We start from the raw sequence: 70,675 nt of genomic DNA, 5'->3' as shown, positions 1-70,675 counted from the left end.
AGCCTAGGAGGGGGATCCCTGGGTGGTGCAACAGTTTAGCGCCTGCCTTTGGCCCAGGGCGTGATCCTGGAGACCCGGGATCGAATCCCACGTCGGGCTCCCGGTGCATGGAGCCTGCTTCTCCCTCTGCCTATGTCTCTGCCTCTCTCTCTCTCTCTTTCTCTCTCTCTGTGTGTGTGTGACTATCATAAATAAAAAAAAAATTAAAAAAAAATAAAGCCTAGGAGGTAAAATAGATATAACAAGTGAGCCTGACAAAGAGTTTGCAGCAGCAACTACCAGTTACTTACCCAACATCTAGTCTCTCTCTTCCTCGCTAATAGAAATTTGCTTTTGGGGAGTTCGTGCTGAACTTTCAGAAACTCTTTAAGTCTCAAGCTGCAATGGAATGTCTACTATAAATCCCCAAAGGGAGTGCCTTTCCAAATATGGGGAACAAGAGGGCTCAGAGGGGAAGGAAGCAAGATTGGCAGAGCACCAACTGTAAGCTTAGTGGGCTCTGGTCAGGCAGGTGTTGCAATTTTGAAGAAAGGAACTTTCTTGTGCTTTGGTCAGTCTCTGTTCTTATGTCCTGTTCTCAGAATCATTGAGTCAATGAAGGAATTTACAGGGAGTAGGTCTGTTTCTTGGGATCTGGGAACATGGAAGTGAGCTCAGAGTAGAACCTTTTATTGTCTTCTTCCCCCAGGCAGCAATGATTCCGTTTTCAGGCAGGCCATTGGTGACTCGCCCATGGTCCTAGAGGGAGCAAATGGAAGGGCTGGTGGGTTGACCAAGTATCTGGTTCCAGAGTCATGATGCCTGGGTTTCATCCGCTGATAGAAGGTTGAGGGTCAATTATGCCTAATACCCATTTTACAGGTGGAAAAACAGAGGCACACCAGGGCTAGCAATTTCTCAGCTTGAAAGTGGTGGAGCCAGGACCCAGCCCAGCCTGTGGGCTCAGGCACCGCCACTGTAATCACCTGGCTACGGGCCCATGATAATGAGCCCTTTGAAAAAGGGTGAGTCACTTACTTTGGATGTGCCTCAGTTTCCTCATTTGCCAAGTTGGGCTCTAGTAATCCTTCCCTACTGACTCATAAGGTGTGGTGAGAGAAGGGAGCAGGGCCAAGCTCCCAGAAACTTCCATCAGGGAGGTGCCTGGCCTGGGAGGAAGCTGGTCTTGGCCAGCTTGGCCCCAGCATCCTGAGGGCCTGTGGCGGATCACATCCCCTCCTTACCTGCATTTCCTCACCTGGAGTGTGGGTGGCCTGGGATGAGCCCCCAGACTCATCCAGCTCCACGTGTCCCTGACTGTCTGGCTCTGTCCTGATGGACACCAGGGCTGCCCACGGTGACCATCCCGGAGCTGGGCCCCTGGAGACGGCACAGCCGACAATCAAGGACTTGTTCCAGGAAGGTGCCCTCGGGGCCGAGCCTGGCTCTGGCTCTGCGGCGATCCCCGTGTCCAGAGCACCCACAGATGTCCTTGTGCTGAGACGACCTCGGGCCCTTTAGGGGTCATCCCGAGGGATGCTGGGCACGGTGGCTAGCCCCTGGGTTCGGGCGCCCTGGGCCGGCTTCTGTTGGCCTCTCCGGGTTCTTTCTCCCTTGAGGCAGCGGGCATCACTCATTCAATTCATTCATGCAGCAGCAACTCCTTGTGCCAGGTGCTGCCCTAGGCTCCTAAGCTACAGCTGTGGGTGGAACAGACTGAAGCCTGGGTCTCGGGGAGCTGGCCTGCCAGTGGACGGGGAGGGGGCAGTGAACATTAAGGCACACCCTCAGGTGCAATCACATAGACATACATATATGTATGTGTGCACACAGACACGCCCACGTGTGTATGCACACACACAACATGCACATACATATTACTGTGTGTATTCTAGGTAGTAATAGATGCTATAAAAATCAAGCAATCAAGCAGGGTATCGGGATAGAGAGTTCTAGGGAGCAACTGTAGATTGGGAGACCTGAAAGTCCTCTCTGAGGTGTGCCAATTGAGCAGAGGCCTGAATGAATTAAGGGCATCTTGCATGTGCATATCTTGAGGAAGAATGTTCTGGACAGGGGGAATAGCATGTGTGAAGGCCCTGTGGTGGGAGTGTGCTTGGCATTTTCTAAAAAGAATATTGCTGTGACCACACCAGTGGGACGAGTAGGGACAAGGTTTGTCAGAGTTATGTAGGAGCTGCCAGTCATGACACTAGGGTGACTAACCTTCTTGGCTTGCCTGGCTTAGGGGTTTTTTGGGACACAAGAATTTCAGTACTAAGCCTGGGAAAGACCCAGGCAAACCAGGACAAGTTGTGCATCCCACATAACACAGAGATTTGCATCATATTATGAAATAGTTTGAGACTGAAAGGTTTAGGATGGAGGATTGGATCATGGGGGGATCATGTGTGGGGGATAAATTGCCCAAAGACCAAGTGTGGAAGCTGGGCCAGTGAGGAGGTACCTGCAGTATTTCAGCGAGAGGTGAGGGATATTTGCCCTAGGGTGTTTGTGGTAGACGTGGCTGAGCCACTGGAAAGGTGGGGGTGCCCTTTACTGTGATGGGGAAGACGATGGGTGGGGCAGGCTCTGGGGGGAGACCAGGATCTCAGAAACCCACAGTGATGGTTTCAGGGTCCAGCTGCTGAGAGCTATCCCTGCCCTTGGTGCCTGTGGCCTCTTTGCATCCTGGCACATCCACTCTAGTTTTATGTGACCATCACACCCCTTCCTGAAATCCTATCTCTAAGGAGGTCTAGGGGACTCTTCGTTTTCTCTTCTCTTGGGAAGGCCCAGTTTGGACCCTGCAGGTTGAAGTTTCTTCCTGAAAAGGATGATCAGCCCTCAGTTAATGAAGGGATGAATTGTTGACAATCTCATTGGTGGCTCTGAGTCCCCTGGGCCCTTTGTAGATCTTTATCTTGGCAGCCACCTGTCCAGATGGGTTTGTTGGAATGTGCTACATCTGTTAAAGGCATATTGGCAGGAAGGAAGTTCCTGGGTCTTCAGATGTGATCACCTGGAAAAAAGAGGAAAGGCGTTTTTATGGGCATGAAGTTTATTATGATAAAACATCTTAATATCCACTGCTATTGATGTCAAAATATTGCCACACTGCCTGAAAGAGCAGTTTATGGGGCAATGATCTGTATCTTTAAAAACGAAACCTAAAAAATCTCATTTGCCTAGTTTCTAAAGTGAAAACAAAAATGGAGACGTTTGGCTTCTAATTACTCATTCATTTGGGCAATGAAATCTACAAGACACCTACCAAGTGCAGGGCCCTGGGCCAAGGAGACAGATGGCTCAGATCCTATTCTTGGAGGTCACATGGCTGGCGGGGGACATGAACAGGGACATAAATTGTACATTGGGTACAGTGGGTTAGTGTGCTGAGGTCCAGGGAAGGGTGTGGGTTGCTGGGTGCTGGGGAGCCAGAGAGGGATTTTGGAAGGGATGGCGTAGTGGTTAGCTTGCTTTTGCTGGTGTGTAACCGAAATCCCTAAGGACTGTGACTTAGGTGGTGAGGGAATTTATTTCTTCTATGACAAAAACCAGTCTTCAGGCAGACCTCAGGGTGGGTTGATTCAGCAGCTGGATGGTGTCCCCAGGGACCCAGGATAGGTTGGCCTTCCTCCAGTTTGCAGGGCACCAGGTGTTGGGGGAGGTAATCACAAGGACGTGACCGCCACTTGACTCAAGACCTGGAGCTGGCTGTCCAAGGTTTCTCAACTCCTCCCTGTCTTTGGGCTTTGTGCTCTGCTTGCCTTCCCCATGGTAGCAGCTGCCCAAGGACACAGCCCTGAGACAGTGAGGTAGTGTCCACACCATCTGGGCGGTATATGTGACTGGGCCCAGTGAAGGCCTCTATACAAACTTTTAAGAGCAGAAAGGGACCAGTTTCAGATTTCGCTTGGGGGTACACCTGGGTGGCTCAGTGGCTGAGCCTCTGCCTTTGGCTCAGGGTGTGATCCCAGGGTCCTGGGATCGAGTTCCGCATCATGCTCCCTGCAGGGAGCTTGCTTCTCCCTCTGCCTGTGTCTCTGCCTCTCTCTCTGTGTCTCTCATGAATAAATAAATAAAATCTTAAATAAAAATAAATACCTAAAAAGTCCTCCTCTGGGAACTGCGTGAAAGAGGTCAGGGGGAGGTGGGACAAATGTCTTTGAACCCCTCCTCCCATGTCACTGCCCCTCTTGGCCATCTTTATGTCCCCATCCTGAGCTTGCCAGGTGTCCAAAGTGTCAGAATTTTATTTTAAATAAAATCATTAAAAAAAAAAAAGATTCCCCCTCCCCTGCCCCACTCCCTAGGAAGCTCCCAAGGAGGTTGCAAAATGACACCAGGCCAAGCACTTGGGAGGCTTCTCTCAGCTCAGGTTTTGTGGCAGTCTCGGAACCCCAGTTGTGCAACCCCTCCTGGCAGCACCTTGGCCTCTTTAGGGTCTTGCATAGACCCCCACCCCCTTCTCTCAGCTTATGAGCATCCTCTCTTGTGAATTCCCTCCCAGAGTCTCCTTCCAGGTGTCCCTCTCCTCTCAGGCAGGGGTGGTGATCCCTGGCTGGGGAATGTTTCCAGCACTCTCTTTAGAACAACTCGGTTCCAACACTTCCAGCTTCAGGACTTCAGTTAAAATTCCAAGTCCCTCAGGAGGGTCTTGGTCCTTCCTGCTGCACTGGATTCGCTGCGTCGGGAGGATGGGACCTGTCCCTGGGGAGAGCTTTATTGACCCCTGGGGCTGTCACCGAGGCCCCCGCTCCTCCGGCAAGGGCACAGTTTGCAGGTGGCCGTGGTGCGGCCTGGACTTGGGCTCCCGTGGTCCTGGGGCCACCGCCTGGAGTGTGGACCCTGCACCCCTCACCCTGACTCTGCTCCTCTGGGACATGTAGCCCCTGATGAGGCCGTATGGCCACGTCCAGGTGAGGGTAAGCAAGGTCACGCACGGGGGCGCTCAGGACCCCGGTCCTTGCATGCAATCGGGGCCCCACATTAGCCCACGGTCCTCAGAGGGTCGCCAGTCGGGGTGACAGACGGGGCGAGTCCTGAGGCTGCCCCGGAATTAGGGCTTTGGCCTTAGGAAGGGAGATTTCTGTAGGAACGCTCTGGGATTTCCCCTGGAATGGCAACGTGGCTTCCGATGGCTCTCAGGGGACAAGCCATGAGAGGTTGACTGTCCTCACGCAGAAGGGGCCGCGAGGATGGTGGTCTTGGTTTGCCAGCTGCCGCCAGGCGGCCAGATGAGGACACCCCAAGCTCTGGGCTCGGGGCCTGCTGCCTTTTCTCCTTTTGCTTTTGAATTAAGAAAAAAAAAAAATCCCGAAGCCTCCATTACTGCAGATTCCCTGACACTCAGCTGTGGGCTGATCTTTCAGAAAGAGCATAGGTGTTTTCAAGGTTTTTGTTTTCTGAGTATCCTTTCTTTTATCTTAAGACTAGGAAGAGACATATGCTCTCGCTCAGGGCTGGAAAACCCGTCCCTCGCTCATTCTCAAATCTCTCCTTCTTTTTCTCTTCCTTTTCTGGCTAAATGTCTGGATTTGTGTTTCATTTTCTCTTTCAGGGCTGGCAGATGCTTAACTACCTACAAACTATAAAGTAGGTTGTAAATACCAGGTGATGTTGTTATTAGGATTGTCCATTATAATAAAGGCACGCTGCCCCCCCTCCCCAGCCTGGGTCACTGTGATTCCTCGTGGGTCCCCATGAATGTGACTAAGCACCTACTGGGTGCTGCAGGGGCAGTGGTGACCAGCACTGCCAGGGTCCCTGTTCTCCTGGAACTTACACTCGAAAGGGGGTCACAGAGAGTAAATGTGTAAAATGAAAAGACACAGGTGATATCAGACCCTAAAGAAAGTTTAAGAAGGAATGAGCAGTGACATGACACATGTGAGGGGGTGGCCGGTGACTTTGGCCTGGGGAGCAGGAAGGCTTTTTGAGGAGGGACCCCTTGGTCTGCCTTGTCTGGTGAGGAGGAGGCAGCCGAGGGCAGGCGTACTCAGGGAAGGTTTCTCCTGGTGGAGGCACCCGGAGTGGGACAGGCCTGGGGCGTGTGACACCGCAGGGTCGGGCAGGGCGGCAGGCGGGAGGGGCGGCGCGGGCAGAGACGGGACCCGAGAGGAGCAGGTCTGACCCATCCGTCCCCGCGAGAGGGGCATTGACAGGTCCAGGTGGGGTTGCTCGTGGGCAGGAGGGGCGCAGGGAGGCGGGGACGAGGCCGGGCCAGCGTCCAGATGGGCCGGTGCTGGGAAGGCGGAACGAGGCAGCGTGTGCTCTGCAAACTGTCGGGTGCTGTCCCTCTGAGGGACAGGGGCCAGCACCTGCCGGGGCTCAGTGACATCAGGCTGCTGGGGGCGATGAGGAGGATGACCTCAGAGCATCTTCCCAGCCTGCATTTCTGTGGGGACAGGTCTGACCCCGGAGACGAGTTTGATCCCAGCGTGGAGCTGACAAGGCCAGAAATGCAGGTCACAGAGTGTCGTCAAATGCCTTCCTGACGACAGTGATGATGACGACGATGACGGTGTCTAACATGTCAAACCCTCGCGCCCAGTGGGCAGACACCACTGAGCACTTTCCTGATACCTCCTGCTTTGCTCTGTCCTACGGTCCTCTGCACCAGGGACTGTCATCATCCTTGTTTTACAGACGAGGAAACCGAGGCAGGGACAGGGTAAATAGCTTGCGAGGTCACACAGCTAGCGAGTTGTGGGCTGGGATTTGAACGCGGAGAATCCGTGTCCAGGGCTGTGCTCTCAGGAGGCCAGGGGGGCCGTCCTGTCCACCTGCACAGGTAACCCCACGTGAACGGTTTCACGCTGAGGCCTTCTTAGGTGAAATTTGTTAGCATTCCGACATCCGGCTTCCAAAAATGCAAAATGAAAATACTTCACCCAGGTGTTTCCTCTCTTCCGTCCTTCCCCTGTGACCTCCCAGTCTCGGCTCCAGTCCAGACTCTGAGCCCCCCGGCCCCCACTCAGACGGGCAGAGCCCCATCTCCCAAGAGCCTGGGAAGGGCTGGGAATCGGCAGGTGGGGGGCCCGGGTGTCCACCTGCGGGTGAGAAGGAGCAGGAGCTGTAGCTTCGCGGCCGGGATGGCCTCTGCTCCGGTGCGGGTTACACTCGGGGGTCCACCTGCAGCGGGGAGGCTGAGGGGCTCGGGGCCGTGATTCCCGGACGCAGAGCTTTCTCCTCTCTCACGTGGGACCATAAAACCAGAGATTAGAGCAAAGATGGCCCTTCCCAGCGGGCGGATTGTAGCTGAACGGGAGCCAGACATTCTGTTCTGTGGAGCCAGATCTGCCCGCAGCTGGGCGGAGCAGCCATCCAAGGCTTGTCCCTGACCCGCTTGCAGAGATGCGTGCCAGTGACCCGAGGAGCTTGGCCGTGATTCAAGCCGTGAGTAATAACGATGGAAACGCAATTTCCAGGGACCGGGCAATGAATACTCACACCACGTGAGGTCTGCACTTCGCTCTTCTTTGCTGAACACGGTCCTGTCGTTTGGACACCGTGGGCTGCTGGTGCGGTGTGTGCATGGAGCGTCTACACAGCATGGCGCGTCTACACAGCCTGGCCCACCGTGCTGCCCACCTGGAGCCCAGCAGCCGCACCCCAAGACTGAGCTTGCAGGAGAGCTGGCTCCTCCTTGAAGTTCTGAGGCATTTGTAACTGTGGTGCCTCCTGCCCCCCATTCGCGATGTCCTACATCCTAGGTCAGACTCTCAGAGGCTCAAGTCCTGTGCTGAGATTTTCCTGGCCTTGGGCTTGTTAACATGTGACCGTCTGAGGGGTCCTTGCACACAGGGGTGGGGGGATGTCCTTGGTCTGGTCCTGGTTCTTAAGAGGCGAGGCATCAGTCACCTCCCACGGGCACCGGTGCTAAAAACAGCATAATTTCCCCAAACACAGCTGCACCTGCGAAGGCGAGAACACAAGGCAGCCTATTTTTAGCAGGTGACAGACGGCACACCCGGGAGCTATAATTAGCCTCTTGCTCCAAGGGTGGGGTTTCCAACCCGATGCAGGGTGACTGCCCTGGGGTCCCCTCACCTCGGCACCTGTCTGTGCTGTCAGAGGCGGGAAGGGGCCGGCTGCACCAGGGGAGGCCCTGGGGTTCCCCGGGAGCCGCGGGAGGGCGGCAGAGGCCCTTGCGGGTATTGGGCCCCACCTTCGCTCACTGCCTTTCTCCTCCTGGCCTGGCCATTTGCAGAAGGCTCGATCCAGTGCCCGGATGTAAGCGCTGTCCTCCTCGGGGGATGACCCGGCCAGGCCGGGGGGATAGGCATGCCCGGTCACGTTGGCGTCAGGCTCGCAGGTCGCCTGTCCCCCACTCCCGGCTGCCCTGCGGGGGACAGGGCCGGGGTTGCTGAGCTGTGGCCGAGAGCGCACGCGGGGCCCTCCCCACCGTCCCTCTGCACGGCTCTCAGCGGAGCAGGGACGCCGGCTCCTGGAATCAGGGCTGTATTTCCCTGGTGACCGTGACCGAGAGGTGGCCGGAGGGATGCGAGCACCGGCTCTCCTTCTCGGGCCGTCGGCTGGGAGAGCGCCCGAGCGCAGGCTCATCTGGTGAAGGATCCTCAGTTTCCTTGGCTGCACAGCTGACGCGTAGTTGGGCCTGCCTCCTCTCGTTTCTATAAAGTAGGAATGTTTTCAATTGGCAAAGGACAAAAAACCCCATAGGCCAAGGCACAAAGGAGTTCATTGGCTCAGGCAGATGGAAGTTTCCAGAAAGAGCTGCCTCAGGCACTGACTTAGGAAGAAGTGAGAACCAAAGGGAGGAAATCTTTCACGAGGTAAACGTTTATCCATCCAGGCTTCCAAACAATCGTCTCTGGCTTTGGGGGTGGGCGCGGGTGGTCCCGCTGGTGACGGCCACGCTGGGGGGGACAGGCCCCGCCTCGGCAATGCTCAGGGACCACCGGAGGAGGCCAGGCTGCGGGGTCGGGCAACCTGGCTGTGGAAGCTCAGGGAATGCGGGACACCCCCCCTGCCTGTCTGTCTGTCTGTCCTGGGCCCGGCCCGCACCGCAGACCCCCGCCTGTTGCTTTCCCCGTGAGGTTGTTGGGAGCACACGCGGGGCGGGCTTGCGGGGCCCCCAGCATCTGAGCCAGCGGGGCCGCGGCCGGGCTCGAGTCCGCATCCCCGGGAAGTCCGAGGCTGCCACAGGGCCTCCGCGATTCGGGGCTGAGTCGGGGGTGGGGGGCCCTCGGCCCCCACTTGCCGCCTCCGTGGGCTGACTCCCTCTGCACCTGCTTCTGGGGCTCCTGCGGGGAGTCCCCGCTGCTCCTCCTCCGCCGGGTCCCTCCTCCCCGGGATTCCAGGCCAGAGGCCGCAGGGACGCACACATTTTACTAGTGACAATGCAGAGGCATAGACGCGGGCCACGTGGGCGAGTCTCTGGCTGCCCTGGGGCCTGGGCCGTGTCTGCCAACTCCAGCCTCAGGTGTAGCTTAGCACCCCCAAGTCCCTTCTAGCTGCTCCCCCCAAACTGCCGCTCACCCCCCGAGTATGGCTTCCCAGCTACTGCTCTGTGGTCTGCTTCCAGCCTGGGGACCACACCGCCCACGCTAAGTGGCTTTTCGAGATGGTTTCCACACAGGAAAGTCCCTCTCCTCTGAGCGGCTCTCCTCCCAGCTGGTGAAGGTGGGTTTTCTCCCCACTGCTCCCCTAATGATGATCACGGCCACTTCCTGCGTGACTGCTCCCGGCCAGCGTGGGGCCTGCGCCCTTCCCGCAGGAGCTCACTTCTCTGCATCGGGACCCCACGGGGTAGGGCCTGTTTCCCCAGGGACTTGATGGGGGTTGGGATTTGCGGGGTGCTGTCTCACCCTGGGGCCAAAGCTCCTCACCATTGCTCAGGGTTACCCGGTTTGAATCATTGGAAGGCTACCGTGTCGCCTTTCCCACACCCACACACTTGCAGGAAGACCCTTTACTCCAGGGGGTAGGCGCGCATTTTCTGCCAAGCACCAGACCCGCAGCTCTTCCAGGTTTTAGGGACACTTGGTTTCTGTTGCAGCTTCTCCACTTGGCCATTGTGTGGCCAATGCAGCTCAGCCAGGCAATATAGGAAGGAATCTGTGCGCTGACGAAACTGATTTACAAAAGCAGGGAGTCAGCCTAGGGGGCACAGTTTGCTGACCCCATTCACTCAATAATTTTCTCTAAATAAACACATTTTTGTTTTCCCTCGAAAACACTCACTTGAAAGAAAACTATGTCAGCAGAGTGGACGGAAACGCAGCACGGCTTGCTGGAAAAGGATGGTAACCATAGAAATTAAAACAACAAGCCTGAACAGAGGGCCTGCATTCTGCCCCCAGCCCGGGGGCCTGTTCTGTCTTTGTTCCAAAGGATGACAAGCAAGGCCCAGGGAGGGGCTGGAGGCATATTAGCAGCAAATCAGGATGCTGTCTTTGAGGTGATGGGAAGGAGTGGAGAAGAATTGGTACAGGATGTAACGTTACTACAGCCGTGTCTGTTTGTCTTGTGACAAGGTCTCACGAAGTGCGTGGGAGGCTCCGAGGTCAGAGGAGGGAGGTGGCAGGGGTGTGGGGCTGCATTCCTGATGGAGCAGTGGGGTGGGGCACCCCAGGCAGGCAGCGGGCTTAGGGGTGTGGGGACACCGACTCTCAGGACGACTCTCAGGACGGAGGCCAGTGTCTTTACTTCAGGGCAGGCAAGCTCCAAGGGGCAGCCTGAAGGTGGCTGCTCAAGCTTAATTGTGTCAGAGAAAGTCCAGCTGCACCATCAGAAAGAGAATCGGCTTAATTCCCTGCCTAATGGTTCCTTTTCTCCCCTCATTCCTCCACTTCTTTATCTTTCTTGCTCTTGCTCACTCTGTGTATAGTTACACGTGCACGCACACAAGTTCTGCCTCTCTTAAAAAGACCTCATATTCTGGTTATCTTTCATTTCTGACAACCACTTCCTCAACCTCCCCACCCTACAGAGCTGAGCAAAGAATTCAGTTAGACTTTCTGCAATGTCAGGGCCTCTCCTGTGAAATTGTCCCCACCGTCTCTCGGAAGCCAAGTGCCGACTGAGTCTATTGATCCCCTGCTCCTTCTATCAGTGTCAAATGCCTCGTGTGTCTCTTGGCAGGGGGCAGTCCTAATTCTATTAATAGCTTTAAGTTTTCTTATCATGGTCCCACATTCCCGACCTCATCCTCACCAGGTCCCCAGCCTCTGCTCTGCTCAGAGCTTCCCACCTCCCTGCATCCCTTGCAGTGCCTCCTGGTTCTGCCTGCATTCTCCTGCACACAGACTTTCCTGTTTTTACTCCTATTGAAAGCATCGTTTTACTCTGTCGTGCCTATTTATTTATTAAAGATTTTATTCAGGGGCAGCCCCGGTGGCCCAGCAGTTTAGTGCTGCCTTCATCCCAGGATGTGATCCTGGGGGCCCAGGATCGAGTCCCACATCGGGCTCCCTGCATGGAGCCTGCTTCTCCTTCGGCCTGTGTCCCTGCCTCTCTCTCTCTCTGTGTCTCTCATGAATAAATAAACAGAATCTTAAAAAAAAAGTCTATTTAAAAAAAAAATAAACAAAGATTTTATTCACTTATTTGACAGAGAGAGAGAGAGAACACAAGCAGAGGGAGAAGCAGGGGGAGAGGGAGAAGCAGGCTCCCCACTAAGCAGGGAACCCAACATGGGGCCCAATCCCAGGACTCTGGGATCCTGATCTGAGCCCAAGGCAGATGCTTCACTACCGACTGAGCCTCCCAGGCATCCCACGGCTTGCCTTTTTATTTATTTTTTTATAAAGATTTTTATTCATTTATTCATGACAGACACACACATACACACAGAGGCAGAGACATAGGCAGAGGGAGAAGCAGACTCCCTGCAAGGAGCCCGATGTGGGACTCGATCCCAGGACCCCGGGATCATGACCTGAGCCAAAGGCAGACACTCGACCACTGAGCCACCCAGGAGCCCCCATGTCTTGCCTTTTTTAAAGTGGGAGAAGAGATGATCATTCTGCCCTTACCAAAAGCCATTACTTGAAGCTTTCCATGGGGTGTGGAAGCAGGGAGGCCCATGGGTTCCCATATCCTTTGGGGGTATTGCTGACCGCCTTAAATTCACCAAGTCGACATGATTTTTCGACTGCAACAGAGTTCCCCTAACTTCAGGCATCCCTGAGCTACCTTTGTGATTGTAATCATCTGTATAACACTGCTTTTAGTATTATGAAAATTTTTCTTTTAGATCAATTTACTTGGGAAAAAAAAGACCCCTTTTACTCATCATAGGCAATAGCATCAGTGAAGTTACGGATTTGATGTACTAGCTTTTTTCTAATACACATCTAATAGTCTTATATACTATTGAAATAAACAATGTTCATATTTTAAGGGCTCCAAAATCATCTTTGTGGGGACCCTACCACAAAGATGCAGGAACCACACGTTGATGTAACTTAGCAGCTTTTCTGTCTGGAGGGTGATGCAGATTGTCATTTTCAAACTTCTGCTTAGCCCCCAAATTCTTAGTCTTAAAGAGAATCTTGTGTTGAGTTCCAGTTTGGGAACCCACTGAAGGGGAGCTGCTGGCCTCGGAGTGGGATCTGGGAGGAAGCCAGCCTCCCTCCTCCCCTGGTCACGTGGCCAACGTCGGGGTTGCTGCCTGGATGCTAAGACTGGATAAGGACCCAATCGATGCTGGTACCCAGTGTATGCAGATTGGAGAGGTTGAGGGTCAGGGGTGCACCTGAGTGAGTTGGGCCCGGTGTCAGGAACAGCAGAAACTCCAGCCCGGGTGAGTGGGTGCTGAGCACGGTGGGCAGGCACTCAGCCTCCACGTCCACTTCTGTCCTGATGCTTCCTGGCTGCAGAAGCCCCAGAGCTACTGCTTGCATTTCCTAGGCTCCTGTGGATGGTGGATATAAGGTGGGGGTGTCCTCTGCTACCCGTGCTGGGTCCCTCACTGATGCGTGCCTGTCCTGATGGGTGGGGCTTCAGGATGATAGAAAGTTCTGAAACAGCGTCCTAGATTCTGGTAGCCTTGAAATGCACGCCTGTCCCAGATTTCAGGGAGAGTGTTATTGAGATGTTCCCAGCCAAGTGACGAAAATTAAGTTGTTTTATGTCAGTAACAGGTAAGTGTGACTATGTCTGAGGAAGTAGGGGCTGAAGCCTACTTTCCTCCCCAGGGGACTGAGGGTGTGAGTCCTTTAGTGAGGTCATGAGTTTTGGGGTCAGGGACCATGAGACCCCTGTGGGTGGCAGGTCAGGGTGTTGGTGACTCCCCTCTCCAGCTCAGAGCGGGCTTCAGGGCTGGGGCGCACCCAGTGAGCACAGTCCCCAGGGCCTGGGACGGGTTGGCGGGTTCGGGGGCAGGCAGGGGGATCCTAGAGTCCTAATCACTGAGCTCTTCCCCACTGCCCAGTTTAAACTTGCCCCAGTGGATTCGCTTTTTAAGTCAGTGGAAGATTGATGATTTCATTATTTGTGGTGCTCGGCAATAAATCTGGGAGTTTCGGCTAAACCGAGCATTTTGCCCGCGTCGTGTCTTCGCTGAGTGTTATTCATCACGTCCAATCACTCATTCACCTCCGGGGCCGGGGCCTGGAGGGGGGCAGGTCCTCCCCAAGTTGACATCTTTCATCTCTTAGGGGCTGGGGGAGGGGGGCACCGTCCAGGAAGGGCTGGGGCTGGGAGGGCGGGTGGAGGCTCAAGGTTGGGGAGCAGCTGAGATCTCGACAAAGGCCAGAGAAGGAACCAGAAGGGGGTTACAGGAGAGGCCTGGAGGGGAGGGGGCTCAGAGTCCGGCCCGTTGCCAAGAAAATCTCCCACGAAGGAGAAGAGGTAATGCAGTGGAGAAAGGAAGAGAAACTGCCAGAGAGTTCTTGCCAAGGGAGTGTCGAAGATTTTAATTCAAGATGAAATGTGTCTTGTTTGTGTACAACTAATTTCCCTCCCAAATGAAGGGTTTTGTCTATCACTCGGGTGTTTCAATAGCAACCGTGTAATTAAGGTAGCGTGCGCCTCTCTGGTTTGCGAGGCAGGCTGTTTGCGTTAACATGTTGGGGAAGCAAACATGGCTTGGGCTGCTTCCTGGGTCCAAGGAGGGAAAAGCAAAGAGTCAAAGAGACCATCTCCAAATAGAGGCTTGGCTCCTGCAGTGATGATGTCATCTGGAAACTGTGAGTGCAATCGCCCTGAATGAGGGGGCCCCCGGAACTCCGCTCTGGTTAGGGGAGCGAGTGGTGAAGGACGGAGGATGTGCCCAGAGATTGTAGGAACGGGATCATAACTCACATGCTTACAGAGGCCAGGGAGGTGGTGTATGTGCGGGAAGTGTGTTTGAGTGTATTTTTTTTCAGTGCTATTGTATTTCGTCTGTGTAGTAAATACCTGGGGAATTCATTTCCACCAAGAAATAAGCATTCTCAGTCTCGTTAAAACACATGGCTTTCTTGATCTATCTTTTTGTTCTGTTGTTTTTAGTACAGAGATGAGTAGAGAGATTTGTTTTTATGATGGAGAAAACCCCAGCAGCCTGAGAGATAATAAACAGTGATGACTTTCAGGTTCATTGCTGAGGGGCAACAGAGAGGGTGGAGGACTGTAGTGAGCTCAGCCTCGTGGCCCACCCACCGAGGGCAGCAGGGATTTGCTCAGGTCATGAGTTGCTTAACGGAAAGTACATCCAGTTTTCTGTGTGTTTGATTTTTTAGAGGAAGCTGGAAATCTAGATGTTTATGCCAAATCTTCTTTTTTTTTCCTTCCAGCTTCATTGAAGTGTAATTAACAACTAAAATGGTAAAATAGTTAGTGTACAGTGTGAAGAGTTGATCTACACATACCTTGTGGAATCTTCTCATTTTTAACGTTGAAAACCAACTGTGTAGACCCAGTTTGGGTCTGGTCACAGCCTATCTCCTGGCAGGACATGGCCCACAGTGAGTGTGTCACTTGCCACCTGGGGTAGATTTATATTGACCTGCACACTTTAGTAGCAACATTTGCTTCTAACTTTGGTGACTGATTCATTTCATCTGTCTAAGATTCATTTTTTCCAACCATAAAATCAGCTCCTTCTATTTCTGTAGCGGGTTATGTTTAAAGCCTCTACAACCTACTTACTTATCCTTCCCTAAGTTTGTTTTTTTGTGGGGAACGTCTTGAGAGCCCGAATCAGAAGATCCATAGATCTTTATCCAAGTTCTGGGGGGCTCTGAATTAGTTATGAGTTAGCTGTGGCTACTGTGACCATGGCTAAATGGGACACATGATACAGGTTGATTTCCTCCTCATGTGAACCCCAGAGCTGGTGTGGCAGTTCTGGTCCATGAAGCGAACCCTCTGTCTTTTTGGAAAATGTGAGCAGGTTCACCCTGAAAGATGGGGCCCCGGGAGCTCTGCTCTGGTTAGGGGAGCGGTGAAGAGGAGGACAGAGGTTGTGTCCAGAGATTATATGAACGGGATCATAACTATGCCTAGGCCATTGGCTCTATCCATTTGATCCAGATGCCCCATATCTGTATTTTGGCAGTGAGAAGAGGGAAAAGGAGATAAGTAAGGTACACTTCTTCCTTTATGGGTGAAGCCTGGCGTGGACACTCCTCACCTCCGCAGCATTTGCTCACTTTTCCACAAATCGCAGCAAGGGAGGCTGGGAACTGTTATCCTAATTCTGAGCTGCCATGTGCCTGCCACACAACAGAGGTTCAGAAGGGGTGTATGGATAATGGGGGGCAGTTTGCTCCTGCAAGCAGATAAGGAGGTGGCCAACTCAGTCTAAAACAAACAAAATCCCTGTATCTCACTTGGGATTCTCAACTAACTTCTAGTTTTACTCTTGAGAGGTGGCAATTACTTGGTTTTCGACCTTTTTAACAAGTTTTAAAGCAAAATGGTTTTCCCAATTAATCTTAACACTATAGCGTCCCAAACCTCAGTAACTTCTGTTTTCTTCTTGTAATTTTGGACACATTTGTCTATCAACTGAATGATTATTTGCTTTATGTTTTATTCTAAATAGACTCAGTATTTTTTCCTCAAATTTATTAAAAATAAGTTTTGCTGAATGAAAAAAAAAGTTTTACTGAATGATAATGAAAAAAACATCAAAATTTGAGGGATGCAGCTAAAGCAGTACAAGGAGGAACATTTATAACTTTAAAGAAGAAAATCAGTGACCTAAGATTCCATCTTAAGATGCTAGAAAAAAAATAAAATAAAAATAAAGAAAAAGAAAAAGATGCTAGAAGAAAAGATCAAAGTACAGTAGATAAGTAGAGGTAAGTAGAATTAAGATAAGGAACTGAAGTTAATGAAACAGAGAAGCTAAGTTAATAGGTAAAATTAACAAAGCCAGAAGTTAGTTCTTTAAAAACGTCAATAGAATATATAAACCTGTAATGAACATTTTGCTGCATCTTGATTTTATCACTCAATTCCTCATGGAAATATCCTCAACTGATCTAGCATAGACCTGAATTATTCTTTACAATGGTAGTTTATTTTGTTTCTGGTTTGGGGCCACTAAGAACAACACTGCGGTGGCATTTTTGTGTAAAATGTTACAAGATAGAAGTACTTTTATTTCTACAGGCCGCATTTCCAGCAGTTTCAGAGTGGGGCACACTCTTCTGTGAATTGTCTATTTATGGCCACTGCCTCTTTGTCCTATCAGTTTGTAAGAGTTTTTTGTATACTGAACTCTTTGTCTATTATTGACTTACAAGTGCTTTTACAGATTTATATACTTTGTCATCATTTTATCTACAAAAATTCCAAATTTTTATATTTCCAGTATGTCTTTTTTTTTTCCTTTTATATTTTCAGTTATAAAATCCATCTTGGTTTGTAAAATCTCCCCAACCTCTCTAGATTGTAGTTGCAACGTCCTAGATTTTCTTGTAAAATTATTACATGGGGCAGAAGATGTTTCCTTCAGCGTCTGTCTGAGCTGCTGGGAGTCCTCTTGCTCCTGGTCATTCCTTTCCCAGGATGGTCCACTCCTGGTCACTCCATGGGGCAGGAGTACAGAGGCCTGGACATTTGGGCATACTTACTCCAGAGCTCCCCACTGGTTTTGCCAAGGCTTTTTCTGGCCTGCAAGGAAGATCAATCTTTTGCCCTGTCTGGTCTCCTCCCCCACTTCCCTACACAAGTGTTGATCCCCCAGAACATTTAGTCTCTGCTTCTGGAGACCCCCACCCTTCAACTCTTCTGTTTCCCTTATACCCACCATCTATATCAGCACACCCTCTACCCTAGGCCCACATGGTCTACCTGCCTGCCCTCCTCGAGGTCCCTGACTGTCATCTCTTGGAGGACTGTCATAACAGAGTCCTCCCCAGTCTCTCTGCTTCCTCCTCGCACCCCCCTGCAGTCTCTTCTGTGTCTGTGATATGGATGACAGATCCCATTACTCTTCTGACAGGAACTGCCATCTACTGGTCTTGCTCTGTGCAGAGCCCTTTGTATGGGGGACAGTGTCCCGCTCCCCCTGGTCCCTTCTGCCCCCTAATCTCTTCTTGGGGCTCCCCCGGCTCCTGCCATAATAGCTTTTCCTGGGACAGGCCTGGTGCTCCCCCTTGGGTCTTCAACTTTGCTCTGCCCTTCCTGTTCTTTGCCCAGATGTCCACTGCTGCTTCCTCACCTGTAGGGCACCTGCTCCAATGCCACCTCCTCTGCGGGCTCCTTCTGACTGCCATCTCCCTCCATAACCACCTCCACCGTTGCCCAGCTCCACCTTCTCCAGGCCACTCGGCACCACCTGATGACTTTATGCATTACAGAGGGCCTTATGCTGGATTCCTCCAGAAATCCACCCTGAGACTGAGTGTGAGAAGAGCAGTTTATCTGGAGGGAGCTCTGGCAGGAGAACAGGGAAGGGAGACCGGAAGGAGAAGGATCATGGCATCAACCCTAGTGGGTAGTTAGCAGGTGACCACCGTGGGACCTTGGGCCCAGTCTCTCCTTGTGGGTGACGGTATGGAACAGGCCTTGGGGGGCTCCCATCTGGCCCTTATGGGGGGCTGCTTGTCGGGACATCAGTACCCACCCACGTGGGCTCCTGCAGCTGCAGCCCTCAGAGGGAGAGCCTCAGGGGCAGAAAGAAGGCACCGAGGGGCAAGTTTCAGGAAGGAGGGCGGCACTGGGTGCGGGCACACTCACGTCCTCGACTGTCACCGCTTGTTGTGTCTCCCTCTGCAGATCGGGAGCTCCTGCAGCCAGGTGGGTCTCTGCTGCATCCCCCGGGGCCTCCGCTGTGCCTGGGGCATCACTGCCCCCCTCGAGACGTGTGCGATGAGTGGACGGAGCCTTAGAGATCCCCAGCTTGGGCTGCTGAGCGGGACGTCTGTAGTCCTCGAAGAGCCCAGATGCTGCAGCAAACGCTCTGCTCCGCCGCTTTGCAGACGTCAGCCCGCTGCTCTCTGGCTGGTTCTGAGGCCGCTGCTTGCAGCCAGGATGGGTCTCAGTGTCAGAGGGGCTCGGACAGGACAGACCTGCTGGCAAAGCCTCCTTTTCCTGCGGGTGCTGGGCTGTTGCCCTTGGATTTTTTTTTTTAAACCAGACTAACTGGTTTGCTCAGAAGAATACAACAAATAGATGTATTCTTCCCTGGTCCCAATAATCATTCAGTATCACTATGAACTTATAGGTTCTTTCTTTCTTTTTTTTTTTTTTTAACTCAGTGTGTTCATATTTCTTTCCACACATTTTTTATAGCCAAATATTTTTATGTTTGTCTAATAGAAGCTCTTTCATCATAGCTTTTTCTGCCTTTCTATTTGTTCCCTTCTTTCTGTGAGTACTTCTCAGCTTTCTGGTATAAAATACCTGCCCAGAACGTTCAGGAAAGGTCAACATCCTAAGAGACGAGTGAAGGCACACTGTTCTATATTAAGGAGAATGAAAGGATCAGGACAACTAAATGCCTGCCATGTGTGATCCCGAGATGAAGAAAGGAAAGCACGAAATCCAGACTGTATGTTAGATTGTGTTACTGTGTTGGCATTGACTAGCATGGATGTGAAAACAGGACCGACATTCTGCAGGAAAATGTCTTTTTCCTTAGGAGATACACACTGCAGGTTTTAGAAATGAAATCTTATGATCTTTACACCATCATCTCAAGTGATTTAGCCAGAAAAGGAAAACCATACACACACACACACACACACACACACACACACGCACTAGCGCCTGTGGACGGGGTGACCACATGTGGCCTGGCTTGGGTTGTCAGCTGGAGAGTCTAGGTGAAGGATATAAGGATGTTCACTGTGCTACTCTGACCTTTTCATTCGGGTGGACATTTACCAAAAAAGTTGGGAAAAATAAAATAAAACAAGGCAAAAAAGATTCAGAAGGGACAAGAATTGTGGTCCAGACTGTGGGCAGCTGGACTCCCACCCTGCCCTAAGAAAACATCCTTTGGGATGTTTCTCATGCTGTGATTTAAGGACCTGACTGGGTTTGTGGGGTTTTGTTTTTTTGTTTTTTTTTCTAACCTCAGAAGTGTAAAATACAGACAGATTTGGAGAACTATTCCCTCTTATTCAGGAGAAAAAGGTAGAAAGGAAAAGAGGGAGAGGGGGTGAAGGCCTGAAGGCGGCAATTTGTTAATCAAATGTCTGAACCAAGTGCTGCGTCAGGTCCTTCTTCCTACATTATTTGTCCGATTCCAACAACAACTCACAAAAGACGGGAAAATCAAGGCTGAGAGAAGTCACAGGTCCGTCCCTGTCATCTCAGATTCAGGCGCTGGGAAAGAAATATGATTAAGTCAATTAGTCATAGGAGAGAGGTCAAGAGCTACCTGAACCCAGCGATTGTTAACATCCTGAGCACGGGTTACTGTTCATCAGAGAGCTTTGTAGCAGGGGGGCTGGGTCCTCGGGGCTGGGTCCTCGGGGCTGAGCCCGGAAAGGCCACCTGGTCCTCTCCCCTTGGCTGCACATTGGCCCAGAGGGCGAGTCTGGGAGCACGGTCCCCCTCTGCCTGGTACCTGTTCAGAGGAAGCCCTGGCACCTTCCCATCAGGGGGCCCACCCCTATCCTCACAGCAGGGAGGGAGGCCCCTGGGGCGGAGGCCTATGGGTGAGCCGTGAGGGGCAGCGGGGCTGGTCTGGGTGCAGCCTCCGGACCCCTGGTCCGCACCCCCTGGAACTCACAGTTCCACGGGCAGAGACTAAGCGGCTCCTCCTTGATTTGAAGAGCTCACGAGGCCTGCAGGCCTCCGCCTTCTGCACTACGATGCGGTGGGGGGCCTGTGAAAATTAGGATATTTTATTTAGGGTGAATGGGGGGGTACATCCAGCCCTCCCCAGCCCACCCCCCTCCATGCTCCACAGCCCGGGAAGGAAAGGACACGTTTGCTAAGACACTTTCTGATTGCGCTCCGGTGGAGATTTAAGCAAATTAGCCAATTAAGGCAGCTCCACTAACTACATTCTACATTCAGGCAGTTCGCGATTTACTTCCCACATGGACAAAGAAACTAAAAAAGGAACCAAATCAACATCTCAGGAAGGAAAAATAAAAATATCTTTGATGAACAAATTAAAGCGAGGGATTTCTTGATGATTGAAAGCATCCGAAATGACTCTCAGTCCAAGGTCAAGAGGCAGCAGCCCTTCCTGACCAGTTTCTGTCCTTCCTTCTGGAAGGTGCTGGGGAGAGAAGTGGTCTCAGCACCACCGCGGTTCTGGGGCTGGCGATCCCCTTCCAGGGGGATCTACTACTCTAAGTGGGGCAGAGGGGAGAGCCGGGGTCTGGACGCTGCGGGGAGAGCCCAGCTCTGACAGCAGGGTTTGCACCCAGAATTCAGGCTTGTGCCGGAGCTGCGACCCCAGGGGTGAGCTGGTCCCCCGGAGCTTTAGGAGTGAATCGCCCTGGTTGGTAGCAGGTGCTGGTTTCCGGGCTGTCAATCCTGCCAGGCCGATTCCAAGCTAGCAGGTAGTGAACGTCCTGAACATTCCATGACCGGCTCTCCGAGCTGCCGTCCTCTGCACACCGTGGGTGCGAGTGACCAGGCGGGTCCCCTCTAGGGGGTCCCCAGGCAGGTGTCAGGGCGGGGGCCACCCTGGGGCCGTGGTGGGCTCGCACATCTCCCCACCCAGCGCCCACAGAGTCACGGAGGAGGAGGAAGGGGCAGATTCAGGCCAGTTAACCCTGGAGGAGAGAAGCCCGGGGGCCAAGGGGGGCAGGCTGTCCAGGGGAGAACCCACCCTGAGGGCCAGGAGAGGCCCTGGGGGCTCCCAGAACCCGAGGCTGTTTGGGAAGGACTCTCCTCCGACCAGGCCGTGGAAGCCAAACCTGGAGGGAGGGGTAGAGACTGTGCTACAGTCTATCAGAAACACTATGCAAAAAATTAGAGCTTGATTCTTTTTGATTATTACTCTAAGAATTAGGGCGCATCTGCCACTATCACCCGGAAGTTGTTAAATATGAGATAAAAACTTATTTTTCTGTCAAATGTAGCTGCATTTTTCTAGATGAAGGCTTTGTTCAGAGGAGGGAGTTGAGAACAGGGCCTCCCCTGCCAGTTGCTACCTGGGCCTCCTGTCTGTGCCTCAGTGTCCTCATCTGTGAGATGGGACAGTGATCACACTGCCTAGGGGGTGGAGGATTCAATGCTATAATGTGTGTGGAGTCCTGAGAGCAGTACTGGCCTGAACTGAATCCCCGGTGACTGCTGGTTAAGTACATCACAAACATGTGCTGTGAAACTTTGGTACCCAAGTTAACTGGATTTGCCTACAATTGCCGTTTTATCTGTTTGGATCATCCTCACATAATAAAGACCTCATGTCATCATGTGGGGTCCTTGCTGGGAAGGAAAAGCTCATGGCATCATGAGAGGGGCTTTGAGGGACCAGACCCGAGCCTTGGGCCAGAGTGTGGGCTGATGAGAGACACAGAAGAGTCCCCCAAGGAGGTGAGGTTTCATCTGAGACCTGACAGATGGGCTGCAGGTAACTAGGTGTGGGACTGGAGGTGGGGTAGATAGTCCAGGAGGAGGGAACAGCATGTGCAAAGGCCCTGAGGTGCCAGGTGAGTCCAAGGGCAGAGGAGAGGCCAGTGTGGCCGGGACCCCGTGGACCCTGTGAGGGTTGGGTGTGGGGGGGGTGGATCTGGTGAGGGGCAGGCACCTGTGGGAGTTTGGGCCGACTGTAGGGCTGAGGGCCCTCTGGAAGGTTTGAAGCAGGGGTGTGGCTGGGATCAGATTGGCCTCCTTGGATGTTCCCAGTGTTAACGGGATGCTTTCCTGGTCTGGGCCTCTCGCCTTCCTCCTCATTCCCCATCACAGCCTGTGTCACAGCGAGAGCCTGGGTGGGACGGCGGAGCTCGTTACAGGGCCTTGGTCACATCTCAGAGAAAACCCGCGCGAGGGCCAGAACTAGTGAGCCGGGAAGTCGGCGCGGGCGGCCGGGGTCTGGGGTGTCAGCAGCGCTGTCTTGTTCTGGGGCCACGTCGGATGCAGGGCTTCCAGCAGAGGTCTCGGGACGTGCGCGGAGTCAGGGGGGCCACGGCTCCGAGCGCAAGGACCAGCCTGGGGGCGTTGACTGGGGAGCGCCTGGGGCCGGTGTTCAGATCCCTCCCGGGCGACTGTTGGCGCGGGCCCGGGAGGCACAGCTGCATCTGTGTGCAAAGCACCTCGGTGTCACGGTTTGCACCCCTGCGAAACGTGAGAATCATTCGAATTCCTGGTGGGGGTGAGCCCGGGCCTCCCTGATTCCTCGGCGCTCCTCGCGGGGTGGACGGATGACTTCGTAGAGAACAGACATCGGGGGGCACGAGGCCCGTCGCGGGCCCGTTTGTGAATAATGAAGGGCCCCACGCTCGGCTGTGTTTCCACGAGACGCTCGGCCTGTCGCTTCCCCAGCCGGGCACGGACGAGCCTTTGTTTCCCAGCAGGACCAGTCCCCTAATTACGTCTTATTTGTCAAGGAGGCGAGATGTATTTGTGCTTCCCGGGCTCCCATTGTGACACTTCGCCGCGTTTCCTCTGCAAAATGCTCCTTTTCTGCCCGACCGAGCCGGCTGCTGGTGCTTCGCTCCTCCGTGGGGAGGAGATGCTACAAGTTCTCCGCCAGGGGGTCGGTCCCCCTCCTTCAGGGTCCCCGAGGCATCTGCAGACTAGGGCTGGCGACAGAGAACAGAATCCCCGTCGAGGTGCTGCGGCGTGGCCGAGCGCCCTTCCCTCCCCTCGGGTCACCGGGCCTGTCGCTTGCCCGCGAGAATGACCTCTGGCTCCAGATACGCTCCTCTCTGCCTGTCATGTGTCGGGAGTCGCCGTGGACGCCGTGGCCGCTTCTCGGAAGCCTGTGATGCGCTCCAGTTAGCGATGCGTCCTCCCCCGGCAGCAACTGAGTCTAATTGCTCTACTTCGCGTCCCTCGGCCACACGCACGGCACGCGTGTCATCTGGACGACGGTGTGGAGCTCAAGCTCAAGGTCTCTGGCAGGGACACAGCACATTTCAAGGTCCCCGACATCCTCTGCGATCGGCACCAACTACTCGCCAAGAAAACGAGCCCGTGGCCCTGTTGGTGAGCAGCTGGCGCTTTAGGAGCTCGTCACCATCGTCCGCGGTCCCTGATCTGTATCAACATGAGACGAGAAACCACTTGAGAGGAGTCAGGAACACGTGGCCTCCCTCCTCCTCCTCCCGGTCCTCCCATTCCACATCGACTCATTCATGGATGAAATTGCGTCTTTGTGACGGCGAGGCACGAAGGATCCTGTGGCGTCAAATTAGCATCATGGGAGCAGAGAGTGGAAACGGGTTATTATAGGTCCCCTGGCTCACCCTCCTCCCAGCAGGTGGAAGTAAGGGACGGGAGACCTCGATGCAAGTGTGAATTCATGTGCAAGGATTCTGGAGAAGCAGCGCAGGCTGGGAAAGGGCGAGCGGGGTCGAGGTCCCAGATCATGGGGGTGGAGAAGCCTTTTATCAAAAGCATCGCTGTCATCCGGGCACAGCGGGTAGATTCCGCCGCAGGTTGTGCATCCTGGCTCCTTGTGAGCGAGACTCAAGGCTTATGCCGACATCGAGAGGACGCATCGAAGCATCTCTGAGACTCCGTGAGCCCAAGGCAGGTGCTCGGGTCCCAGCTCTGCCACCGCGTGATGCCTGGGCCACCCACCTTCCCTCCTTGGGCCCCAGCGCCCGCATCGATAAACTGCACGCTCCCTGTGACATTCCCTGGTGTCGCCAGTGCAGGATCAGGCCGCCTGAGAGATGGAAGAGGGCCCGCTTCTGCTGGCGTTCCAGGAAGAGAGCCTCGCTCTCAGGCCGTCCTGCGGTGTGTCCTGGGGGGCACGAGTCTTGAAGTGTCAAAGGAGTCGTGCAGGAATCACAGCCTCTCACGGAACAGCAGACCTTCCACTTACCGAAAGTTCCTACTGGGGTGGGAGATCCACCCCTTGGTGATGGGGGGACCAGGTGGCTGGCAGAGCCCAGAGGGTCCCTATGGACCTGCAGCTAGTCAGTTTCCGTGGTGGGAGGCGGGGGCACTGGAAGGATTGGTGGGGGTGGGCACCTGTGTCTGCCACGTGTCCCTTACCCTCTGCGTCTGTACGTCCCCATTTCCCTCTTCCACAAAGTAAGATCCCCAGGGAAGAAATCTGGGGGTTTCCCCTGTTGTATCTCAAGCTCTTGCGAGAGTGTCTCCCACACATCGAGCCTTCAATAACTATCTATGGAAACAACAAATGTAGAAACCAATGGGGTCACGACATCACCTTGGCTGGGAAAGAATGAAGTTGTGTTCCTGACACGAGGGTTTGTAGCAGATGTGGAGGCAGGGCCTCCCGGTGCTCCCTGAGCTGCGGCCTCTCACCTCCTCTGAGTCTTATCTCCTGAGACGGACAGGTGGATGGGGATGGTCTTGCTCCCTCTCCCCTCCCAGCCCCCCAGGCAGTTCCCATGATTCTGGGGGGAGGCTTCCCAGCTGCTGCCATTGATCCAATACCTCGGCACCTCCCTTTGCTTCCATCAGCCCCAGGCAGGAGTTTTAAATTCGGAACGTGTACACACAGCCGGGAAGTGTTATTGTTCACGGAATGCGCTCACCTGTCCTTTGGTCACTTCAGGAGGCGCGTTAAAGAAGCAGGAGGCTGTCTGCTGAGCACGCATCCTGCACTGGGCAGCAAATCCTTCCTTGGAGGTAGTCGGGGCGGCACATCTCTCACCCACCACCCACTGGGACTGTCACCAAGGGGCGGAGGTCACAGCCTGGTCTTGACCTCTGCCCCACTGGGTGTGCGCCAACAGGCCACAACCTCTTGGGATCCGTTTCTGAATCTATGCAACAGAAAGAACACTGAACCTCCTGGATCCTAACAGGCACTTTTCCACGCTAATAGGCCTCCAATCTGGGGGTGTCCTCTCATTGCTGGGCCTTGCTATTACATCGTGATTTAACTGCCAGTGTTGGCTTGCTTAGTGACGCATGACACGGGGATGCATCATCACATCCATTTGTCTGAGATGAGGCGAACGCGGTGTCAACTGCCCCTGACCAGCTCTTATGAAGGTCAGAGGGGACCCGTGGGGCTGAGAGGCCTTTGGGAATTACAAGAGGCTGCCGGGTCATTCGTTCTGGCTCTGCCTGGTGAGCGTCCTTGGCAGGCAGATGTGCCTCCTCTCCAGGCCCCGCGGTCCTCGTTCATTCCCAAGGTTGGGGCAACCGACGTGATGTGGAGATTTGCTCTCCCGGGGGATGGGGTGCAAGGGTGTCTCTGGAAACCTGAGGCCAGGGAGCATGGCCAGGCCACTCTGAGCAGAGATCTCCCCGACGAGATGGAGAGGAGGCCTGGGATGAGATGTCTCCCAGGTGCCTTCCGGATCTGAGGTTCCAGGATGGGTAAGGGTTTCCCGAGGCCCCAAGGGCAGGGCAGCTGGGAGAGGCTGGCATGCCCACCTCCAGGCACCCCTCCCCACACATCCCAGTGGGAAGGGGCCCCTGGAGTGTGCAGTGAGCCAAAGCCTGACCACACCTGTGGCCTTGCTGTGCTCTTCGGGGAAGCAGTGGCAGGCCCCAAGGACGTGCTGCTCGGCACAAAGCAGGATGGGCCCCAAGAAAGAGGCCACTGCAGGGAAAATGGAAACCTGATGAATGCCAGGGTTTCCCGAGAAGTGCGGGCAGGGACCGGCGGGTGTGGGTTGGCTGTGTCTACACAAGGCGAATGTAGCCAGTCATTTATTCCTGCTCTAATCTGATTATGGGCCATTTAAGGGACGGTCTGCAGAACATGGAAAGCCTAGCTAGGCACCTGCAGGCCGTTCCGGCAGAGCCACGGTTGTGACATCCCCCCGGTCACCGACCACAGCCTGGGAGCCACAGTGAGGACAGAACGTGTGCAGATGACCTGATCGGAGGTGTTCATATCCATTAGCTTCAGCTTCTGGTTTGCAGCTTTCAGAAACTCTGGTTTTTTTCTCCCTAAATGAAAATTCATTTTTATTAAAGTTGTAAATATTCCTTGTAAAAAAAAAAACAATCCTATGATTACAGCCCTGCAGCATTTCTGCTGGAATAGAGTCCGGAGAGTTACCTTTTCCCTAATAGCCATCGTGTGTCCCCTGACCCCGCCTGCCTGTGGAGAGAAGCTGAGAGCGATTAGTCTGACATTCAAGGCCCACAGTGGTCCATCCCAAGTGACATGGAGGGGACAGGGCCATTTCTGGCTCCCCACGAGCCACTCACCCTCCCCGGGGCTACTTTGGGAATCTCCCGTCCCATGTGGCAGTGCTGGTGGGTAATTCCTGGTCACACGTCCACTGTAAAAGCTGAGGGACGAGGCGCCCCCTCTCCCCACTGCTTCCCTGGCAGTGGGCGCTGGTCTAAGTCTGGCCTCTCACCTGCTCTTTCCTGGAACTTGGTTTTGAACAAGCAAAGGCAAGAAGATCGAGCAGAGGGAGGTCTCCTCTCTGAGGGCAGCATCTGGTCAGCTGGTTCGGGTGTGAGATGCCATCTCGCGGGCCCCCGGCTCCTCTGGTCCCCACCGGGTCTCCCCGACTCCTCCAGTCTGTGGGGCTCAAGATCCTGCAGATGAAGTCACCCCGGTGCATCTCCATTACTTGTAGCCAAGAATCCTGACTCACCACCTGGCCGTCTAGGTGAGGATGTCCCTCAACACCCACTCTCCTGCTCCCGGAGGAAACGATAACCCCCTGGGGTCAGCTCTTAACTGGATCTCTTCTTTGATACGATCCTGAGTCAGGGAACAAATTCAATACCTGTTAAACAAATGGGCTCTTTTGGGACATTTTCAGGGAACAGAGGAGCTCAGACTCTCACCATCAGAGTCTTTCTCCTTTCCGGATAGGAACTGACTCATAATATTCATCAGAGGCCATTAATTTTACTTTTGTGGGAAGAGCAACACCCAGAACAACCTTCAGGGGGATTTCTCTTTCACAAGCCAATCAAATTATATGTGATTTGAGCAAGAGATTTCATATGCAGTGAGCCTGGCCAAATTTTAGTAATGTAGGAATTGAAAAATTATTTTATTCCCTCCCCTGTCTCCCCTCCTCCCCCCAGTGAGGTGTTCTGGGGATGATGTCCAGCACTGACACGTCACACCTGTGCAGAGGTGATGTGAACGAGCCAGGCCGATCCACCGTTTTCTTGCTCCCTGTTTTGGTCAGGACTCTGGGTACCACATGAAACATCTCATTCAAATGTGCTTAAACCAACAAATGAACAAAAAACAAAAAACAAAAAACATTCTCTAAAGGCTCATAGGATGGAAGTTTAGAGGCATGTGTCTGTGGCGCCCCCTGTGGTCTGGAGGACTCACGCTCATCCTCTACTGCACCTGCCTCCCAGGCCCACCCTCCCCCAGGGCTCATGGAAGGTGGTGCTGAAGGCGTGTTAGAGGAGCAATGATGTCTCCAGACCAGGTACCCTGCAAGAGGCCCTTCTCTGCCCCACGACAGGGCAGTTCTTCACCCTCCATGTCATTCTTCCTAAGTATTTCTGGGAGCAACGCCTTAGAGACCCATGTAAGGGTAGATTCATTAGAGCTGGAATGAAGACCAATTCGGAGGTTGGTTCACTTCTGCTGAAGTGTGGCTATCGAGCCAGGTGTCATGCAGCCCAGGGGTGAAACACACAGGTCCCGGACTCAGAACACATGGGATCAGGTCCCAGTGGGCCCCTTACAGCTCAGGGATCTGGGCTAAGTCACTTAAAACCTGTCATAGTTTCTCCATCTATGGATGAGATAGGTTATACCTTTGAAGTGGTCTATGGAGTGGTCTGATAATAAAATTGACCTCGAAGTGTGGCTGTGAGATTTAATGAGCCCATGTGTACCTGTTACAGCACACAGTAAGTGTGCAATGAATGTGACCTGCCACTGATGCTATCTGGTCGCACATTTTCTCCTGAGATAGCTAAGAGTTACACTCATGCCAAAGATCAGAAACCTCTGGCACAAAGCACTCAGCGCCTCTTACAAGCACCTCCATTTATGCTGTCTCTAAATCCCCAGCATTAGGGATAGGGAGGGAGAAAAAGAGACCGAGGTGGTTTGCTCTTAATAGCCTTGCCGTAGTTAATGACCTCAGAGGCTCTTGACAGCATCACCGGAGTTAATGACCGCCTCAGGCACAGGGAAAGCACGTCTGGTGGCTTCCCAGCTGGGAACGCAGGACCAGAAGAGAACTAAGGTGCCAGGTGTAGGGCTGTGTGTCCCACTTGTACTATTTCCTTTATTGTGAACGTCACCCTATGTGGTGGGCATGGCCCCCATTTTAGGGAAGAGAAAAGTAAAGTCCAGACGAGTTAAGCGATTTGTCCAAAATCACACAGAAATGATCAGAGCTGGGATCTGAACTTATGACAGTCTGATTCCAAGGCCCATGTAGTTTTAACTCCAGTTCCTCAGAGAAACAAGAGAGAAGCCAAAGGTATAACCTATCTCATTTGGACAACTGGCCCCTTGGTGATGAAGTGCTGTCTGTATTTTTATTAAGAAACTCACTTAAAAAAAAAACATTTCTCAAACATTAGTTACTTTTAATGAGTATTTTGCAATTATTGGTAACCATTTTTGATGAATAGGGAGCAGGAACCAACTCTCGAAGGTTCAGGAAGCACTGGTTGGAATCAGACCTGAAATCGGCAGACACGGGCAAGTCCTGCAGGCGCCGACTTGGGAAGAGCTACAGCCCTTCATGGAGCTTCCCTGAAAGCACAGAGGAGCAGGTCAAGGAGGGGCAGGGCTGTCACTTGATAGCAAAGTCCCCTGGCTTTGCCTCCCAGGCCCTGCGCTGGGAAGTGGCATTCCACCTGAGATCCGCACTGGTGGGCGTTCTGGGTCCATGTCACTGTGTCCTCGCAGGCAGGAGTCGTACGTGTTGAAGAGTGTTTGTGCAGATCTGACCTGATGTGTTTTGTTCTTTAAATTTGCCAAAAATTCATTGCTGGGACCAGCTAGTCCTGGGTTCCACCCTCCCTACCAGGGGATTGGAAGCCAGGTTCACCAAGAAGAAACCAAGTCCTCATCCAACCGAGTGTCATCGGGGTCCCAGCGGCCCGTCTGACAAGGACCTCCCCACTCCGTTGGAGAAGGACGATCAGTAACCCAGGGTGTAGACGGGAACTGTTCTGCACCAGAATCCACACCTGCTGCCTGATGGGAGGCCTAGGAACTTAGCTCTGGTTCTCGGTGCCCCCAGGGGGGCTGCCTAGTCGGCTTGTGGTTATCAGGCCCCTGCAGGCCCTCCAGACTCGTCCCTTCCAGCCCCTCTGGTTCGGGGAGCCTGGGGACACAGGCTCATGCACTACACATTGTGGCAGGGTGTCCCTGAGCACTGCGTCCCGCTGGTGCCCCATCTTCTGACACCTCACCAGACGATCTGGGCACCAGGCCCTGCCGACTGCTTCACCTGGAGGCCGATCCCAGGAAGACGAGGAGGACGTTCCTGTGCCATCTAGTAAAGGATTTAATTCCTGGGGGACTCGTCAGCACGGCATCCCAACACAGCCCGGTGCCTGGACTCTAACTTGCCATTCTGATTAAAACCACCCGAACCCCATCAAGCTCTGCATCAGGCCCCAACAGAGGCGGCACCGCTGGGGCCTGGGGACATCTGGCCCTGGAGAATGAGGCTTGGACGGGGAGGGGAGCGGAGGGGGTCTGACTCACATCACGCAGTGGAGGCGAGATGTGACCCACAAATGACGGGAACCCAGGCCCCCTCTGGGGACAGCCGCTCCTGGGTAAACACATCTGAGAAATGTTTAATTGAATGTTCAGAGGGACGCTATTCCTGGGGCAGTCGTCAGCCTCCGAGGACCTCAGGCTCCTGACCCTGCTCACCCCTGTGTTCTCTGTACACACCCCCAAGCCCCCTTCCTGTGTCCTGGTGGCTCCTCATGGAGACCAGTGAGGAAGGCCTGGCCAGCCCTTGGGTCAACACAGGGTGACACGGGGCATGAGCGGGGGGCAGGGGCTGCCTGTTGGGAGGTTCCGGGAGGGGGATGTGAGCACAGTCTGCGGCCAACATGCGAGGCCTGCTCGATGCCCCCGCCCAGCCTGCCCCCGGTCCCAGCACGTCTTCCTGGGGGCTCCCATTAGGGGCCCCCTCCTGCAGCCCTTGGGGCTCCCCGGGCATCGAGGCCCCACGGTTCCCTGGAGATGCTCGTCGGCCCCCCACGTGCCAGGAAGAACCTTCCTGGGACCTGAGACTCCGAGAACCTGTCCCTGGTGACAAAGGTGTTGGTTGTGTCCACGGGGCTCTGGGGTCACAGGCAGCAGAATCCACGTCGAATTCTGAGGCAAGGGCAAGAGGATGTGACCATCAGGATGTGGGGAGCAGGGCATTGGGCTGGGAGGGCAGGGGCCAGGCTGTCCTTGGGGTGGGAGACACAGGAGCCCACGGGGAATTTGCTGTCGGGCCGATGGGTTAGGGCTCAGGGTGACTTCAACCCTCTGGGGAGAACCGATGAGTCCTCACTCAGAGGAGGCGGCAGGGCCACAGCGCCAATGTCCACTCCACGTCCTGTCCCCAGTGGACGCCTCTTCCCCGACCCCCTCTGGGAACCCCATGAGTTAAGGTCAAAGCTGCTGGAGCCCGGGGGCCACTTCCTCACCCTCCTCATCCCAGAAGGCGGCATGCAGCACGGAGGCCCGGCTGTGCGGTGACCTGGGCAGGGAGCAGGAGCAGATGGCGGACTGGGGTCGTGGTCACCGGACTCCAGACCCCTGGGTGGCCACACCGCCGGCAGCGCTCCACCATGGTCCTCCTGAGTGGAAGAGGCGGCTCAGAAACGGAACCAGCTTTAAAAAAAATCACCTGCGTGTGCTAAGTGGAGAAAAGAAAAAGCAAATAATTGCTATATTCCATCTTTACTGAGGGATTCAATGAACACAGACTCAAAAGAAAGAAACACAACATTTTTATTGAAGTCTGGAAAAGCTTCAGGGGCTTTGGGAAAACTACCAGGCCACCCTCCTGTCTTTATAACAGTTTTCACATCAGGCAACATCTAACCCCCCAGACCATGGCAAGTGGTACTTGCCAGTGCTCTCAGGACTGGAAATGTCCTGTGTGACTTTACACGTCCCCGAGTGTAAAGTCCGGACAGTGGGTCTCCCCCACCAGTCATGGCACAGATGCTTACCCAGCACCCACTGGGTGCTGACCCCGAGCCAGGCGAAGGGGCTCAGTGGACGAGACCAGCGGGGAGCTGGTGTCCTCACGGGGGCTGACAGAGAAGCAGCAAGTGAACAGATGCGGGACCAGGGGGTCTGAGTGACCGGGGCATCGAGAACAGTTGACTGCGGGGCGTGATGGGGGGCGTCCCCGTTAGATCCGGAGTTCCCCAGGAGGGGGCCCGGGAGCTGAGACCCAGGTGACGGAGGAGCTGCCCTGGGGAGGGCCGCGGGGAGGACTCCGGGCAGAGCCGAAACGACCAGCAAGGCGCTGCCATAAACTCGGGGTTAAGTGCACGTGGCTTCTGGGGGGCAGCATCTTCCTGGGCGCCCCTCTCCCGGCTCCTGTGTCTGCGCCTCCGCGTGAACGGCGGGGCCGGAGCAGCCAGTTTGCTGCCAGCTCGGGCCCTGGCGCGAGGGTGTGCCACTGGATAACCCGCGTTTCTTCATCTTTCCCTTCAGCAAACGGAGGGCCGCAGGTTCTAGAACTCCACCCTGTGTATTTAAAATAAACAAGTTCTTCCGAGTCCCAAAGGCTTGTCCATCGGTGTAATTTTACGCAAGCACGCACGCACGCCTTCTCCCCTGCCTTCCACCAAGATCTAGGAAGTGTCTGCTTCGTGTCTGGCGCTGTTGGGTACTGGGCCCACAGCAGCGAGGAAAACAGACACACGGACAGAGATCCCTGCCCGCGGGGAGTGGACATCCTGACGTAGGACGACCAAAGCTGCCATGAACGTACATCAGTGGGAGGGATGGCCTGGCGGTCCTGGCCAGTGCTTTGGTGGGAAGGAAAGCAGGGGAGGGACAGTGAGTGTGCAGGATGTGGTGGGGGTCTTGTTCTCCAAGTGGGGTCCTGGGGATTGCCCTGAGAAAGTGATGGAGAGGGAGCAACCCCGAGAATCTCTGGGGCGGGGGGAGGAGCTTTCCCAGCAGAGAAAAAGGCCCTGGGGTAGGTCTGGCCCTGGGATGAGGACTCAGGAGGGCAGGGAAGCCAGGGAGGAGGGAGGGGCCCGGGGGAATCAGAGCGGTGAGGGGGGCTGAGTCGGGCAGGCCCCAGGACACTGTAAGAGCTTGGCTTCCACTCTGAGTCAGGCGGGAGCAGCAGAGGGACCACATGCCCTCCTTCATTTCTGCCACCGTTGGCTCCGTTGAAGTCACTTCTTGGACAGGACGTGGCCTCGGCCGTCCCAGAGTCCCGGGGCTGCTGACGCACGCACTCCTGGCCCCCGCGTGGCTGGTGGCCCAGGGCCTGCTCTGCCCGGGCCTCTCATTTGTGGCATTTCTCACGTTCGCTCCCTCCCAAGTCCGGCCCCTTTATGAGCCTCATTACATCCTGGCACAGAGAATGAGGCTCAGCCAATGGCTCATAAAGCGTCTTTTTAAAGGTTAATGGTCACTGGCGAGGGAAGAAAGGGCCACCGAGCATGGATGCTCTCTTTGATGAGGAGGATTTTCAATTAGGTGAAATGAGAGCCACGCCTCCTTACAGGTACCTGGTCTGATTACCAAGCAGCCCGGGAGGCCTCGGGGTGTCTTGGAGGCTGGGACCATCATCAGCCCCGGGTGGGCTCCAAGCGCTGTTCCCTCAGCTGCTCCCAGGCGAGGGGCAGTGGGTCAGGCGGTCCCAGCCGTGCTGCCTGCTTGGCCCAGGGGAGCTGCGCGTGTGCAGAGGCAGTGCTGGACGAGCCACGCGTGCCCGGTAACGCCTGGGAGGGCAGGGGTAGGGTCTGTTTTCAGAGTCCTTGTGCACGGTGCCTGGCCCCTGCTCTGGCCACACGCAGGTGTGCAGGTGTGGGGTCCACCTCAGATGATGGGCCCTGCTCAGTGGGCCCGGCACAAGGAGGGAGATCGGCCTGAGTGCACTCCTGGCCACGCCTCACCGAACTCCGACAGCGTTTCCTGCTTAATTCTTCCCTCCCTTTGGTTATTCAGTGATGACTTCTTGAGGACCCAGTGTATTAGTTATCTGCTGCTGAGTAACAAATTACCATTAAACTATACTGATTCATTATTTCATAGTGTCTGTGTGCTGGAATCTGGACACAGCTTTTCTGCATCCTCTGCTCAAGGACTTTTGTGAGCTACGATCAAGGGGTCAGCCGGGAAGAAGTCTCACTAGCAGGCTCAATGGGGGAATGATCCACTCCCAAGCTCACTCACATGGTTGTTGGCACAATTCGGTTCCCTTGGGCTATTTTGCTGAGGCCCTCAGTTCCTTGCCACATAGGTCGTTGGCACCATCACCCACCAGAAAGCATCGTGCTTCATCAAATCCAGCAAAGAGAAAGTCTTCCAGGAAAATGGAAGTCACTACCTTATCTAACCTCATCATGAATTGGCATCCATCAATGTTGACGCATCCGCTGGTTAGAGGCAAGTTACTAAAGTGGTGGTGAATCCCAGAAGGTGGGAATTTGGGGCCTCATCTTAGAAGATGGATTGTTGTGGACAACGTCTAAGATAACCCCCAGTGACCCCTGTCCCCTGGCATTTATGCTTTTGTGTGATGACAACTTCCCCTTGAATGTGTGTGTGTGGGGGGGACCTATGACTTCATTCTAAGCAATGAAATATGGCAAATGTAATGGGATGTCACTTTCATGGTTCTGTGGCTTTTGTCTCACTATAGACTCTTTCCTTGGCTTTGATGAAGCAGGTTGTCATGTTGGAGAGACTCATGTGTCAAAGAGGGTGGGCTCTGGACTACAGTTAGCTAAGAACTGAGGTCTAAAGCCTGAGGGAACTAGCTTGTGATGACAACCATGAGACCTTAGGAGTCAAACTCTTTCCCAGCCAAGCCTTTCAATGAGGGCCCTGCCCCAGCCAACAACTTGAGTACAGCCTGCAAGACACCACGGAAGAGAGGACCCAGCTGAGCCAAGCCCATATTGCTGCTCACAGAAACTGTGAGATAATAAATACGTGTTTTTTCAGCCATTAAATTTGTAGTAATTTGTTACACAGCAATAGAAAACTTACACACCCACTTAATGCCAGTCACCGAGCTGGGCCTTCTAAAAAGGTTTCTCTCCAGAACGCAGCTTCGGGAATGTTCTGACATTTGCTACACACACAGGCAATTTCAAAACGAACACCCCTTATAACCCCATTTCATGTTGGGGCAGAAAACAGTGATTAACAGAGCCTGGGAAAGCATGAGGCATTTAAATGCACCTGCACTTTTAAGCCTTTCGGAGCTCAGTTGTGAGAGCTGCCCTGAAAGGTGCAGGTGATGACTTGCTTGGGACTCGGTCCATGGGAGGGACAATGGTCAGGCAGGGATTTCAGGCTGGTGGTGGGTTGTCCAGAAGGATATTAGGTGCACAAGAGGAGGAATGAGATGGGCCCAAAGGATGCCAACCAGGCACTAGGAAGCCCTGTAGATCAGCCTCCTCTGTCTCCCATCCCCGCTGTGACCACCTGGCCCAGGGCACCTGCCTGTTGCCTCTCACCGTCTCCTCAAAGGTCCCCTGGAGTCGTCTCTTGTCCCTTGCTGGTGAATTCCCGATGGTGTGATCAGGGCGGGTGGTCTGAACTCCCCAAGTCAAAAATCCTCCTGTTACACTTAGGAGGAAGCTCGCACTCCTGGGTGGTGTGTCCCTACACAGCAGTGGGTCCTGCTGGCTCCTGTGGCTTCGCCTCTGACAACCGTCCCCTGACCTCTGCACGGAGTCTGCAGCAGCCTCCTCTGTACTTTGCTGTGAGGTCACCCTCCTGCGTGTGTCGGCCTGGGCTGCCCCTCGCCTGCTCTTCTTCTCAGCATTTAGGTCTGGGAGCTAGCGTCCTCCTCAAGCACCATCCTAATGACCCCGACTACCTCGTGTCACTCTGTGACACCTCTTCACTTGAAGCTGCTTTGTTCTACTGCTTTGGGACCATTCTCCTACTTCACATACTTGCTCACCTAGGGACAGTCTTCTCCAGCAGAATGCGAGGCTCCTGGGGTCAGGGGACCTCAGCCCAGTGCTGAGGACACTGCCTGGCACAGCATCGGCATCAATCAGCTTTAGCCAGATGATGAATCATCTGTCTTCAAAACATGTGGTCAAGAAGTTTATGGAATCTCCTGAGGACACTTATAACTAAAAAGAGAAGAATCTCAGTTTCTCCCGGAGAAATGGGCGGAATGCTCGCTGGCTCCATCCTTTCCCTGTCTCCCTGCCCCACCCCTGCCTGGCGTTGCTTGGGCTCACCTCCCAAATAAAGGACTTGACCTTGAAAGCTCACCGCAGGGTCTGCTTCTGGGGAGGCCAAAACCAAGACACGGAGCAGAGGGCTTGCTTCTGGAATGTGCTTACATTCTGCACACGGGGTGTATGTATGTGTGTGTGTATGCATGCGTGATTTGGGGGATTTGCAAGACTGAGAAATGGGTACAAACCTGGGGCAAGGCTTTTCCGTGTGAGGCGGTGAGGCTGCGGGCCTATCAGCCCACGTCGCTCGTGGGGCGGGAGGTACAGGACAGAAGCTGCACAGAGGGAAGGAGAGAGGGAAGGGGGGGCAGGGAGGGGCAGAGGAAGGAGGGCAGGGAGGGACGGCGACTGCGAGAGGGAGAGAAAGGGATGAGGTGGGCGTTTGTGGAGCTGGGGGGGCAGGAGACGCCTGGGGGGGAACACGAGTGTCCCCTCAGTGGACCCTCGCAGCTTGAGAACTGCGAGAACACGAAACGGTCCAACCGATCCTTGGGGCAGTTTCCACGCCATACACGTGGGCCCCGACATGGGCGAGTGCAGACTGACACACGCATGCACACGCCCGTACACACGCACACGCGCTCACGGCCGCACACACTCAGCGCTCAGACGCAGCGAGTCCCGTGTGCTCAGAAAGCCGGGCCGCGCCTCTGCCTCCGTGCCGGGCCCCGGGTGACCCTGCTGATCAGAGGCCAGGGTCCTGAGGGTGAGCCCGGCTCAGGGCCACCCGCTCTCCGTGGCAACCCGGCCCCACCCCTGCCACCCGTGTAAGAGCTCCAGGGCGTATGGATCCCGCTCATTCACGCGCATCAGCTGTTCACTCCTCGGTACCACGCGGTAACGTGGGGCGGCCAGGCTCTGTGTGTGTGTGCGTGTGGCACGCGGTCGGGGTGGTTGGGGGCCAAACAGCGTGAAAAGTACAGCCAGCGGTCATTGGAGTACAGTGGCTGGTGGCTTTCGAAGTGCTTCACAGGGCGTGTGTGTTAATCCCAGAGAGACACCACATCCGGTGACCTCGGAGGGTCCGGCTGGAGGAACGGGGACGAAGAGAGGACACCTGCAGGTTTGACCCCACCTCCCACGCAGCCCCGGAGTCGCAGCCGGAGCACCGGGGGTAACATCCAGGCACCAACGTGGGAGGAAATCCAAGTGCATCCACCCGTGGGGTGTCTGGGGCCTGGTGGTGACGAGGACTGTGGGAACCCGGGCTCCAGGGGGCAGGACGCCAGGCCCCGCACCACTCACCTCCGGGTGGGGACGGGGGCCGTGGGGGGCAGGGGAGGAAGGTGGAGGCAGAGAGAGCTGGAAGGGAATCTGTCCCTCCATCTAGAGCGGAGCGCAGGCCCCAAGGCCCAGGCGGGCCTGGCAAGTGGCTAAAGGAGTGAAGACTCCAGCAGCCGGCAGCCAGCACCTTCCGAGGGATTATCACCCGCCAGACACGGTCCCTGCAGGCGTGGACCCGGACTCGGCCAATCCTCAGCTGTCCTATTACCACTGTCGTCATGGAGAGGCAGCACCCAGGGAGGCAGAGGGGCCGGCCCAGGTCACATGGCCGCCAGGGGCACTCGGACGACCCAGCACAGGAGCCTGGGTGGCAGGTCCTGGGCCTCGTGCTGGGAGCCGATGGGGAGCGGTGGGGACTGTGGCACACTGCGGGCACGGGCCCGTCTAACGGGGCAGCAGGACTGCACCCACCGATGGCCACACAAGGGGGTGGGGTCCAGGGGGGCCCCATCTCCTGAGACCTCAGGGGAATCAAGCTATCAGAGTCTCAAGTGAAATCTGCAGGTTTTCACACGTTGACACTGGATTCACATTTCTCCAAAAAACACCAAGGGGCACGGAGCAGACACATCTCCCGGCTGCTTTCGGGACGGTGTGACCTCTGACCCGTGGAGAGAAACAATCCTTCTAAGGTTGTGACCATCAAGGGTGGGTTGGGTGGTGTGGGGTTTACAGGGACGGATGGGATGAGGGCGTCTCCCCCCAAGAATCAGACCCACCTCAGTCGATCAATCACGTCCAGAGGGACCAACTGCCCACTGAGCTAAAGCCATTCGGGTCACAGAGGTCAGAGGGGTGGCCGCTCCATCCCAGCTGGGTGGCTGAGGAGGGTGCCTGGGTGGGGTTAGGACACGAGTTACAGGGGTGTGATGGGGCACGGCCCTGTCCCGATGAGCTCACAGTCCCGGAGTGGACAGTGACCCCTGTTTTCCCGGGGTGGCCCTGGATGCCGGAAGTGTGGCCTCCACCGGCTGGAGATGGGGCTGATCCCGTGGGTCAAGCATGAGCCGCTGACACCCAGACCTGCAGCCACGGGCATCTGCAGTCCCCCTCGCCCCCCTGCCAAGCCCCCAGCCCTGCTGGGCCAGGGCAGAGGCAGGTCCGGACACTGTCCTCCTGCCCCTCGTGGGCCGAGCGACCCCTCCAGAGGCCGGATGGAGGCCCCACAATAACCGTCTCCCTCGCAACGGCCGTCTTTCCCTAAAGGGTCACTTCCGAAGAATGCCAGGTGGCAGCCTCCAGGTTTTGGCATCTGACGGGCTCCCGTTCGCTCCCTGGGAGCAAAGCAATCATCTTTTGTCAACTCTGATGGGGAACAACTGGCCTCTGTCCTTCAATTAGGAGGGGACATGGGAAACTACGGCCTCCCGCGGGGCTCCGTGACTGTCCGTTAAAGCTGCCCGTGTGCCCTGTGGCTCCCTGCAGCCTGCGAGTGTCCCCCGAGGCTCCGGAGCCCCCAGCCCCGACCCGGCCCCAGAGTCTGAGAACAGCCTCCAGGAGAAAGCGCCAACCTGCCAGGACTCCTGGCAGCCGCTCAATCCGGCAAATTATTTCTTGCAAATCACTTCTTAAGACTGAAATCCGGGCAGGACTCCGCAAGTTCCCGGGCGTCTGTAATCTGCTGGTTACAGCCGCCTGGACACATCCGAGGGCAGGCTGCTCGTCCGTGGGCGGGAGCTTTGGGAAACCGCGGCCGCCCGGGTCAGCCAGGTGCCCCCCCTGCTCCTCCTCTCCGCATGAAGGGGTGCTCGTGGCCAGGGGGGCTGGCGCCAGACGCCCTCTGGAGCATCCCCAGGAGATGGGGCGTTGGGAGGGCCCGAGCGGTTTGTGCACCATTTCCACTGGGTGGGGACCCGGGTGTGTCCTGGGTCCTCATCCCGAGGGGCGCCCGTCTGAGGCTGCGCTCGGGCTCCAGGTGGGCAGAGGTGCAGGATGCGGCTGAAGGGTGTCCGGTCACCAGGTCGAGTCCTGGGCAGGGGCCAGGAGCCCAGACGGAGACGCAGGTGCTCACCCCAGTCACACCCATCAGAGAGCGGGAGAGGCGGGAGCCCCGGTGCTGGGGCTGAGACTCGGAGTCCCGGGCAGCCTGGGAGCCAACTGCAGAGACAGCGGGTCCCCAAGGGGCCACAGGGAGCTGCCCTGTTGTACCCTGTTTGCCCAGCCCCCCCCCATCTGCACCATCCACAGAGATCTCCCGGGAAGGGACCCACACCCCTGAACGTACTGGTCTCTGTCACTTTGTCTCCCTTTGGTCACTGCAAGGAGGGAGGCTCAGGGCCCTACGGGTGGCCCAACTCTGCTCATAGCCCACCCCATCTATCTCCTTCCATCTCTTCTGCAGTAACTCCTTCCCCCAACTTGGCGCTAGCTCCCTGGGCCCTCTTCATGGAGCTTCTTGGCAGACGGGGCCAGAAACCACTCACCCAGAGGCCAGGAGCAGCTGGGTCAGAGGGGTCCCAGACAGCTGGCCCCACTGTGAGTGGGCAAGTCTGGGACCCACCCCCCCAACCCAGGGGAGGGGCAGGGGCAGGGGCAGGGGCAGGGGCAGGGGCAAGAGAGCAGGTTAAACAGCACAGGGGAGGGGCAGGCAGCAGGGGTAATTAATTCCTCTTGAAGGTTTATCAGGCTGTCATGAATCTCCCCATTGCACGTGAAAATGTAGGCACAGGCTCATTAAGTGTGATGTTCTGGTGCCAACCATGCTTGTCTTTTAATCACGCCCCTGCATATTGATTTTGACATCTCGGTCTCACCTCTGGCCCATTCACTGCTGTTGCAGCATCCCTGGGCAGCTCGTGGGGCGCCTCCGGCCTCCCTGGGCAGCTCATGGGGCGTCTCTGGCCTCCACCGCTGGGTTTCTGGGCAGCGAGGATGTGCCGATCCTGCTGGCGAGCAGTTACTTTCTGAGGGCCACAGGGCAGGAAGGCAGTCGGAGGTTTGGAATGAGGAGAACCCCGGCAGGATGGGGGCATTCGGGTTCACAGTGAAGGAAAAGATGGACGAGGCCCACCTGGTGGTGGTCCCCAGAGTCTGTGAGGGGGAGGGGCCCTGGACATAGCCACACTGTCCCCCAAAGGGCAGTGTAACCAGAACAGGGAAATACACCTCCTTTGCAGCTGTCGTCTTGGATAGGGGCTGTGGTCGCTCAGCGGCTTCTCTCTGGGTCCCTGTGATTCCTGGATGGGCAGGGTTCTCCCTCGGATGCCTCTGAGGTCTTTTTTGGAAAATCTGCACTGGCAAGCACAGACTGTCCTCGCTTGCCCTGGGTGCTGATAATCAGATAGGTGATGATAGCGCACATTCATGTGGTGGTATGTCATATGGATGGATGGATGGATGGATGGATGGATGGATGGATTTAGGAGACTTGCTTCTTACAACGGCTCTATGATTATTACCCCCATTCTACAGATGAGGAAACAGGCTTAGGCAGGTTAAGAGATTTGCTCAAAGTCAAGATTTGATCCAGACAGCCTGGTGCCAGGGTCCATGCTTCTAGGTGGTGGGGATGGGGTTTGAACGGCGCCTAGCCTCAGAGCCCTGACTCATAACCACCATGCTAATCTCCCAGGCCTTTCCTGCTCTTAGGGTCTGTGGTTCACCAGCTCCTTCTCAAATCCCCACAGTGAAGACAATTATAGTAATATCCCCACCCATTTCCCCAGTGAGGACAAGCCTGGCATGTGCTGTCCCCAGTCTGAGGGCAAGTGCTGGTTTTCTAGAAGACCACTTAGTGTCAAGACAGTATACAGACGTTTACAAGTCCGAGCACTAATTTCCCTGAACATTCTGAGAAGGAGTGATTTTATCATTAAAGATGCCCCCAGAGGTCTGGTTTGAATATGGGTTGGTTTAAATGTGCCTGCTCTGACCTCTGCTGACCCAGTGTCCAGCCACTCAGATTCCACCGTGTGCCACCCTGGGCTGAGTGCTGTGTGAGGACCTAATCATTGGGTCCCCACAGCAGCCTGTTATTACCATCCTCATTTCTGAATAGGGAACAGGCTCAGAGCAGTAGTTTAAGTTCATAGTAAGTGATAGAGCTGAGATTTGAACCCAGACAGCCTGGTGCCAGGGTCCATGCTCTTAACCACCATGCTCTATACAGCCAAAATGACCCCCAGATGCAACCAGGAGATTTTCCCTTCCTGACCCCTCTTATGATCTGCTCCTTCTTGTCCTTAGGACTGAGGTCAGATGTCACTTCCTCATTCCCCGAGTCCCCACCCAAGTCTGCCTGCCCATCCCTCCGTGCTTCATCCTGGTTAAATATCTTCCCAGCACGTTTCATTCCCTGGAATTGTCTAGAGTGTTGCTCATTGTGTGTCTCCCACCAGAAGTGCAAGTTCTGTGGGGGCAGGACCGGGATCACGGCTGCATCCCCAGAGCCTGGAATGGGGCCCGGCACAGAGCAGGTGCTCAAGGGCGCCTGTTGGATGAATCCACGCGCTGGAAGGAATCTCCAACATCGCCCCGTCCAGCCTGCTCTCTCGACACAGGAGATGGGGGATGTGAGGGCTCCTGGAGCTGGTGGCCCTGACCACTCGGCCGCACCTCCACACGGGCACACGCCATGGACACACGTGACCTTCTAGCAAGAGGGAGGTCATCCGTCCCTGTCTCAGCTCAACCTCTGGAACCCACTCTGTGCAATGCCCCGAACCAACCAACCAACCAACCAACCAACCAAGGGACACTGGGAGGGGAGGGGGCAGTGCGGAAAAGACCCCCTGTATGTGGGGAATGGAGCAGAAATGGGGTTGGGGGGATGCTTGCCCATCCCCACCTAGGACGGGGTTTCAATCCTCCCTATTTCATTTGGCTTTTCTTTTCTGGAAGAAATCTGACGTTTCTCTATTCTACATTACCTTCTACATTACCTCCTCTTCCTCCTCCTCCTCCTCCTCCTCCTCCTCCTCCCTCTTTTTATTTATTTATTTATTTTTGGCTTGTTTACTCTGAGGGGTGGTGGGCCCAGGCGGTGATGGAATAAACACCTGGAAGATCTGCTTCCCTTGCCACATCCTGAGCTCAAACCAGGTGGTGTCCTTAGGAGCTGACTGTCCATTGCTCTGGAGAAAAGTGTGGGTGGTTCCAGCAGCAAGATTTTCTGGCAAAAGAGGAGCCAGGGGAGTTTGTGCCCATGAAATCTTGGTGGAGGAGTCTCTTTCTAAAACCCAAATTGGGTTTTCTCAACCTACCTGTTGCTTTCATTGCAGAAGCTCCTGGAGATGGCGGGATGTAAGTGAAGCCTCATTCTGGGGTGGCAGGTGCAGCAGGACCCTCCGGGTCAGGGTCTGGGGGGACGCCTGCAGGCCCAGGCCTGGTGCTGGGGCCTCTCAGTGGGGGAACCTCTCGGGAGTCTCTCAACCTTGCTAAGTCTCCATTTCCTTCATCTTTGTAACGAGAAGAAAGATTTCATCCTGCCACCTCCAGAGTGTTGGAGAATCATGTAAACTGATGGAGCTTCTATAGTTGCTCTATGCCTGCAAGTGATTCCAAAATCTGCTGTTTAGTTTCTAATTCATGACACATTTTTATCCCTGCTTTAAAACCAATTATTACAAAAGTAGCCCCTCGCTTATGCTGTGTCAGCATTTCTTAACATTTTTGTTCATGAGCCACAGTTATAAAATATATTTTGTGCCATAAGCCAATATATACTCGCATTTACATATCTGAGACAAAATATGAACACTACTTACTTTTACTTTCTGATAATAGTTGTTCAATTCCATTCCATTCCATTCCATTCCATTCCATTCCATTCCATTCCATTCCATTTTCAAATTACTGTCCATGAAGACATCAGATAGATAGAACACCCACAACAGCCTGCCTGCCCACCTCCACATTTAAAAACACCAATTGTCACAGGGCTGTCACTGCAGTGGATGACATTTCTGTGTTGACCAGATCATGAGCTCCCTGAATCCCTGGCAGTGACTTTCATTTTTGCGTTGCCCACCCTGGGCACTGTGCCGGGCACTGCGCCTGGCACAGAACAAGTGTTCCAAGAATGGTTGCTGGCTGGAAACCATGAATCCTTCTCCCCTTTCCTCACAATTTTGTTATAACTGTCTAATTTGGGGATGCTGAATGCTCAGTCAATAGCATCCCCATTCTCTTTGCAGAAATGGGTTTAATGGGCTTCTCTGACAGGCTCAGGACTGAATGTCCTGGTATCCTATGAAAAGCCTCTCCCAGGCTGTCGCGCTGCTGGGACTGTGGCCCCCTCCCATCCCCTGACCCCCTCTCAGGCCACCACTTCCCACACTGAGTTTTAGAGGCACTTCGAGTTTCAGATTTGCATGCAAGCCCATGTTACTTGTGTTTTGGGTTTTTTGGGTTGTCATTGTGGTTAGGGTAAGGGATGATCTACCGACCCCTGTTGACCATGAGCTAGAAACATTCAATATCTTGCAATGTCTCTGATGGTGCCACACAATGAAAATTACCCTGCACGCAATGCCAGGAGCACCCGCTATGGAGACAGTCCAAATGAGGCTCAGCTTCACTTCGAAACAGGTTAGGCTGTAGGAGAATTTGTCTCATTTCTCTCACTCCCAACCCCCTTTTCTTTCTTTCCAAATATCAGAGTCCGTAAGGTTCACACCCAGAAAAGTTGGCCCCGGGACAGCTGCCGGGCATGTTGTAGAGAACCGCCTGGCCCTGGCACGCCAACCGGGTTTGGCTCCAGGAGCAGCAAGTCCTGGCAAATCCAAGCTCCTCAGGCCTTCAGTGGATGGAATGTGCTGAAGGCTCTAATTACTGTGAAGAGAGCAAGCCACACGCCTTCTGGGTAAATCCATTGCTGTCACACCTGGGCACACCTTTCTGATCACTGCCCGACCACAAGGAGTGCATCCTGCCTCCCTGAACACAGGCTCGGGCTTTCTGGGGATAGTCCCCTGGGCCTGGAGGAGTCAAACTCTATTTCCTATCCCAGGCTGGGCTTTGAGGGCAGATGTGCTGGCTCCTCCCTGGGTGACCCTGATGCAGACAGGGTTCACCTGCTGGCACTTAAGGCCAAAGCCTTGGCCTCTCTGTGGTTCCTTGTTTAATCTTTAATCATTTCATCAGTAAATCTGAGGACCAACCATCCCAGCTTGCCTGAAAAGGGGGTTTCCGGGACGTGGGACTTTCAGTGGTGACACCAAGATGTCCCAGCCAAACCAGGATGAGCCGGTCACCTTCTTCTGCACAAAAGTCGCTAAGCTGGAATGTGGCTGGAGAGCAGTGACCAGGCAGTGACCTACCAGACCAGGTAACCAGAGTAAAGCACTTCTAGACATGATGGGGTGACACTGCAGTGATTTATGTGAGGTCCAAATCTGATGTGCTGTGATGGACTTTCCTAAATAATCCTTCCTCTCCGTGGGGTGAACAAATAGTAGTGAGAACCAGAACAGAAACCTGGAGACCAGGGAGGGGGCTGGTGCTCATCCAGGCAAGCAAGCCTGGTGGCTCGGACCAGTGTGGTTGCGGTGGACACTGTGTTGTGCCACCCTACCTCCCCTCCGGGAGCCTGGAGCTCCTTCCCCTGGTGGCCAGGAGTGTTGGCTGAGGACAACTCACAGCTAGAGCCTTTCATGGGGGCTGCCCGCATGTGAAGGAAGCTGCCATGCTGTAGGTTATGTCCTCTACCCAGTGGTAGCCCATATCCTGTGACTGGTTGACTTGGGTGCAAAGTCCCCACTCCTTGTCCTCAATCGAGCACAGCTCTGCAGGGCCATCTGGATGCCGAGGCTCCTGTGGGGTCTGCTCCACTCTTCCCTGCTTCCTTTGCTTCTTCATGGGTGCTATTCTGGAGACTTCTTTAGCAACTCTTCTCCTGTTTTTTTTTTTTTTAAAGATTTTTCTTATTTATTTATTAATAGAGACCCAGAGACAGAGGCAGAGACACAGGCAGAGGGAGAAGCGGGCTCCATGCAGGGAGCCCGACGTGGGACTCGATCCTGGGTCTCCAGGATCACGCCCCAGGCCGCAGATGGCGCTAAACCGCTGTGCCACTGGGGCTTCCCTCTTCTCCTGGTTAACCCCCATCTCAGCCTCCAGTTTCTGGTAAACCTGACCCGGGACAGTGGTACAGTGAACGAGGTGAGAAAGGGTCTGTGTGTGCATATGCATACACACATTTTTAAAATGATTTTATTTATTTGAGAGAGAGAGAGAGTCGGAAGAGGGACGGAGAGACAAGGAGAGAAGCAGGCTCCCTGATGAGCAGGGAGCCCGATGAGGGGCTGATCCCAGGACCCCAGGATCATGACCTAAAGGCAGACGCTTAACTGATTGAGCCACCCAGGCACCCCTATACACACATTTTATAAAATAAATCTGTATACAGTAAACAAATCTTAAATATACAGTGTGCTGAGTTTTGAAATACGTATTTATCTTCGTGACTGTATTTCCTTCACTACTAGAAATTTCCTTGTGACCTATTCCAGTCCATAACATTCCCCCCAGGTAACTACCGTCCTGACTTCTATGATGATCTGTGATCAAAGATAAGTTTTTGTCTGTCCTTGAACTTCATATAAATGGAATCACGAGTAGACACTCTTCTGCCTAACATCATGCTTTTGAGATTCTTTAATGTGGCTGGGTTTATCAGATCTTATTTTGGCGTAAAGTGTGTTTCTTGTAAACAGCTTGTAGTTGGGTCTGGTTTTTGTTGGCTTATTTATCTTGCTTGACGATCTCTCTCTTACAAAGTATTCAGTCATCTTATCTGTTCTCCTTTTCTGCCTTCTTTTGATTCATCAAGTGTTTTTATTACTCCATGTGTTTCCTCTCTAGTCCTTGCCCTTAGCCCTTACAATTAATATTTTTGTGGTTGCTCCAGAGACCACAATATACATTCTTAATTTATTGCAATTAACTTTAACTCGGTCCTATAGTCATTCATGCAGCAAATAAGAGCTTTACATTTGAGTATAATTCCACCTGCCACTCTAGTCTGTTCTGTAATAAACCTTGCTATACGTCGCCACTCCTGTTACTTGAAGTCAATATTTAATTTTTTAAGTAGTATTTTGTATTTACCCAGGTATTTATCCTCCTGTGTCTCCTCACTCTCTCAGTAGATCTGGGATCATTTCACCTCAGCCTGAAGAATGTCCTTTACAATTCCTCATAGGGTAGTTCTATTGGTGACAAATTCCGTCAGCTTCTGTTTGTTTGCAAATATCTTCATTTCATATTCTTTCTTGAAGACTATTTTTTGCTGAGTGTAGAAATATAAACTGGCTTGTTTATAACCAAGGGGGATATAACAGTTATATCCCCCTGTTGTTTTTAACCAGCAGCACCTCAAAAATCTTCTTTATTACAACTTCCACTGTTGGTGAGAGAAGTCAGCCATCTTGATTGTTCTCCTGAACATCACATGTTTTCTTTAGGGGTTTGTAAGATTTTTCTCTTTACATTTAATCTCTAGAAGTTTGACTACGATGTACCTAAATAGGATTTTCTTTGTATTTATCCTACGTTGCGTTCACAGAGCTTCTTATATCTGTGGCTTCTTGACTTTGTCCATTTTGAGCAACTTTGCTTCATCATAACCACTAGTATCATTTCTTCACTGTTACCTCTTCTCTTGCCCTCTGAGTCTTTGATCACATGTATAGGAGACTGTTTGATGTTGCCTTACATGTTTGTGGGGCCTCTCTTCTTTTTTATTTAGAAAATTATTCATTTTTTTCTTTCCCTACTTCAATTTGGATAATTTCTATCAACCTGATTTTAGGTTCACTGCTTTTTCTCCTATTTCCAACCTGTTATTATACTCATCAAAGAAACTGATTTCAGGTACTGAATTTTTTAGTTCTACACTGTACTTTTGGCTCTTAGAGTCTTTTTTTTTTTTAAGATTTTATTTATTTATTCATGAAAGACACACAGAGAGAGGCAGACACAGGCAGAGGGAGAAGCAGGCTCCATGCAGGGACCCATTGTGGGACTCCATCCCAAGACTCCGGGATCATGCCCTGAGCCGAAGGCAGACGCTCAACCACTGAGCCAACCAGGTTCCCTATCTTAGAGTCTTTGATTTCTTTGTTGATATTTTCCATCATTGTATCCATTCTGACTATCTCTTCCCTAAATTCCTTGGAATAGTTTTTCTATCTAAGACCTTTTGGTACCGTTGACAGCACTGTGGTGAAGAACTCAGGGTTTGTTGCAAACTGCCTAGGTTCAAGTGCCACTCTGGCATTTATTAGGTGAGTGATTTAGTGAAAGTGAATTCTTTGATCCTGTTTCCTCATCAGTCGATCCAGATAATAATAATCTCTACTTGATATGTTTCCTGTGGAGGCTGAATGAGTCATGGGTAATAGGCAATTGATAAAACAACGCACCACACATACTGATATTCAATAACTGTTAGCTTCTATTATTACTATTTTATTATCATTACTAACATTCTTTTTAAATTGAGACTGCCCAGAGATTAATACGTATCACTGGAATACTTGAGTTCAAGAAAACTTTCTCGATTTCAAACGTTGACAGAGAAATTTATTGTTGCTTGGACTCACATTTCCTATTCTATTAGCGTGTGTGACATTGAACCTCTTTCCTCCTCTAGGGTTAGTCATTGGTATTGTCTTCAGAAGCAGGCTGGGCCCTGATCTATTTCTAGATTTCCCTGATGGAGCCAATTTGTCCGTCTCTCCCTTTAGAATAAAAATAGGCATCCTGCAGAGTGTGTTCAGAATTATCAATATCATCATTTGCTCCAGCGTTTCAAACACTGGTCCTCTTGGAGGTGTTTCAATAGCAAATATTTCTCAAGTGCCTACAATGGGCCAGGAAATGCTCTATGGGTTTGGAGATGCAACTGTGAACACAACCGAGTTTCTGCCTTATTAACCCTGCCTGCCCTCCCCCAACCACCCAGCCTAACTATTCTGCCCCTCTCGCCTCGCCTTGGTGATGGTATATATCAGGTGCTCGCTAAGGGAATGATGCGCTAACAAAGGTGAAAGCTTTTAAGGAGACCAATGGCCTAAAATTTTCAAGGGAGATAAAACGGAAGCCCACTCCCTCACCCAATAAAGATAAATTGGTCACTCATTTGGCACTTACGGTGGCACTGGTGTAATATAACGGTTCTCTACTGGGGGCAGATTTGCCCCCCAGGAGACAACAGGTGGTGTCTGCAGATGTTTCTGGTTATAACAACTAGGGTAGGGGTAGCCCAAGCTACCGGCCTCTAATGGATAGAGTTCAGGGATGCTGGTAAATATTCTTCAATACACAGGATGACCCCCCATGACAAAAATTATCTGGCACAAATGTCAATAGTGCTGAGGCTGAGCAGCTCTGGTGTCAGGCAAGGGGCTGAGCCTCTCAGGGAGTTCATCATTTCACTAGAGATGAAATGCATACCAAAGGAAATGGAACAACCCAAATACAGGGCAACACCTCCCCCCAAAGGAAAATAACACCACTTTCCATTAATAGAGTAATGAATTCATTCAACAAACATTTATCGAGTACCTATTTTGCACCAGCTACTAGGCTAGGTTCTAAGCAAACACATCAGGGAACAAGATAGACAAGTTTCATCCCAGGAGTCAACTCAGACTCATCCTCTGTGTCCCAGAGGATCCTCCCCTATATCTTGCAACTCATTCTAGAACAGAGGAGTATTTCTCAGGTCTGCAAAACCCAGAGAAGAAAATTCATTTTACGATCTGAAGGGAGATGAAAAGCATATTTTAACAGCGCATTTCAAATGCATTCTGTGCTCATCACAGAAGCATCCAAGTACCTATATCATTTAGAAAGCTGCAGGAGAGCGAATAATGAATGTGGAATATGCGAATGATTCATTTTGCTTTTTAAAATATGCAATCCAGCCAGAGAAAGCTTCGCAAAATATCTAAAGACAAAATAAAATCTCTGTTCTTTGTAGACACAAAATTAAAGACATGATTAAGAAAAACCGGGAGTTTTAATTTTTAAAAGGTGGTAAAAAAAAAAATAAATGCCATAAAAAGGTGTCGGCAGGTTAAGGAAACTGCTATGAAAATGAGAGTGATGTGCTCTGAGCTGTTCACAGCTCTGTCCCCAGAGTGTGAAATTAGCGACTCAGACGGATTTCACAGGCACTTCGGGGGAGCGTGGCGCTGTGGCAGCGGATTTGCGACAGGGACCTCCCCGCCAAGTCCTGCCCACTTGCAAACTGCTGTTGCTATTCATGCAAAGCACAGATAATCCTGAGTGTCTGGAGCGTTTTGCATTTATATTGAATGCAGCCTCTCCTTCCGTGGGAGTGAGTCTAGCCCATGGGTGGAGGGCCCGGAGGAAGCTTCGCGAGACTAACATTCTCACCAAAATCCTATTTTCTCTCTCTCTAAAAAAAAAAAAAACATGAATTACATTGGGAATTACCTTGGGAAATCTGAAGGAAATAGGAATATAGTTCAAGTGTTCAATATTAAAATCTTTCCAAGGGATTCTCACGGTCTGGGGTCCAGGACTAAAATGAGCGATGACATTCTTTGTGTCCCCATCACATGACCCCACCTGGGAGTGGAGCTTGACGGGAAGTGTAACAGATAATAAACCCTGGGCAACGGGGAATGTGGGGAAGTGAGCTGCATGGTTCTTGTTCGGCCTCTCCGTGTATTTCTGGCACGCTCACGCTGTACGTAACAACCACAATCAAACTGCAAGAAACATGATTGCAGCTTTTACCTTCTACCTGATTGTGGTCAGCCGGACTGCCTGAAAAGGTCACAGAAAAAAAGAGGTCCTTTTAAGTAAGGAGCTGCCCATAGAGCCCAGGAAAGCTCTAATCACAGGTAAAAATCATTTTAGTCGGTTTATTATCTTAAGAAGCACTTGTGATCATTTTTGTGAGTTATTTTTTAAAAAGATTTATTTATTTATTTGAGAGAGACCGAGTGTGAATTGGGGGAGGGGCAGAGAATCTCAAGTAGAATATCTGAGTGCAGAGCTGGACTCGATCCCAGGACCCTGAGATCAGGACCTGAGTTAAAATCACGAGCCAGCCGCTTAACTGACTGAGCCACTCAGGCACCCCTTGTTTTCATGGATTATTGTTTAATGCACCGTATTTTAAAAATCAACCTGTTCTTGATCCTTACAGAATCACCTCTTTGTAGTGTTCTCTCTTATGTGACATTTGTGGGGACAGACATTAGCACCTTGCAAACGCGGTTCTGGACTTTCTTGTCAAAAGTAGAGATTAAGAAACAGACAAATGATAATCACAACAACAGCAAAACAATGAAAAAACCAGCTCACAGCTCCTCATTACACATCCAATATGACCTAAGACAATTTTGCCCAAATTTCATATAGGCTCCCAGCAGTGCAGCTTAGGGCTCATATTACTGGAAGGAAAGAGTCAGCTGGGGCTGCAGGGGAGCTTTGTGTAGCAACTTGAAGGTGCCCTCAAAGATCCAGGTCTTTCCACCTCTGCTGTGCTCTGTTCCTGGCCAGCAGGAGAAACACAGCCACTTCTGGACTCTCTCTCCAAAGAACAAGGGCATTGCTCCTAAATCCCCAGCAAATGCCTCCTAGGATGTCCTTGGCCTCAGGTGGGCCACATATCCACACTGACCCCATCACAGATAAGGAAGATGGGGTTGTCCTTTGAGCAGCTCTGTAGCTGGAGTTGGGTGAGCCTCCCTGAGGCCCATGGGATACACGGGAGGGGGAAGCCGGACAGGCCGTCAGCAATACCAAAGGTGTCTCAGTAGGCCTGGGTGGCAGTCTGAGCACCTTTTGTGTGTGTGTGTCCTAGGCTGAGTTGGTTGGAATTCTGGATGAATTTAGCAGAGTGGTGATGGGTCTTTCCTCCTCCAGACTGTTCCTCAATGGATGTGGAAAGAATGAAAACCACACAAACCAGTTCTCATGGACCTCTATGGGCTGGAAGGAATCAGGGTTGTGTTCTCAAGATTGATCTTTCTTCTGGGGCACCTGGTGGCTCAGTCTGACTCTTGATATTGGCTCAGGTTGTGATCTCAGGGTTGTGGGATCAAGCATCACATTGGGCTCTGTGGTCAATGGGGAGTCTGCTTGGGATTCTCTCTCTCCCTCTCTCTCTGCCTCTCCCCTGCTCACTCTCTCTCTTTAAAATAGTTTTTTTTTTTTTAAAGATTGATCTTTCCCTTTTAAAAAAAAAAAAGCTTTTTTATTTACTTGAGAGAGAGAAAGAGAGAGAGAGAGAAAGCATGATCAGGGGGAGGGGCAGAAGGAGAAGCAGGCTCCCCACTGAGCAGGGAGCCTGATGTGGGGCTTGATTCCAGGACCCCAGGATCATGACCTGTGCCGAAGGCAGGCACTTAACCGACTGAGCCACCCTGGCACCCCTGATCTTTCTTTCTCATTCTGTCCACAGGGGCTCAACGTATTTCAGGTGAGGCTGCCCTGTTCCGTCTATGCACTCAGCCTCTAGTCTGGGCTCGCCTGTCTGTCTGGACTTCATTCTGCAGAACCACCATGCAATGGTACTTTCCATCTGGATCTGTCCATCTCCTTCCACACATGGCATTGCAGCTTGAATTCAATCTTCTTTTCATGTTGTTTTTACCTCATTGAGAATCATGACATTTAAAAAGATGATAAAAAAGAAAGAAATGAAACCCCCGTTGGGACAAACCGGGATGATTGCACTGGCTGCCTCTCAGTGCCATATATTGAAAAGAGACCAATCAAGCCCTTTGGGTGTCTAGACATAGACTGTTTTCTTATTTCATTTTGTAGGCCTCTCCGTGTCTTTGACATCTTCTATGATTTATGGGAAACAGATTTAAAATTAAAGTATCAGTAGCATTACATTCTGCTGTGAGTGACCCAGGCCCAAGATAAGAGAAGCTTGAGCACAATATAAATTTATTTTTTCTCATGTAACAAGGTGAGGATGGGCAGGTCAAAGGCTGGGTGTCAGGGCTCTGCTCTGCCAAGCTCTGAAGGAACCACATTTCTTCGTTTCATTCTGCCACGAGTGGCTTTCACTCCCTGGGTTACCTCATGGTCTAAGACAGTCTCTCCAGCACCAGCCATTACACCTACTGCCCTGCCGGCAGGAAAGAGGAAGAGATAAAGTCAAACGAGGACAAAGGACACACACCAGGTTTCTTCTAAGGAAGGTTCTATTTATACTCCTTCAGTTACAAACCACACTTGCCTGCAACTTTTTTTCTGGTGGGTTTAATATTTTAAAAATCTATTTATGAATACTCTGTAATAACAGTAATCATATTATTAGTAGTCCATACTTAACTAGTGATTACTATGTACCAGATACACCTGTAAGTCCTCAACATATTTAATCCTTATAATGACCCACCGTGGTCAATGAATAATGTCCGCCTAATGCTGTCCATGTTCTAATCCCCGGAACCTGTGAATGTGTTTTTTCATGCGGCAAAAGAAACTTTGCAGACCTGATTAAATTAAGGATTTTGAGATGGGGAGAGGAGCCTGGATTATTACCCAGGTGGGCCCAGTGTAATAGTGAGTGGCCTTTTAAAGGCAGGTGGTCGAGGAAAAGAAAAGATTCCCTGCTGCTTGCTTTCAAGATCGAGGAAGGGACTTGAATTAAGAAATGCAGTTATGTCTCTACAAGCTGGGAAAGGTAAAGAAACAGATTTCCCCTGAGATCCCCTAGAAGGAAAGCAATACTGTAGACTGATTTTAGACTTCTTCCCTTCAGCACTGTAAGATAATAAATGTGTGTTGTTAAGAAGCCTCTGTTTGCGGCAATGTTATAACAGCCCTAGGAAACTAAGACCCCATCCTGTAGATACTATTATTATCCCCATTCACAAAGGAGGAAACTGAAGCACAGAGAGGTTAAGTAACTTGCCCAAGGTCACAGAGCATACTGGTAGGCAGAAAGTCTAAATTTGAACGCAGACAGTCCCACTCGGGAGTCTACCCCTATAACCACCACTCACCTTGTGGAATACATATGCTGCCTGTTTGACATTTGCTTTGAATTATAATTTGGGGTTTGCAATTTGCCTTTTGACAATTTTATTTCCTATTTGGGAAGTTTTCAAACATGTGTGACAGTAAAAAGAATGCTATAATGGGCTTCCATGTACCCAATCGCTTACCAATGGTCAAATTTGTTGCATCGATGAGCACCCCTTCCTGAGGAGCTGGAAGGAGCAGTCAGACCAGAAGGGGCAGGAGCCCTGAGAGTCCTGGGTGGGCTCAGCCTATGGCAGTGAGGGGTCTCGCACCCAGGAACAGCCAGGTGGGGAGTGTGGTGGGGGGTGCGTGAGACCAGCACAGGGCAGGTCCACCAGGGTGAGGGTGAGCCATAGGAGGGGTCTGGAGCTGGGGATATGCTCCTGCCCTCATGCAACTTCATTCCAGTGCAGAGACACAGGCAAATCACCCCTGATGCTTATTATTCTACTTCTCTGTAGTAAAGTCTGCATCTTTATTTAAATGAAGCTCACTTTTTTTGGCTCTTACACCAGGAAAGTCTCACCCCTCAGGGGGACACACTTCAGCATTTATGTGAAAGGGAATTACATCCTGTGTAATTCTAATCTTCTCGGCCACGGTTGTTTTCTTGGGGGTATTTTTAAGCATCAAAAGGAAAACGAAGGAGAAAATCTGAAGAGACCACCCCCCAAGTCTGAAATCCTGTTAAACCTCCAACAAAACCAAATCTACCAGGGCTTGACGAAATAAGCTTGTATGCAGAGAAGGGCACGGTCATGGTGGAGAGACTCTGTGGCCTCCTTCCTAATCCCAGTTTTTTCCACATCTGGTTGGCAGCAGGCAAAGAGGGTTTCCTAGTTTCCCAGTATTCTGGTCGGGCTGGGTGGAATGGAAGACTGTGCTTTGATCATTGGATTTTGTTGTTATTTTAAGGTTCCTTACATAATGAAATTTATTCTTTTCAAAATAGCCTAGATCCTTTTAAAAGGAAGGGGAAGAAATGATTACCTAAGGTATGTAGTAGCGGTGGAAATGGGGCTTGGGAATATTTTGTTTTCTGCTGTTTAAAGTGAACATCCTGGGGCACCTGGGTGGCTCAGTGGTTGAGCATCTATCTGCCTTTGGCTCAGCTTGTGATCCCAGGGTCCTGGGTCCGCTTCTCCCTCTGCCTATATCTCTACCTCTCTGTCTGTGTCTCTCATGAATAAATAAATAAAATCTTAAAAAAAAAATAAGGTGAACATCCTAATTTGGGGCTTGCTATCAGAGGAGAGGGGAGAAGAGGAGAGGGCATAATCTTCCTAAAACCCTCAGGTCTTAATCACTGCAGGACACATACCTAATGCAAAACAGAGCTTTTGTCTGAAGCCCTTTTCTATAGGGCATTGCAACATCCAGAATGTAATTGTTGTGAAAGCCTCAGATATAACCCAAAGATACAAGAACCCTAAAGCTGGAAACAGCCCAGATGTCCCCCAGCAGGTGAATGGATGAACAAACCACATCATGGAACACTACACAGCTGTAAAGGAAGAAACTACTGATATATGTAATAAATGGGATGCATCTCAAAGGCATTATGCTGGCAACAGAGCCAGTCCCCAAATGTTACGTATTTTGTGATGACCCCATGCATCATTCTCAGAAAGACGAAACCATGGTGATAGAAAACACTGAAGAAATCACTGAAGGCATAGTGACCAAAGGTCCTCCCCACTTCCTGCCCTTGACTCTCCCTCGTCCACCTGGTCTGTCTATGCAGTGACAGCTCCCCTCTGATGTAGAGTCCCCAGGCCACCCCACTTCCCGAGCATTATTAAAATGATTAAAACACAAAGTCCAAGCACTATTATTTCTTGCTGAATGTAGAGAGAGTAAACAGTCAGAAAAAAAGAAAAAACACCACCCTGGGATGTTGGATCATATCAGCCCAGCACAGCGAGACAAAGACTGGGCGATCCTTGGGTTGGCATGTGATGTCATTCACTGGGTGCTTGGCACAAGGACGCTTTGAAACAATGACACTACGTGGAGGCTCTCAGTCACCAAGGTCGCAGGGGAGTCAGAGAGAGGATCACATAGCTACGGGCTTAAGTATATCAGCCAATATTTAATGAACCCATTTTTATTAAAGTATTAAAACACAAAACTCAAGGCAGCTGTTATCATTTCTATTCATCCGTATAGAAAACAGGCAGAGAAGAGAGGAAAATGCAATCCCGTGACCCTGGATCACAGGCATGCTCTGAGCACACGCAGGTGTCACCTAATCCTCACAATGGCCCATGGAGAAGGCCGAGGTATGGGTCTCAAAGCACAGGTGAAACCATAGGAGGCTGACTCCAGTTTGAGAAAAGTGTTGGCCTCCAGCCCATTTAGAGCATCACCAGGAAGATCTGTGAGGTTCCTTTGCACAGACTGTGCAGGACTGGATTTCAGCTCTTTGGTTGATGATCACATGCTGGTAGGGACGAGGGTAGCAGGGAATCCTGGTGTCCAGCATTTCAATACTTGTTTATCTGCTCAGATGGGGAGGTGCCGCAATAAACTCACTGAGGTTAAATTCAGGTTCTTAGGAGCTGTGTGACTAGCTCAGAACACTTGAGCCCTCGGACTTTAATGCCCTCATCCTGTACGTGTATGCACCTGTGTGTGCATGCTTCACATGCATGTGGGTGTGTGCACACCAACATATGTATGTGTGTGCACCCACGTGCATGTGCATGAGGCAGTTAGGAGGAGGGGCTCCAGAGTCAGACGGTCCGGACTCGAATCCTGGCTCCACCACTTCTGAACCCATAGCCTTAGGAACACTGCTTACACCTCCTGTGCCTCAGCTTCCTCCTCTGTTGCTCAGTGACAGCCCCCACCTCATAAGGCCAATTTGAGGATTAGGTGAATCAGTCCCTGTGAAGCTCTTGAAAGGGCACCCGGCACAGGGTTGGTGTTTGAAAAATGTTGGTGTGATTACTGCTGTTCATTGTTCACCAGGTCTCTGTTGTGTGCACTCCTGTGCAGGGCCACTGGTGTGGGTGCAAAGTTGTTTATGTAGGAGGTGGTCCCAGGAAGCACACTGGGGGTGGGGGAAGGGGACAGGGGCTGGAACTGAATCCTGAACATTTATGCTCTGATCTCCATGCACCACTGGCTGAGCACATCCCAGGGCCGTCAACTGCCAGCACTTCCAGCCCCAGACCAAGAGAACGTTCTCAGGTGGATGGCCTTGGGATGCCCTCGATGGCAGAACTGTGTTTGTTTCTTTACACCAGTTTCTAGGAAGGAGATTGCTTCGCCTAGAGCAGATATTCCGTAATGTTTGTGGAAGGAGGGACGGGGTGGGGGTGTAAGAAAGATAGGCATCAGGTTTAACCAAATGGACATAAAGCATCATCCGGGGAAGAATCCATTGTCTCTACCAACCTCCTCAGAGCTCAGAAAGCCCTGTCACATACATTGTTCTCATTTAATCATAGAAAGTTCACGTGAAAGACATTTTAGAGGCCTGCTAATCCAACTGCTTAATTTGCTCAAAATGGGAGCCCAGAGAGTTAGATGACTCACCCAAGGTCACCCAGAGAGTTCATTGCAGACCCTCAGTCAGAATTCAGGTCTTCTGATTTCCTAGTAAGAGCCTCTTTCTTTTCTTTTCTTTTCTTTCTTTCTTTCTTTCTTTCTTTCTTTCTTTCTTTCTTTCTTTCTTTCTTTCTTTCTTTCTTTCTTTCTTCCTAAGATTTTATTTATTTACTCATGAGAGACAGACAGAATGAGAGAGAGAGAGGCAGAGGCAGAGTGAGAAGCAGGCTCCATGCAGGGAGCCCGACGTGGGACTCGACCTGGGTCTCCAGGATCACGTTCTGGCCTGAAGGCAGTGCTAAACCACTGAGCCACCCAGGCTGCCCTCAGGCACCTCTTCCACCAAGAATCCTGTCTCCTCCTGCCTCAGGCCAAATTCTCCACTCCACCAAATCTAACTTAGGCATGTGCACAGTCCTCTACCTAGCAAGTCCTAACTTTGGGAACATATATCGTAGAGACAAAAGCCCCCAGGACAAGGATATGTATCCACAGGTATTTATTGCAGTGGTGGCCATAGTGAGTTGACTACAGGTGATCCTAGAATCTGAAGACCACCTGACCAAGGTGTAGCAGATTTACAGTATGGAATGTTAGCTATTTCAGAATTGAGTTGGAACCTACCTTGATATGGTTTTGGTAAAAAAAAAAGTAACTAATAAAGCAAACTGATGAATAGAAAGAGGCCCGCCCGTAGGCAGAGATCTCAATACCCACACAGAAGTCATCGAGGGATTTCTCAACTAAGAGGTTCAGGAGGGAGGTTTTCAGGCCCCTGGGAGCTGGGAATGGAGCTACCAGAGTCTTCAAGGACCAAGAGGGACCCAGTTTGAGGACTCTACTGTGCTTTGCTTGGGCTGTGGGAGAGGCAGGGTAGGCATGAGGCAGTGGGGTCCTTGGGCTGCCTGCTTCCTTCTGGACAGGGTGGACAGCTAGCCGGGAAAGGCCACAGACAAGAGGAACTTCAGGTGTGAATAAGAGAAGGCATTATCCTCTGTGATATGCATGTGCTGACCTGTGGGGCAGTGCTCAGCAACAGGGTGCTGGCACTTAAGAGGTGACTTCGGTGGCACAGTGATGGGATGGATGTTCAGTGGGTGGGAGCTGGGGGTCCCAGATCCCCACAGCACCCAGGACAGTCCGACAGTCCCACATCTCACAGAACTGTTTTGAGTCCTGCATCAGTTTCAAATGTCCCAATGGAGATTCATGTCAGTGAACCTTCTTCACAGTGATCTGAGGCTCAAAGAGAAGATCCATTTTATGTGGAAATCATAGTAGTAATGGTTTTTGCAGTGTTTTCATACTCACTGAGTTTCCTGGGATGTCAACTGCGATGTAAATCAAGGGTAGCTTGTTTTTTGCTTTGTTCGGAAAATCTGCGAGTGCTGGTTCACCTCCTGGAACCTTCAGGTCTTGGGCACCAATGTGTTCAGTGGCATTTGAAAGCCCAACTCAACACCCTTTATACCAGCCTGCAGTTACAGCTTAACCAGTTCAGAGCGTCGTCACTGCCAGACCACTTGCACATTGAGGTATGCATTGTTTTATTGCAAATGACTGTACATACATTATTTGTCTTATATTTCTCTTTATATTGTAGTTAAACCATTAAATTGAATTTTAAAAGATATTTAAGTGACTTATATCATCTGTGAATATTATTTCAAGATACCCAAGTGGAAATTATAAAAAATTTGTTAAAAAAAAGGGGGGGCACCAGGTCTGATAGAGTTGAGAAACACAAGTCTGAACAGAATTAGCGACGTCTCCTCTTTCCCCAGGGAACCTGAAGCCTCATTGAGAGACACTTCTGAGTTTTTTGTTAATTCGAGCCAGATTTTGACCACAAAAGAGGATCTTTTCTCTCCTTCTTAAACATCAAGGCTTCCTTTGCCAAGATCCCCCTTCATGGGTCTGCTGGAGACCAGCATAATTTTGATCCTTACATCTCCCGGCCCGTGTCAATTCTCCTGGAATTATTTCTACCAGCACAAGTGCGGCTGTTTGGCTCCAAGTTCACGGCAGACACAGCTGAAGCTTCTGTCAAATTTAGGTCATTGCCTGGTGGGTAAATAATTTGTCCCTCCGTAGGAGACAGATCGATAATCAACAAACACACATTTAGGGGGAAAAAAGGGGAGAAACGCTTAGTCATGCAAATCAGGGCGAGGAGAGGGTAAAGAAAGGGCCTCATTTGCATGCAGCAGCTCCAGCAGGGTCCTGGCCCACCAGCCCCTGTCTACGGAAACCCTTGGCCCAGAGCTGCAAACACCCGAGCACATTATTGCACGTTAATAAAGGTTTGTCCCGAGTGGAGTAAACAGCAGCGGTTCCCAGGACGCCAAGAAACAGCAAACTCTCCAGAGGTTCACTGGGTCATTAGCTGTGGCACAATACGGGTCAGGCTGGATGTAATGTTGTTCCCTTCAGCGAGGGGCTCCAATAGGGCCACCGGTTCTCACAGTGGGGGACAGTGACTGGGTTGCAAGTTGAGGTCTCCTGGATACCAGGCCCAGGGCCCTCATTAGGATTCATGGCGCCTCTGACATCACTGGTGCTTTTGTGATGCAAACCTCCACGTTGTCTAAGCGCAGGAGGGGCCCCTGGATCTGTGTGTCCCTGTTACTGTGCACGCCCACGAAATGGGACATGCAGATGCGCCCACGCAGGACTAAATGAATAACTGGCTAAAACGCCTTCCATTCCTGTAAGTAGTGGTTAGATGGTTTCCCTGAAGGCGGCTCCTTATGCAGCCGAGTTCTTTAAGTGCACGGATATTTGGGAAATTGTAGGGATGATGTCAAACAAATCTGAGCGTTCTAATTCTGCGTTCTGCATATGTTCTGTCTTTACGTTCTGCTTGGAGAGCGTAAGAACCCAACAGACAGAGGGGGAGGCTCGCGGGCGGACGTCGCGTGGGCAGAGCCAGAAGGAACCGCAGGGAGGGAAGCCCGGTCGGCGTCACCCCCGCGGCGCAGGGAAGCCCGGCACGGGATGCTGCCCGGGTCTGGACGTTTGGAAGCAGGTGTTCCCCGTGACAATCCCGCTTCCTGCTCCTCATTCGGAGGTGCCCCGACCAGATGGCAGAGGCCCGATGAGGGCAGAAGGCAGGGACAGCAGGGCTCGCCTCCCACGCCCCAGCGCCCTCCCCACCCGCCCCGCAGGCCCTTCCTGCCCGGCCGGAGCTCTCTCTGCTCCAGAACATGCCTGAGGACTCGAGATGTTCCCAGCTTCACAGGCCCCGGGGGCACGTGGAGGCCTGTCCACCCCCTCCCTCAGCCCCCTTCCCCTGGACTCACCCACCTGCCTTCTGTGCCACAGATGCGTCACCTTCGTCCCGACCCAGGCCCTCCTCCGGGCTGTCCCCAGCTCCTTGCACAGCTGCCCCTTCTCACCTTCCAGGGCTCTGTCAGTGTCACGTCCGCAGGGGGCCCCCGACTCCCCGGTTTACAGTCATCCCCTCCACCCAGGCCTCTCCCAGCAGGCCTCTGTTTTCCCTTCTGGGTACCACTCACCACCATCAGAAGTGACCCCGAGGGCATGTTTCCTTGGCGTCATCTCCCTCGCCTTCCCTCTTGAGTGTGAGCTCCAAGGCCTCAGGAACCCACCTGTCCTGCTAAGCCCCGTGTGCCCTGCACCTGCTGCAGCACCTCGCCCAGAAGCACTGGCTGGTAGTGACTGGGGGACAGCTCAGCGGCTGAGCGTGGCGTCCGGAGTCCTGGGCTCGGGTCCCACAGGCTGTTTACTGGCCCCCTGACTGTGGGGCAGGGACACCTCCCGTCCGGGTGCAGGCTTCCTCCTCTGAGAAGTGGGCTGATGCCACAACACTTGTCTTGTACGACTGTTGGGAGGTGCAGAGACAGGAGACCTGCTGACCTGAGAGCCGAGGGGATGGGAGTGGCCCTGTCACAGTGGCTGCACACCTGGGCAGAGGTCAGGGCTCAGGCTAAGGCATCCCGGTGTGTGTGTGCAAGTGAGTGTGTGTGCCAGGTGTGTGCATGTCTGTGTGTGTGTGTGCACACTGAACATTAATACCGATGGCTCTCTCCCTATGAACAGCCTTCAATACTACATCCTAGCATCTGCTCTAAATGTTTCATGCTAATTAACTCACCTAATTCTCACAACCATACCTGCCTGTGATTGTTACCATCTCCGTTTTATAGATAAGGAAACTGAGGCACAGAGAGGCTAAGTTATCTTGCTGTGGTCACGCAGCCAGCAACTGAAGGGGAGAGTGTGTCCGAGCGGGGACGGAGTGCTGGCTTCTGCACAGGCATGGGTCCCAGCTGGAAGCAGGCAATGAAGTGGCTTGACCCTCCACGGGGCAACATTTGTCCTAGTTCCCTTGAACTTGGCAAGGCCTAGGTGACTTTGTGGTGAGATAATTTATCTCGCCAAGGGTCTGTACAGAAACATCTAGCTGCCTCCCCATGTCCCTTCTCCCATCTTTTATAGAGACAGAGCCTTCAGATCCTCAATGGGACACAGGGCTGCTAGGATAGAGTGCAGCTTCTCCCCTATTCCTCAGACTGGGGTGGCGTGGGACTAAGTTTTGGCCAACAGGTTGGGAAGAGAACAAGGGAGTCTGACTTCCAGGTTTAAGGTGAGAGTCTTCTCCTTCCTTCTTTCCCCTTTCCCACAGGCTGGAATTTAGACCAGGTGCCTTGGCCACCTGGATGAACACAACACCCCAGGAAGAGTAGGACAAGAAGAGGGGCAAGGCTTGGTCCCCAACTCCTTGGAGTTTCAGGTAGGGGTGGAGGAAGGTGGTGTGGAGGGCGGGCAGGGCTCTGTACCGGGTCGTGTGTTTGGTCTCCACACCTCCTCTGTCCTCAGGAGTGGAGGCGCTCCTCTCTCCTCCCACACGACCTCCCCTGCCGCCCGCCCCAGGGTGACAGCCCCAGGATGGGAGCCTGTCCTCCAACCACCCACTGTCCTGCTCCACAGGAGTGACCAGCCTGCAGCCCGCGGCCTGAGAGACCCAGAAGAGCCCCGGGGGTCCCCTGTCCCTTCCCTGGCTGTGCTCTGAAGTCACACCAGCCACATGTCCCGGGCCCTGTCATGATCCATCGTGGATGGTTACCACCCTGGGCCGTGCAGATGCAGAGCATCTCCATCATCGTAGACGGTTTCCTGGGACGACACTGGCCGCACAGACAAGGTCCTGAATCCAGCAAGTCATCAGGGGGACAGAGGCGCCAGGCAAGGAGGAAATGACACATAGGGAGCTTTGCCCAAAGGTCCCCCCTCCCTCATGCACTTGATCCTTCATTCACTCACCTCCTTCATTTCACGTCTATCGAGCTCCTTCCAGGCCCCGACCGCTGACTGTCCTGGCCTCAGGGAAACAAAAGAGAATGAGGCAGACGCAGGCCCCGACCTCGGGGAGCTCACGGTCTTGTCCAGGGAGGCAAACAAGAGAGAAGGAGGCGAATAAATCAGCAAAACAAGACAATTTCAGAAAACAGCAAATGCCACCAGCAAAGCAGTGTAGGGTGACCTTGTGGGGACTCAGTGCCTGTAGGGTGAAGCCGGGGTTTGGTTTAGGGAAACATATCATCTCCGGGGAACCCAATATCACAGGCCGGGGGTGATGTCAGACCCTCAAATGGGTGAGGAGTGAGATGCTCCAGGGACTACCTCCTGAAAGGCGGGAGGACCTGGGGCCGGGGCACCCCTGAGCTCTGGGCATTAGGACGTGGCCCCAACCCCGGGCCTGGAGGTGCACCGGGGTCCCCGGAAAGTAGAGGGGACATGAAATGCAGCAGTGGCCCAGGCCGCCTGCGGAGCTTATTCCGAGGATGGATCAGAGAGGCTGTCAGGAAGGCCCTGGCTGGCCCTGGCCCCGAGACTGCCCGGTGTGGGAGTCGTTCTAGTGTCCAGCTCTGGAGGCACTGGCGTCCTTCCCCTCGAAGCCTCTGTGCACACACTGTCCCCGGGCCCTCAAGACACGTTGTCCCATCCAGGAGGCAGGGGCCCCCGCTCAGCAGAGGCCCCCAGAGCCTGGCTCCTGGGAGCTCCGGGGATAGGGCTGTGTGGCTGTCACTGCCCCTGTAATTCCGAGGACAAAGCTCGTGGGGACCTGGACGCTGGGAGGCAGGAAGGGGACCCAGGGAGCAGCTGCGACAACAGTCTGACCTCAGCAAGGAGAGCCAGGCAGCTGTTTGCCTTGAAACCCTCGGAAATGAAGGTGCCAGCGATCTGCTCTGCAGCAAGAACTTTCCATCTCTGCATGTGCGAGGCATAATTATGTCATTTGGGTTCTCAAACAGACCAAACTGTGTCCTCCTGGCAGAAAGTGAGCAAAACCAACCCCGGTTACGGTTCCCTGACAGCTCAGTGGATTCAGCCAAAGAAAATGACCCTGTATGGCAGCGGGTGAGGCCCACACAGGAGGATTGTGAGAAATAACTCAGCAGGTGTAAACGTTCCCTGCGTTTCTGGGCAGGCTGGAAGGTTCCAAGGGGCCAGGGAAGTTGCTGCCCCCAACCGAACCCTCTGCTGGATTGTCCTGGTGACGGGACCTGAGACCCGACTCAGGCGGCTCAGGCCGAGGGCATCGATGGGCTCACGCACTGGTGCTTGGTCTTCAGGCAGAGCTGGGTCTGGGTGCTCGGATGCCACGCCCTGGGCTCAGCTGTCTCCCGTGTCCCCGTGGCACTGGGTCCCCTTCAGGCTGCAGTCAGGGCTGCGCAGCTCCAACCACCCACGGTTCCAGCTCCAGCCACGCACTCGCGCAGGTCCAAGTCCAGGGATGGGAGCGCGATGGCACAAGAGCCCCAGAGTCACTGATGAAGCAGCGTAGGTCCCTCCTGTCACTGAGCCGACTGCTGGGCAGTGGTGGCTTGTGTGGCCCCTTCCCCCGCAGGGCCTGGAGTTTGGGGTCAGCTCACCCCCAACACATGGATTGAGGTAGGAAGGTGAGTTCTCAAATGACAGGCAGGTTCTGTTGACACCAGAAGGGGAAGCAGATGTGGGAGGGGGTAGGGGGGTGTTCATCCCAGGAAGGGAGCGTGGAGGGGACACACCACATGGCCAGGGAACCTCGAAGGAATCAGGTGGTTGGTGTGGAAGACGTTCCACAAGCTCTGGATTTATTTCTGAATGCTTCAGCCCACCTGGGAATTTGTAACTGTGAACGTGGTCACCGAATGTGGGGTGACGGCTACCTTCTGTCTCCATCAGAGAGCGAGGGAGTTTGGGGACCCCTGTGAAACCAGGCCCCCGTGAGCGGGTGCAGCACTTTGGTCCCCAGGGGCCAGTTGTGGAAGCTTCTCCCTGCCAGGGCCCTGCTCCCTCAGCCTTGGAAACCAGCTTGGGGAGCCTGACCAGTGGTGGTTGGCCTTACTCCTGAGGGACAGGTCTGGGGCTGGTGGGGGGGCTGCATGATGTCACCAAGGGGCACTCTTGCCATGTGGACCTCCGTCCTCAGCCTGTGCCCTCCCTCGGGGTCTCTTGTGGCTGCAGGTGCCCCTGCTTCTTAGGGAAAAGGGAGGGGAGGAGAGAGGGGAAGGGAAAAGGGGGAGGAAACTGAAAGAGGAAAACTGCTTTCCTAGAACCAACCCCCCTCCACCAGGATAGAGGAGGAAGAGGGAGAGGGGCTGGAGAAGGGAGGAGGGGGAGAAGGGAGAGACTGAAAGGACTGAAAGAGGAGAACAGGGATTTCCTAGAGCCCCCACCCAGGAGGGAGGAGGAGGAGGGGGAGGAGGGAGAGACTGAAGGAGGAGACCAGGGCTTTCCCAGAGCCCCCAGCAGCTGCCTGTTCCCGTCATGGCCCGGCCGGTGTCCCAGGGGCACAGAGGTGGAGGCTGGATAAGGTTTAGGGGACTCGTGCCCATCGGGGCCGGGAGCGAGAAGGAAGGGCAGGCCCAGGGCGGACACCTGGCGTGTGCGTCACCGGCCAGAGAACAGGCTCAGAGACTTGCGTTTGTGCGCAAAGGACACGCGCAGCTGCTTTCGGTCAAAGGCACATAATTCACATCTTCGCAGACACAGACGCAAATTCCTGCTCTTGAGTAATGAAGGCGACCGAACCGCACGCTTCTGCCTGCAAATATTCCACGCGGCCCCGGCCGCCCCGGGAGCCGTCCCGGGGTTCAGCCTCAGCAGAGATGCCCCGAGCCCGGCCGCCCGGGCGCACGCGGGCTGGGCCGTGGCCTCCGCGGAGGGTGGCAGGTGGGGCAGCTCCTCGCTGCCCGGGAGCCCCGCTTCGGCCTGCAGCCCCGGCCTGGACGCGGGCCCGGGGGGAAAGCCCAGCTCTCCACGGAGCCACAGCGGCCCATTATTTCTGCTCGAAAACAGCCCTGGATCCCCGGCAGAGCAGAGAGCAGGGGTGACAGGCCCGGCTGTCGTGCTCAGCTCTGCATGAAATGGCCATCGGCCGCTTGACTTCTGTCACGAGCAGGCCGGTGGCTTCCGGTGGGTGTGAATGGACCCCTGGCCGCGCGCGGGACCTGCCGGAGGCCTCGGGGTCCTGTCTGCCGAAGAAGCGGGAATCCCTACAGTCACGGCTCGTGCCCACGTGAAATGCCCTGTTGTCGCCCGGGAACTTGCAGATGAGCCAAAACGACTGTGCTCACTCCTGGTCTGCGTCTTGCCGGAGCCTGTGATCCGTCCTCAAGTAAGTAGCAACCTCGAAAAAATAAACTGAACACATTTAAACAATTACAGAGATTTTCCGCCAGAAATATAATGGACCGCCCATCCCCCAGACTCCACGGTTAGCAGGATGTGCCCCATTCCCTCCAGCTGCCTCCCCTCTTTCTACCAAAGTATTTCAAAGCCGATCCCAGACGCCACGTGGATTTTTAAGACATAACTGTGCTGTCGCATCACCGATCCCGCGCAGATTGCTCTGTCTCACAGACGTTTTCTCCTCACCGCTTCCCCAGAGTCAGGACTCAAACCAGAGCCCCAGCATTTGGTCAAGTCTCTACAGGCTCTTGGTGGAATGTGATCTGCTCCCTTTTATTTGGTAGCTCATGTCACTGCCTTGTGGGATTCCCAGGATCAGTGGCCCCACGGGGCCCCACGGTCTGGATTCGTTGATCTGGAGCCTCACATTTCGATTCCTCCACCTGGAAGGAGAAGTGGGTGCCCCTGAGCCACCTCGGGAAGGGTCGTGGTGTCCAATAAACCCCGCCTGGGCTGCTGGAACCCAAAGGAGCCAGCTTCCCCAGCTGCTGTAGGACGTGTCTGCCTGTGTTTTAAGGACGTTTCCTGGTTTATTGTTGAACAGCACAGTAGGCGTTTGCTCCCCAGCATCACCACCTCATTTGGTGTCGGCTCTGCTCCTCCATTCTACAGGTGAGGACTGAGGTTCAGGGAAGAGAAATTTGCTCAAGGTCACTTGTCCTGTAGACCTGGGGATCAGCCAGTTCCCCCGTTTCCACGATTGTCCCCCTGTGGGTTCCACCCAGCAATCAGCTCTGCTGCACCTGCTCCATATAAACCCCTCCAGTTGCTTCCCACCATTTTTCTCATGAACCCCAGGGTCTCACCTTGGCCCTGGAGGTCCGTCTCCCACTTCCTGCCTCTCTGCACCCTGCTGTCCCCCACAGCCCCAGTCCTGGGCCTCCTCCCTCTTCTTCGTCCATCTCAGACCTACTTCTGGGCCTTTGCACGTGCTGCGCCCTTTGCCTGGAACGCTCTCCTCACTGCCTCTGCCTTGGCTGGAACTTCTGAGTTCATCTGGGCTCCTAGTCACCCCTCCAGAGAAGCCGTCCCTGGCTTCCCTGTCCAACGTGTCTCATGTGGTCTCTGGGCCCTGCCTTCTTTCAACTCTCGGTGTACTTCTGTAGAGCAGCACATCCTCTTTATCAACCTTGTTTTCTTTGTGGTCACTCACTGTGTCTCCTTTAAAAAACATCACCCTCTGAGGTGAAGGACCAAGTGGGTCCTGCTCAGGGCTATATTTTGGGGCTTGGAGCAGTGCCTGGCACAGTATTTGCTCCAAAAATGGTTAAGTAGGTGATCAAAACAGAGACTGGCCTTAGATACAATATAGTTGCAAATCCCAAAGGTCCTGGACAGGTCCTTGCTCTTCCCTCTATCTCACTGGCCTTTCTCACCCACCTGTCCACCTGACGAGATAGTCTCAGGACTAAGTGAGTCACTGAGGGCCGATCCCTAGTCACAGGTTGCTGAGGCCTGGGTGTTTGTTTCTCCTGCCCCACAGGTCTGTGCTGCTGTCATGTGATATGACCTCTGCTGTGTCTGGCAAGTCCCTTCACCTCTGCCTTGTAAGGCCACTCGTGATGCATGTAGGGTCCCCCTGGGAAATCTCAGTGATTGTCTCATCTCAAAATCCTTAATTATATCTATAAATACTCTTTTTTTTGGGTAAGGTCACCTTTACAAGATCCAGGGATTAGAGACCTCGATGTCTCCATGTGGTTGTTCCTCAACCTGCTTGTTAGATGCTGATCCATCACCTGCTTTGTCTTAATGTCATATTTGTGATGTTCTGGTCCCTAACCACTTCAGCGCCTGAGAGAAAGGGGAACCAGCTGTAAAAAGGAAATACTTCTCTTAATTACCTTTGTACCCAGAGTGTGCTCTGGGCAAGGAGCCGAGGTGGTGGGATGTTTAAGAAAGCAAGAGCCATCAATCATGCTGGCCCTGCTGCTGGCCGACTTGCCTCCTGCAGACCCTGTCACCATGGCCGTAGGTGGCATGTGATCAATCGTTTCTCTGGGAGCTCTGAGTGACGCTGTCTCCTGTGAGATGAGAGTCCACGAGCAATGGCCTCTGGAGGGAATGTTCTAGAAGGGGCTGGCCCCAGGGCCTCCCTCTGCTGGGTATAGGGGTATAAGGAGAGCTCATAGGGGATACTTTGACCCACCAGGCAGCCCATGTACTCCTCAGACCACGGATTCAGCAACAGCACGGATTATTCTGGAGACCACGCTTACTCCATGTAGGCAGGAGAGAAGAGGTCCCTGACAAGACCCCCAACTCCCTGCCTGTCTGCTCACAGCCGCTCTGCCATCACCCCCTGGAGACTGCGGGCTGGGTCCCTTTCACCTTTGTCCTGCCCAGGTCGCCCCCAAAGGCCCCTGGGACCCTGGTCCTCCCTCATCCCCAGGCTAACCCCACAGCTGTGGGGCCAGAGAGGACCCCCCAATCCCCTGGACCCCCTTTCTTCTTCCCACAGCATGTCCACCTTGCCTATACCCCGCGTCTTGCTCATTTACCTGGCTGATTCTAGAATGCAAGCTCCTGCAGTCAGGGCTTTTGTCTGGAGATCGTCACCTCGTGCAAGACTCGCAGCAGCTCAAGGAGAGGGAGTAGCCCCATGTGCCCCGCACCCTGTTTCCGAACGGGGTTCAGAGCAGCAGGTGGCTCGTGAGGAAGGGCTTGTGAGGGTGGAGCGTCTGCTGGGGTCGGGCTGGGGCGCAGACTCTGCACGGCCCCGCAGAGCCGGGCCAGGGAGCGTGAGGGGACACTCAGTTGCGGCCTGAGCACCACTGGCCCCCCGCTTTCTGGACGGGCCACGGGACAGGCCAAGGGGGGCCTGCTCGGAGGGTGCGAGGGATCACCGGACACCCGGCTCCCCGCACTCGGGTGGTGGGTGCAGTGCTCCCGGCCGCTGAGGCCGCGCTGCGGGGACCCCCCAGGTCTGAGCTCGTGACAAGGCCGCGGCGCCCGGGGGTGTGGCCGCCGTCCCCGGGCCTCCTGCGCCCCTGCGGCTCGTGCCCACCCGATGGCTCTGGTCCCCGCGGCCCCGCCGTCGGGGAGACGCGGCCCGCACGGTCTGCGGCCTTCGCCCGCGGCGAGATGAGCGAGGGCTCGGCACCGCCCGGCTCCGGACGGACAACAGGGGCCTGGCTTTCCTCCCTCCTCCTCCTCTCTCCTGTTACAGTTAGTTCGGGTTTTATTTTCCCTGAAGGGAAGGAAGCTGTCCATAGGAGGGTGCTCCCTGAGAGCTTCTCCTGCAGCAGAAGGTGGGCAGGAACCCGGCTGGGGGCAGGGATCCAGGCCTGGCGGCCACTCCGCGGCCTTCTGTCAACTGCGGAGCCGCGTGAACTAGTGGGGAAACTGGGAAAGGGCAAGAGGTACAATTTGGGGGGCACCTGGGTGGCTCCGCAGTTGAGCGTCTGCCTTCAGCTCAGGGTGTGACCCCGGGGTCCTGGGATCGAGTCCTCATCGGGATCCCCACAGGAAGCCTGCTTCTCCCTCTGTCTGTGTCTCTGCCTCTCTCATGAATAAATGAATAAAATCTTAAAAAAAAAAAGTGAGAACTCAGTCTAACACTTAAGCACTTGCGTCAATGCCCGTCCTGTACGGGCTCCTGGCCGCGCACCTGGCGGCCTGCTTGATGCTGTGAAATTGTGCTTCTGACTCTGGTTCGCACAGGATCCACCTGGGGGTCCGGCTAACGTTTGGATCCCCTCAGTAGGACTTGGATGGGACCTGCCATTCTGCATTTTCAGGATGCTTCCAGGTGAGGGAGATGCTGCTGGTCTGTGGACCACACTTTGAGAAGCAAGGCCTTATGTTTTTGACTTTGAACCTTCATAACAACCCTTGAACTGAAATAAACCGGTTCAGAGAAGGTAGGTGACCTCCTCAGGAAAATGACCACTCAGGTAAGTGATCTCCTCAGGTAAGTGACCTCTCAGGTAAGTGAGCTTTAAGGTAAGTGACCTCTCAGCTATGGGATCTCTCCAGGTAAGTGACCTCTCAAGGCAAGTGGCCTCCTTAGGTAAGTGACATTGTCACATAAGTGACGTCCTTGGGTTAGTGGCCTCCCCAGTGTCATGTGGCAGGTATACGATGGAGGCAGGATTTGAATATGGATCTTCTCAATCCCACAGCTCCCGTCTTAACCAACACATGCCTCTAAGTGCAACTCCATGGGTGATTTTCCTATAATTTTTCCTTGAAGTCTGTTTTGCAGAATGGTTTTACTAATTAGAAGTTATAAGATGCTTTCTCCTCAGAGTCACTAGACTGTGAAAGCTGCTCTCGTGTTGAAGCTCTCTTATCGGTCTGGGCGAAGTGAGTGAACGTCCGAGTCGCCTTGGAAGGAGGGCACAGGCCGGAACCCTATCACTAAGCACTCACCGTCAGTGGCTCAGCAGAAACGAGGCATTTTACAAGGACCTAAATCTGCAGTTGCTTTTACCATAACGTTCAACACAGAATCTTGACTGGGAGAGCGTGCAGACTTGAAGAGGCTGCTGTTACCTTGTCCAATGTTTTCAAGCAGGTGAAGCCCCAAGGGGGAGAATTCTCATGTGGACACTGACCTTGACAAACCTACGGTCTCTCCTCATATCACCTGCCTGTTTGCGTCTGGCCGCTCCAAGGTGCCCATGCCTGGGACCCCAGTCCCATTTGGGGCCCGCCTCCCAAGGCCCTGCTTTAGGTGACCAGGAGGGGACATGTCAATGCCCTTCTCCTTGTCTTAGGAGAAAAGTAGGTGGGAAGAGATAACCCATCAGATAACAATGATGAAAAGAAAACCCCAATAGTATTAGAGTCCTAAAGGGTATGAGGACACAACAAAATGGATGATATTAATCTGCATTCCATCTATGCACTAATTTTTTTTTTTTGGTGGAAATGTGTGTAAGGTGACACTACAGGTCTATACTTAAGAAAAAGTATCAAATAACAAGTATTTTAAGTTACAGCCATGTCTTATATCTCCCAGGCACTGGTGATGGGGGAATCAGGGATGAGTCCTCTGCACCCTCTCCTGTGCTCAGTCCCAATCTGTGCTTCTTTGAGGATCCCATATCATCTGCACAGAACCCACTGGACACTCAGAAAATTCAGGGCCTTTCTAAGCTGCTCGGATCTCCTGAGGGCTGAGTCCGCTGATATGGGTCAGAAAGGAGCTGTGACTTCTCCCTGGGTGTAGAGAAAGCAGAGTCTGACTTAGGGTTTGTCAGGAAGCACTTGCACTGGTCTGTGACAGTGCTGGTCCCTGCTCCCCCATCAGGGGAGCTCTGAGCACTGACTCCGCCCCCCCCCCCCCCCGCAGATGGTCTCCCTCAATGTCCTTCCATAAATCTCTGACCCCCACCCC

General features: G+C 53.2%; 2 long non-coding RNA genes across 3 annotated transcripts; both read left to right on the top strand.

Annotated features, from left to right (window-relative positions):
* The first annotated feature begins 13,967 nt into the window (after positions 1–13,967).
* Positions 13,968–18,721, top strand: LOC144298854 (uncharacterized). The gene is made up of 2 exons (XR_013365726.1): positions 13,968–14,138; positions 18,163–18,721. It is a non-coding gene; the product is annotated as an uncharacterized LOC144298854 (long non-coding RNA).
* A 40,389-nt stretch (positions 18,722–59,110) lies between these two features.
* On the top strand, positions 59,111–63,286 carry LOC144298482 (uncharacterized). 2 transcript variants are annotated; one of them, XR_013365422.1, is made up of 4 exons: positions 59,111–59,341; positions 61,280–61,387; positions 61,585–61,839; positions 62,702–63,286. It is a non-coding gene; the product is annotated as an uncharacterized LOC144298482 (long non-coding RNA). The 2 variants fall into 2 exon arrangements; XR_013365421.1 differs by lacking the exon at positions 62,702–63,286 and having other exon boundaries at positions 59,116–59,341; positions 61,585–62,683.
* Positions 63,287–70,675: the final 7,389 nt, after the last annotated feature.

The sequence above is a fragment of the Canis aureus genome, chromosome 26, assembly GCF_053574225.1.
Source record: "Canis aureus isolate CA01 chromosome 26, VMU_Caureus_v.1.0, whole genome shotgun sequence".
Lineage (NCBI taxonomy): Eukaryota > Metazoa > Chordata > Mammalia > Carnivora > Canidae > Canis > Canis aureus.
Note: the sequence above shows the minus strand (reverse complement) of the source record. Positions and strands in the feature narration are given on the sequence as shown.